The sequence below is a fragment of the Pteropus medius genome, unplaced genomic scaffold (genome assembly GCF_902729225.1).
Source record: "Pteropus medius unplaced genomic scaffold, Ma_sr-lr_union100, whole genome shotgun sequence".
NCBI classification, from domain to species: domain Eukaryota; kingdom Metazoa; phylum Chordata; class Mammalia; order Chiroptera; family Pteropodidae; genus Pteropus; species Pteropus medius.
Genome location: NW_024351730.1, coordinates 20041026 through 20113114, shown reverse-complemented (window position 1 = coordinate 20113114; position 72089 = coordinate 20041026). Strand labels below are relative to the sequence as shown.

General features: G+C 32.2%; 1 protein-coding gene and 1 pseudogene across 1 annotated transcript; both read left to right on the top strand.

The window, feature by feature from the left end:
* The first annotated feature begins 26170 nt into the window (after nucleotides 1-26170).
* Nucleotides 26171-47352, top strand: LOC120588161 (sulfotransferase 1E1-like). The gene is made up of 8 exons (XM_039845367.1): nucleotides 26171-26308; nucleotides 31159-31320; nucleotides 33288-33413; nucleotides 34223-34320; nucleotides 37808-37934; nucleotides 39689-39783; nucleotides 44034-44214; nucleotides 46133-47352. Exons 2-8 carry the CDS (start codon nucleotides 31170-31172, stop codon nucleotides 46243-46245), a joined length of 891 nt encoding a protein of 296 aa, XP_039701301.1. The 5' UTR covers nucleotides 26171-26308; nucleotides 31159-31169; the 3' UTR covers nucleotides 46246-47352.
* A 13718-nt stretch (nucleotides 47353-61070) lies between these two features.
* LOC120588404 (uncharacterized) lies at nucleotides 61071-61189 on the top strand (annotated as a pseudogene).
* The last annotated feature ends 10900 nt before the right edge of the window (nucleotides 61190-72089 follow it).

The window sequence follows — 72089 nt, the reverse complement described above, 5'->3', positions numbered from 1 at the left end:
TTTTAAAGCAAATCTCAGCTATTTGTCCCCTTAACACTGTAGTGTGAATTTCTAAAAGGTATTTTAATATAATCACTGCTATAGACTGAATGTTTACACACCAAAAATTTATATGTTGAAATCCTACCCCCAACGTGATGGTATTTGGATTTCAGCCTTTGGGAGGTGTATTTTCACCCACTAATATATTTATAAGTCATTAAATGATACACGTTTATTTTAAAATAAAGTCATTAAAGATGAAATCAGTTCATCACATTTTTTACTAAGATAATGGTAAGAAGTATTTTGCTGAAAATAAAAAGTAAAGGAGAAAAATTGCTTTCAACTTAGATGTCTAATGCCTTAAAAATAACAACTCTACAAATCACATTGTTCTTGTTTCACATCTGTCATGCTAATAATAAAACATAGAAAATGACTGAACAAGATAAATGTATTTTAACATTTTGAACTATTTTTAAAAATAAAGGATAATTCAAGTCTTATTTTACATCTCTATTTACATTTATATTGCATTAAAATGACTTTATATGAAAGAACTAATTGTATCATGATATAATACATTCCTATATGTACATTAATGGATATTTCACAGTTCACTTAAACAAATCTAGTATATACCAATTCTTCCAAAAACAGGAACAAAACTTTAACATTAATCACATTTTTTAGAGCAAAGATATTCAATATTTATTATTACTGTCTTTGGAAAATATATTTACTTTCAAAAACACATGTAAATCACCAATAGTAACTGGTAACAACATTTAAATAATACCCCCAAATCTATCACTTATGGTTGAGACACTGTGTGGCTCCTTTTTGTTTGTTTAATAAACAATTTTAATAGATAACTTTTAGGATTACTGAAAAATTGCACAGAAAGTACAGAGTTCTAATATATCCACCTCCCCCAGTTTCTCCTGTTATAAACATCATGAATTATCATGGAACATTTGTTACAACTGAAGAACTAATATTATGCTCTACTATTAACTAAAGTTCATATTTACGTTAGGATTCACTACTATTTGTGTTGTACAGTTTTACGGGTTTTGACAAATACGTAATATCAGGTATCTACCGTTATAGTATCATACAGAATGGTTTCACTATCCTAAAAATGTCCTGTGTTCCACCTTTTCATTCCTCTCCTGTCTCCCTGACCCCATGTTCTTCTTACCATATCTATAGTTTGCCTTTTCTCATATAGTTGGAATCATACAGGCTGCATCCATTGAAAGAACTGACTTCTTTCAATTAGCAATATGAATTTAAGGTTTTTCCATGTCTTTTCTTGGTTGGATAGCTCTATTTATGTATTTATTTATTTGTTTGTTTGTTTGTTTATTTATTTATTTATTTTTATTGCTGAATAATATTCAGTTGAATAGAGGTGCCACAGTTTGCTTATCCATTCATCTATTGAATGACATCTTGGTTGCTTATAATTTTTGGCGATTAATAAAGCTGAGCTGGTTTCTTATAATTTTTGGCAATTAATAAAGCTGAGCAGGTTTATGAGTTTTTAACTCCTTCGAATGAATACCTGGGAGCATGATTGTTAGATTGGATGGCAAGATTGTTTAGTTTTGTAAGAAATTACCAAGCTGTCTTCCAAAATGACTGCATTATTTGCATTCTCACCAGCACTGAACATGTGTTCCTATTGCTCCACATCCTCACCAGCATTTGGTGTTGTCATTGTTTGGATTTAGCTACTCTAATAGGTATGTTGTACTACCTCATTATTGTTTCAGTTTTCAATATCTTAATGGCATATGATGTTAAGCATCTTTCTATATTATTTGCCATCTGTATGTCTTGCTTCCTGAGATATCTGTCTGGATCTTTTGTCCATTTCTTAGCCAGGTCATTTGATCTTTTCAGCTTTAAGAGTTTTTTGTTTTTCATTTTTTTGTATACTTTGAATGAAATTCTTTACATGGCTTTTTTTAAGAAGAATATTTTTGTCAAAAATGTTAAAAATATGTTTTAAAAAGTTTTTTTTTTATATAGAGGCATACAATTTTGAGAAGAAAACTAAGACTAGTACTTCAATGTTAGCTTCAGACCTTAAAAATTCAGTTCTCATCTTTCTGCAATAATATAACTAAGCCTATTTATTTTATAATAATTAATATTAGAATATTTTTAAAATAATGACTATGATGATAGCTTGGAACAACATCATCAAGCTAAAGGTGACACCTTGAAATTTGTTCTACTTTCAAATAGTACTTTAAAGGTCTTTCAAAAAGTGCTAATTATCTAGCATTAGCTTAAGAATTTTCCAATACTCTAAGCTACAACTTTTGGAATCAAAAAAAGTATAGTAAGTACTTGTTATTTGTGAGGAAGAAAGGAAGAATGGAAGGAAAAAAGAAAAAAAAGAAAAACTAGGATACCAGTGATTCCTGTGACCTGGTTAATGTCCAACCAAATGTTCCATCCAAATATTATAGTAACATCTTTTTTCTCTCTCTGACAGCTTATTAAAGGGAGTGGAAGGGGGACAGAATTTTGTTTATAGTCATGGTGAAAAACTGTTTTATAAGTTCGTATGTTGTAAAAGATAAGCTTATGAGGGAATGCCAATAATGTAATTAAGTGATAAACCAGAATATAATCTTTTTGGAATTCCATGGTGTTCACAGACATAGTTCATTTGTTTCTTTCATGGTAAGACTCTTCAGATTCTGCAAAACAGTTCCTAATTGCATTTGCCCATGGTTTACATCAAATATATAGAATATTGTCTGTGCAACACCATGGTAAATAATTCTTTTTTTCTTTTTCTTTTTCCCAACAGGCGTGCAACACAGGAAGGTGTGTGGGCTGTTGTCTTCTGACTCCCGAGGTGGGGGCCAGTCCGTCTCGCCACGCTTCGGCGCTGACGCCCGCTTCCCTGGGCCCCGTGGGGAGAGCCCTACTAGGTACCTTAACTGTGGCAAGAAGGTAAGTGCAGATAACTGCTGTCACATCTGCAGTGGATCCAGTTATTAATCTGTACACATGACCAGAAAACCCCGGCTTTGCAGTAGTTAACGTTTTATAATGCTCAAACTCCATAAACGGGATTGCACTATAGGGAAAGATTCGAATCATAATTGCATCATTTTTAATATATATTATAATTATATATTAATATATCATATAGTCAATATATATTAATATATCATACATCATATATTTAACATATTATAATAAATATATATTTATATATTATATATTATATATTACAATAAATATATTTATATATTATATAGTATATATTATATTATATATTACAATAAATATATATTTATATATTATATAGTATATATTTATTATATAATATTATAATAAATAATATTTATTATATTATTTATTATATATATAAATATATATTATATAAATGTATTATAATATAAATATATATATTATAATAAATATATATATATTTATATACCATCCTAGGTCCTGCCTTTTAAGGGACAGCTCACAATGCAGAACACAGCATCAAAGAGTACAGACTGTAGATGCCGGTGGCAACACAGAAAGGGTTTGGCAGCTGCCTGGGTTGTTGACAACAAGATATTGCAGTTGCCAAGGCACAACCCAAGGCCATGGTTACAGGGAGCCTACCACCTAACACCCTGGGGCCTGGAGCAGCCCCTACTGATGGTGCTCCCTACTGTTTTTTTTTTATGTCTTGACTTGCTGAAGAAACCAGGTCTTTTCAAATTTTAAAGGAGTCCTTCATTCTGATTTTTTGCGGGTTGCTTCCTTGTGCTATTAACTTGTTCTTTTATCTCACATATTTCTTGTAGACTAGGAGTTAGATCTAAGGTTAAATTAATTATCATTTTTTTCAAGAATACTTCATAAGTAATTATATATTTCAAATTGCATCACATTAAGAAACCAATATTGTCTGGTTCTCTCACATTTAAGGATACTGATTAATCAGTACATTCAGAGGATGGCAGACTTCCATTTACACAATGGTGTTATTGTCTTTGAAAATTTTAGCCTTGATTTAGGCTGAGTTTTTGAGAAATATTGATTTTTCTTATTCTGCCATTCCTATTGCTTTTATTTTTTAAAATTTCCTGTAAGGATAAATTTTCTCTCTGCACTGTCTTTACAGACTTTGAAATCCAGTTAATATTGGAAAGTCAGGCTACGTGCAAAGGATCAAAGCTGTTCTTTTTGAAGTGCTCAGAATAATTTGGTAGAAATTGAGATCAAAGCCTGGTAGAAAACATAAGAAATTGTTTGACTTAGCTATGAGTTATAGCAATATTTAAAATCAAAGGCAAATTGATCTTAACATTTTACACTGTTTATGATCAAATTATGATATTTAAGATAATGTGACCTTGGCTGGAATCCCAAATGGGCAAGATAAAAAGGAGTATGTGTGTGTAGGAGATACTGAGATGTGAGCAATTACAATCTTGAAATTTTTGAGCTAACTCAAGATAAAACTAAGAAATCTTTTCATCTCCTCGTTTAGTAATCTTTTTTCTTTTTTATGGAACATTGTTGTCTCATCTTTCTTCATGTCCACAAAGCCATTTACACAGATTTCATACCTTTTGTGCTATCTCAACTTGTCCTAAACCCTCTGTTTCTTGCCTTTATTTTGAAGTGTCCTCAGCTAGGAACATGTCTTTTCTCTACTTTTCCAACCTCAGTCTTCTTCAGTAAATCTTCACTAATATTTATCTATAAAATTAAGTAAAATTTCCTTAGTCAAGCAAAGAGGACCACTCTCAATAAACTGCCTTTTATCTCTCAAACCTTATCTCCTGTTTAGTTTAGTATTTTGTGTTCCATCATATCATACTAATGGTTGTTCTACAAAAATGTCCTCGATCATTTTATTTCAGTATTTATTCATACTTTTGTCTTTGGCTGTATTCATCTTCTAGTCTTCTTGACTTGCTAAGTTTCTACTCATCTTTCAAGGTCATTTCAAGATTTTTTATTGTTTGTTTTCACAAAAGCTTTTGCATGTCTTATTCCTATAACTCCCAGAGCTCTGTTTTTTTTAAAATTTCCCTTCTTATTTTATATTCTTTCATATAGCAAAATATTTGTATAATTTGCCTATAGATACAGTCATTAACTCATTCATTGTTTATAGAGTAAATTATAGTGATGAGGAAGTGAAGTTAAGTGAGTATATCGTGGATTATTTGTTAAACATGGAATGATTAATAAAATATTCCTTAAAATAGACACCAAGGCAATCAAGCTAGAAACTATTATTTAAGTTATTTTGTTTTTTCTTTTTAGTATGTCAAGTGTGCCTGAAATGACCATGTAAAAGACTGCAGGGAGAATGATTGTGGCATATTTTTCCTGCACTTTGAGGACATCCAAGGGGTGAGGATAACCCTAAAAGTGAGAGAAAAAAAAGATAGGAACCTGAAAATGATTTTCCAAAAGTAACATTAGGAATTGAATTGAATTTACATTAGTTTGTGGAACAGTGAAATCTGAAGGTAGGAGCTAATAGAAAATTAACTGGGAAAGTGGTAGCTCTTCACTTTACAGTCAATGGTTTTAAGATAATTAAACACACGGCAAGAGGAAAGAGGTTTTAGGAAGTAAACATATTACACAAAGTTTTATCAGATGTTTAAGGGGTTCAGAGTTCTACATACACAGGCCAACAGACCGAATCCTCCAAAAGAAATTGAAACCAGCTGCATTGTGATCTTTTATTATATATTCACAAGGTTCTGTAACCAATAAGCCTCTTCCCAGAGCACTGATTCCAAGATTGATCCTGTTTTCCTTTAAGAGTTCATAGCCAAAACAAACCTTTTCATATTTTTTGTGGCAGGGTGGATTCTGTTACATGTAGAATTTATACTGGGAAAGTTTCTTTGGTAGATGAGGAGGAGCGAGGCAGTAGGGGTAAAAGAGAACTAGCAATCTACCTGCTGGGTAATTAGATAATCATTCTTGTAAAGTGTTATACTAAAAAGCATAATGTAGTTCTTAGTTTATTGACTCCTTGAAAAATAAGGCTTTTATCTCTTTTTCTATAAAATCCAAAGCATGAATTGCTAAAACTCATGAAATTTCTTGGGGGGGGGAAAAAAACAACAAAAACGTTTTAAGCAAAATTATAGATGCAATTATCCACAATACTTTATTGAAGATGGTAAAAGATAATCCACAGACCAATTATACAATACTACTCTTTTCCACTGGACCATAAAATTTCTCCATTTATGAGAGAGTGAGTTCTAATGTATAGCATTTGTGTCACAGATAAAGTACTAGTGATAAGAAGGATTGTTTAATATCATGTATTGGTGGAAAAAGGAATTAGGAAATAATTTTAATATTATTTTTGCCTTTACCTTTTATACACAAAGCAATCCTTAAATCTAGTCATATTCAGTACTTTCTAAAAACGGTAAGACATTCTTAAGAATAATTGAAGGTGGTCTTGAGTTCTGGCACTCAGAATGAAGGAGGGAAGGAGGACATTACAAATAAATGAACAAATTATTTAATGTCTCTTTTATTATTATTTTTTTAACAAGAACCTTAGAAGATTGGAAGAATTACTACAATGTGGCTCAAAATAAAAAGCTTGAAATGCATTATGTGGAAAAGAGCCACACTGAAATACTGAATGAATATTTGGAAAACCATGTTTTTATACCTTCTTAATATTCAGGCCTATGTTTTTGTCATTTTTAAAGCCTACTTTTTTTTCTATGTTTGAAGAGATTTTGTGATATTTTAGAATTCTTTTCTCCAAATATGTTACACTCGGTTTTAAAAGATTTAAATACATGATTTAGAATCTTCTCTCTCGACCCTCGTTATATGAAGTATGGCCTATGGTCTAGCAGTATTGGTTTTACCTAGGAGCTCGTAAGACATGCAGAATCTCAAGCCCCATTCCAGATATGCGGAATCCACATTTTAATAAGATCCTCAATGATTCATATGGACATTAAAGTTTAAAAATCCCTGAAAGTGCCTTGAAATAGCTTAGCTAGCACACATATTTATGATCAAAGCATAGGAACAATTTTCAATAAGTTTAAAATAAAGCAAACTGTGCTGTTATAATTATTCTAAATTATTTATATAATTAAATATTATTTATTTCATTAAATGGAGAGGATAGCAATGAGATATATAATGAGGAAACAATACTAATAGAATTTAAAATACATGAAATTCTATAATACAAATCATATAGGTATGGTACTGATATGAAGAATGGAATGAACATTTATCTAAAAGATAAAAATACACTTCAGTACATTGCTAAATGCAGAATTTATGAATGTTTCAGGAAAACAAATATTTTTGAAACAGTCTCCTTTTACCTAGGGTAATTTTACCTCTTTATATGTATATCCATGAACTTAAATACATGACTTCCAACTCTACTTTTATGTGATTCAAAGCTCCCACAATTCTTATTTTGAAAAAATCGAAGGGTTTCAAGACTTTCTGTAATGTTTTTTGGAAGTGACCTCAGTTGAGAAGTCTCCATTAAGTTTAGAAGTAATAAAAAAATGAAAACTGAAATAATAGCAGAAGTTAATAAAAATCAAAAAAGTCATAATTTAATTACATGTGAAGAATAATAAAATTGAGAAACCTATGGTGAGACCAACCAAAAAAATTAGACAAGCTTTTAAAATACGTTTCAAAAACTATTTATTTTATCTGTTATCTTTCACTTAAAGACAACTTGTAATAAAAATATAGAACACTGAATTTTGACACAAATGCATATAGGTCTTTTTTTTTTAACAACTGATAGGAAACAATCGGCAAATGTGCAATTTCCAAGTTAACAAAATTGTCTTTATTTAAATTTTATCCAACTTTAACTTCACAAACATCTTTTTCTCTAGAGTATCTTAGTATTTTAAAAAGAAGGGATGGATGGACAGAAAGATGGATCCTTAAAAATTATTGTTCAGGAATAGATATAGATATTGAGATTAGTATTCAATTTTATAATTGAATACAATAAAGTTTATAATTAAACATTTGATAGAATTGGAAGATCATAGTTATCTAGTCATTAGTTTTCACAGTCTTCATTTCTTCTCACATTTTTTAAATTTCAGAGTCCCCTTTTAGCTTTCCTATCCCAGACAGTCTACTAAATTTTCAGAAAACTCATAAACACTAACTTAAAAACAATAGCAGCAGTACTATAAATCAACTTTAATACACATTTAATAATAATTGTACACTAATGTAGCCCAGAGTATTTTCACTTCTACACAAATTGTCTTTCATAGAATTCAGCTCAAAGATTAAACACTTTCTTGATTGACCAAATGAAAGTTACTAATTTCTTCTTTTTTAAAAATTAAGTTTATTGGGGGTAACATTGGTTAATAAAATTACCTAGATTTCAGCTGTATAATTGGATAATATGTCATATATATATTGCATTATGCATTCACCACCCAAAGTTAAATTGCCTTTTTAACAGGTAAAGCAGACACTAGGAAAAGTTATTGATTCCCAATGGGGAAACATAATAAAAATAAGCTTAAAATCACTTTAGGAGCAAAGCAACTTTTTTTTTACAGTTCATATCAATGAAACAGAAACAATACATGTTAAAATTAATTGACTTAAATTTCAGAATTTTAAAAGTTAATTAAACGAATTAATGCTATTTAATTTGTTTAATTACATTTTGCCAGAAACATCAAAAACCATGTTTTATAAAGAACAGTCCCCACAATTTCAGTAACGTAAAATTTAAAATTCATTTAATTTATGTATCCTCTTAGGATACATAGGAGGTATAGATATCAAAAAATCAAGTGTGCACTTTTATTTTGGGCATTAAACTCTATTTAGTATTTGAAACATGGTGTATACTTATGAATTTGTATAAACAGTATGTCTAAAATCTACAACTGGTAAACGAGTTGTGCTTTTTGTGTTCAAATTTGGAGTGTACATTAGGATATTTCGGTATTGGAGATCCGGACTGTAAATCTAATCAAATTGCCTCACATGACCATAGTAACTGTGACAAAAATTATTTGCTTCTTAGAAGGGCTGTTCCTTGCACAGAAAATGTGTCATGCTTTGGAACTACTAAACGAAGTGTCAAGGAAACAGGAGAAATACACTGACACAATGAAAAAACTATATGAAGAAGACCCCTGGAAATCCACGTCAATGCACAGGGTCGATACAAGCCATGCGGTGATGCCTAGAAAGGGGCACTCCTTTTCAGAACCTCCCAGTGTTAATGTAGAATCTCTTCGCCCCCCACTGGAGGGTTTCCACCAAACAGGGGCTTGCACGTTGCTCAAGCACACTTCTAAGAGCGCCCATGGGTATCACTGTTGCAACTTCTGACTAGGTTGAAGGCTCTGGCTTCTTCTGGAGTCAGGCCACTCTTCAGGGCCCTTCGCAGAGATTTCAGCTTGGCCTTGGAGCGCTGCTTCTTCTGGGGCACCACTCACTGACTGGGCACTTACGTGGCCCACTGAGGTAGGTGATCCGTGATCTCATCCATGACATCATCTGTGACTAGGCGAGTTATCGGTTCTCATAGACCTTGAACTATCAGATCCTCAGCTTGTTCGACTGTGCGTCTGTGGATATGTAGTCCCTGGAAATGAAAAGTCATATGAACCCATTTAACTCCAAAGTGGCTAAAAATTGTAGTCTTCCAAATGTCCAGGAAGGGAAGGAACACTGGATATTAGGAAACTGAATTAGTCTGTGTAATCTCTCACTCAATATTCAGAAATTGTCTGTTTAATAATACTTCCAAGCTTTTAGCCTTCTTACGACCAATATGCAAAAATAAGTTTTTTCAAAGTATTTTGTGAGCAACTATTACGTGCTAGGCAATAAACTGGGAAACTGCAATGATTAATAAATATCCTGCTTTCATGAAGACCATATTTTATCATGATGGTGGAAGAAAGAGAGGAAAAAAACTAAAGAATAAAACACATTCATATAAATGTGTAGCATACCATACCAAGATAAATTCTATGAATGACCACAACAAGGACTAAGCGGCTCAAGATTTGAGGAAGGTTGCTATTTGATATACACTGATCTAGAATGCCTATAGAAGTGATATTTGAGCAAGGAATTGAATGAAAGTTACATCTCATAAAGAACTGAATAAACCATCTATGTAGCATAGAGTGTTATCTCCATATAGGAATTCTCTAAAAATCAAATATCTACTAGACATCTCCACATAGATGTCTAAATGACATCTTAAAATTAAAGTCCAAATCTGAACTCTTATCCTCCCCTCCTTAAAGCTTGTATCTCAAGTGAGTATATTTCAAATAAAACATTTTTTGATTTGCTCAGCCTAAAAATCTTGGATTCATCCTTTACATTCTCTCACTTAGCATTCTCAAATCTTTCTGGCCCTATGGCCACTTCTTACCAAAATCCACCACTTTATTTTTTGCCCAAGTCAGCATGGTCCATTGCCTGGATAGTTGCAAAAGCTTTCAGCTATTCTTTTTGTCTCTATTCTCACCCTTACCTCCAACCTCATCTTTATTTTCAACACAGTTGCCAGGGTAAATTTTTTAAAACAGAATTCAGATTTCTCAGTCCTCCGCTCAGATCCCTGTAATGAGTCCTCCCAGAACAGTCCAAAGAAATTACAGTGGGCTGCAAACCCCTTTGTGATCTGGCTCCTCATCTCTCTTAACTCATTTTCTCCTACTTGCTGCTTTTTCTCCTCCACCCATACCAACCTCCTTGCTGTTCCCCAAACATATTGGGCATGTCCTTGGGTTGATAGTTTTGCACTTGCTGTGACTTCTTTTCTTGAATACTTTTCCCCAAATTTATGGCTCACTCGCATATTTTATTCAGATCTCTGTTCAAATGTTGCCTCCTCAGAAAGAATTTCACCATGTTTAAAATAAACTATTCTGCACCCTAACCATCCTCCTTTAGTTTTTAGAAATTAATGCTATTTGCCATTCTAAATGTTTCATTATTTATTGTGCCTATCGTCTTCCTCATCCTAACATATTGTGGGGATGTGGGCCTGTTTTTAACCTCTGCTGTACTTGGCGCCTATTAGGACTTCAATAAATATGCATGAAATCAATGAAGTAAAAGTAATTTCTTTCAATCTATGTTCTGAAAATTATGAAATTAAACAAAAACAAAAACAAAAACCAAAACCTGGGAGACGGCCACCTTCAATCTTGCCACAAAAGTATTCCTCCCAATAAAATCAAATATTGGAGCTGTGTTAAAATTTTAATACCTATATTTGTTCATACTATCTGAAAGTAAACATGAAATTTCTGGAGCAGAGATCAGAGGTACTATTACCTATAGTGATGATCTTAGCAGTTACCCCTTTTCCTTTCTCCTTGCCCTTCTCCGTCTGAAGGAAAAAGCCAGACAGACAAACCTGCAAGTGCAGACAGTTTTTGCACTAAGTAGAGGAACCCCAAAAATATGGATTTAGGAATTTATTTACATATTGCCCCTTTGCCCTTCTCTGGTCCTGAGAAAGAGAAGCTTAATCTCCCTAACAACAACAACTATATATATGGCAGGCATGCCACACACACACACACACACACACACACACACACACACACACACACACACATACACACACACACTTGGGAAATGGAGAGGATTTCAATGTTCTTATCCTTTGAAATGTAAAGAATTTCCTGGAAGAGGGAGATGGAACTAGGCCAAGTGCCTCCAGCTTTACAAGCCCAAGAAAATTTCCAGCTAGCAAGTTTTATTCCCCTTTGAAGTATAAGCACATACCTCCAGGGTAATATAAGCACATTACCTCCAGGGGAGGGTAAATCTCAATTCTCTCTATCTGTTTAGTCATCTTTTAACTTCCAAGCTTTGTTTGTTAACCTAGGTTCCAGATTTATTTGTTTAGAAAGTCTTAACCATATAAAAATATAAAAATATTTTCTCTATAGTTCTGCCGTTCTGGCCTGTTTTTATCTATGCTCGTTTTTTCTCCTATTTTATTCTTAATTCTCTACAAGTTGTTTTTAATTTCCCAAATAATATGCTAATACACACACACACACACACACACACACACACACACAAACACACACAATCCTACACCATCACATTGTACATATTCAAACAATTACCTAAAACAAGGCCACTATTTGGTGCCACTCAATTTCACCTTCTTTTACTGAGATCTTTCCAGACTAATTTGCAAGCATTTTCCTGCATGTATGCATGTACATATACATATAGATAAACATCTTAAGAAATATATAATTTTGTTCTGTTCATTTTACTTTAAGATGATCGCCTTCTATGAATTGTTTTTCCCCAGTTTTTGTCACTCAAGAATATCTTATAGATGACTTCATTTCAATATGCACGCATTATTTTTAAATACTAGATAGTTAGATGTCATGTATCTGCTCTTCTCTCTAATTAGAATATTATTTCTCATTCTCTTTGTCCTTTTGAGAAATCAGAGTTGTCCTTTAAAATTTAGCTCAACTGCCGTCTTTTTCATGAAGTCTTTTCTTTCCATTCATGCCATGTTAACTTCTGCTCTAATGGCCTGCAAGTCTGGGAGAAAAAAAGGACTAAGCACAGGATTAAGAGAACTGAACCATTTATAGGGTTTGTACTCCTGGAGTAGCATTCATGAATTAAAACACAAAGTCCAGTAGATAGTGCATGTAATTGTTGTCAGGATTCGTATCCATGGGAGAGAAGAGTTCTAGGTGGGACTCTTTGACTGGCAATGGTGATATTTGTAAATCAGTGGGTAGGAGGGGGAAGGTTGTGTGTTGGGGTTCTAATTCTTTTCCTTGCTTTGAAATAAGATTTTCCACACTAATTAGAGTGACTAGGGAAATCATCTGATCCTAAGAAAGACAGACTTGGGGGGTGTGTCAGGATTTCTTCCAATTAGTTTGAAGTTCAGCACAGAATTCCTGTCCCAGTATATGGACTATAGAAGAAATAGTTTCCTGTAGATTTGCACACTTTTGAAGTTAATGGAAAGGCTGTAGTAACACAATGAATAAAGAAAAAATATTTTGTGAGGAATAATCTTAAAGTGATAAAAATAATTTAAAACCTCTTCTCTTCTACCAAGTTTTATCAAGTTTGGTTCAAGAACTAGTGGGAATGATATAGTAGATGAAAATTTTTTCAATGAAATTGATCAAGGATGGGGAGAGTGAATACATTTACTCTTCTTTTCTGTACTTTCTTTGTATTTTACCGTCATGTTCAATGAAACTTTCTGGTAATGTTATTATAGTGAGAGCTTCTTGAAGGTAAGGTTTATCTCTCATTGAACTCTGTGTGTTCAGTGACTAATACAATGTCTGATACTTGGTTAATGCTAAGAAATTATTTCTGGAATTGATTTTTAAGTAACTATTTGGATTGCCTCAAAAAATAAGACTTAGATTTATTCCCTCTCACAGAACTTAAGTAAACAACAGACAATGAATGGAATTAACTACCTTTAAATCTTCTAACAATCTTTGGTATTTGTTATACTCTGAGCCAGAAATCCAAAAATGAAATAATGTTGCCTAGTCAATATAACTGAAGATATTGATATGTGGCTTGAGGGCAGCATGATCCTATACTACCAGTGACAAAGGTTCACTCCTTGACCAAATTTTAGTCAGGCTCCTGTGATATATATGACTAGGCCTGGTCTTGGCCTTTGTCTCAGTGTTATAGAGTCTAGTTTTGGCAAGAATCCTACTAAACTCATTTAGCCAGAATGCCACAGGTTCACTATCTGATCATTCTCAAGATATGATAAAATTCCTCATGCTATATCATCCCCCAAGTAATATCTGATCACTCTGAGCAAGAATCTTGTTAGGTCAGTTTAGGAAAGAATTACACCCTACCCTCTTAGTAATTTTCCATCCACTAACCCCATCTCCCCTCCCCCAAGCTGCTCTTTGGCTTTAAATCTTCATCTTTCCTTATTGTATTAAGATCTGAGCCCAATCTCTCTCCCTTATAGCCAAACTCCATTGCAATAATCCCTATACCATTGCAATAGTTCTGAATAAAATCTACTCTACCATCTTTAACATGTCTCCTGCATAATTTTTTTCTTTAACGCTAGCATAGTCTAAATCCTCAGAAAATTCTGGGGTTGAACAAATGACACAAAGTCTTTAACAGTAAATTATTTCTTTATAAAGAAATGTATTATATGGATTAAAAAATCAAATAGCAAAAAGATATGATTTTATTCTCAAAGAGTTGATATTTCTATAATTAGTAAGTGGCCTTTTCTTTTGGTATTAACATTGCATCGATTTTGTTCAAAAGTTTTCCAAATAGTGAGACTTAAACAAAAGCCTAAATACCAAAGTTTGAAAAGTTTGAAAAGACTTATATTTACTTATTCATATACCATTTTTCTACAATACATTTGAAGAGATATATATATATATAGATAGATAGATAGATAGATATAGATATAGATATAGATATCACAAAAGAATAAAATCAATTAATGAGTTATTATTTCTAGGAAATGTAAAATACATTTGTTTTTTTATTTCATATTTTATATTTTTGGTTTGTGCATGTTTTTGTTTTTGTTTTGTACAATGACTATGTTTGTCTTTTTAAATTAAAATGTAAATCTTGGGAAACCTTGTTTGCTGGAGTTGAGATTGGGCAAATCTGATAGTGAAGAAGTAAAGAAGAGAAAGGTGAAAAGAGTATCCACTGGTGACTACTTAGTAACCACCATCGCTTCTAAAGATGAAAGGCTCACTCTGAAATGTAACTACAGTGAAAAAACTTGCAATTAATCATGGAACCACTGGTACAAAAGAGAATGGAGAAACAACTATTCACAAAGCAACAGTAATAGCAAGAACAATAACAACGACATAAACGAAATACCCTCCCCATGTTGCTGGAATCATGTAAGACATATGAAAAACTCATAAAACCTACAGAAGGATGCAAACTAAGTCCTGAGTAACTGAAAGCTTCTATGATTTTTACACAGGAAGACACAAACTCATGTATTTAACAATTCTTCCTAAGTTAGTTAATAAACATAAGTGATAAAAATAAACATTTGTCTCATGTTTTAATTAGACATGCTGATTCTAAGGAAAGTCATATAGAAAAGTCAGCAAGAATAGCATGCTTAAAAGCTCCTGCAAGGTGGCCCCTTCTCCAGCTCTCACTGGGTTCTAGTAATATCCTTTCTTCTTGTCCCTTCAGACCAGCAGTTATGATAGTCTTTTACTAAAGCAGGTCTCTGGATACCTCATTATTCTTTATAGTTGCCTTAATCTTGCCTATATATTTATGAATAATCTCTTCATTAAACTATCCTCAGTCAAACCCTCTTGAGTAGAATTATCTTCTCGCTTGGCTACAATTCAGTTTGAATGATTATAAATTGACTTTTGTAATTCGATATTTTTCAGTAGAGAGAGAAGCTTGTGTTGATGAGTTTAAGTCTGATGGGAGTAAATCTATTGAGATAATATTTGAATTTAGTAATTGTTAAGTATATTTTGATTTACATTAAAGTAATTAATTAGTAAGGTAGCACAGGATGTAACCTGTGCTACCTTACTAACTAATTTATTGATGCTGCTTTCATCAATAAAATACACTCCTTGCACGGATGTATGGATCATACATTTAGTCTCTTGTTTACATTTACTTTATTCTGATTCAACTTTCAATTTTACATTCTAAAAATAAAAAGAGGATAAATAATTGAAAAAAAGGTTATGTTATGTGACTATATAGCTTCTGAAACTACATACACAGTTTTCCCAGGAGAGTACTCTTGGATCCCAAGGACTGGATACAGGCTTCAGAAAGGCATTGGAGATGAAAGAGAAAAGCTGTCAGGAATTGATCTTTTTCTCATATCTGCTCTTTTCTCCAATTTCTGTGTGGCTCCATTTACTCTACAATTCACAAAGCAAATGAAATTTGGCTACTCCTTTGCCCTGATTTGAATGTTCAAAAGACAAGCTCGAAATAACCTAGAATCTATAGTTTAAGATTTTCACTCATGTTCTAATTAGCCCTAATTATGGGAATGTCTACTTATTCCTTGACCATCTATGGCCAATCAACTGTCAAGGTTTTAATCCTGGTGAGTTCAGAATATAATTGTGGACACACACCCTAATCGAGTTTTATTTCCTCCAGATGTTGTGATAATCTTTTTCAAAATATAATTTCATGTAATATTCCAGAGACCTTATGTAACTAAGTATCTGTATGAACCCCATTTATAAAGATCAAGAAAGTGTGAAAAATAATATAAAGGAGCCACTTCAAAATGGAGTTTGAGCTGCCATGAGCTGCCATCCTAAAGGAATTGCCTTACTTGTCTTACTACTCAAGTCTTTGGAATCTTCAAACTGGGCAAAATAACCTTTGGAGAGGGTCAAACTAACATTGCAATCCAAACAACTTTTGTAAGCTAACAGAAAAGCAGAAGAAAAGGATTCAGAACAGGCTTCCACAAAATGTGCTACTTTGGCATGTGGATTATTTTGAGCCGAAAACAACTACGACCTTGTGGGCTCAAGAAAAACTTTTACCTCTTCCTTAAAAAATTTACATCAGGGCTTTGTCCATAATAAGAGCTATCACCAGAAATAACTTTTTACGACCTATCTATAGGGAAGGGCAAACTTTTAATTACTAAATATTTGTTCTTTTCATATTGAAAATGACCTTCCCTCTGAAACTCCAAGGCATCTTACCTTAGCCTTAGCTCAGAATGTTATATATACTTCATTTTTACCTTTCTGTCTTTGAACCTCTCATGTAGGTGGGGTTCCCACATGTACACATGTAATTGAATTTTGTTATTTTCTCATTAATCTGTCTCATGTTGATTTAATTATTAGACTGGCCAAAAGAACCTAGAATGGCAGAGTAAAATTTCTTCTTCCCCGACATAGACATTCTGACTACAGGACTGAAAATTAAAGACACTTCTTAGAATTAGTACCACCATGTATAGCTAAAGAAAAACTTCACTTATTTGTACCTATAGAAATTTCTTCCTTTGCTTATTAGCACCAATAGAAATTTGTTCCTTCTAATCATGTAACTATTTCCCTCCATTTTCTCATAAAAATCTCTTGCTTTTACCTTCTAAAAGAAATGCTACTTGGGTTTCTTCCTGAATCAGTACTTCCCAGAATTGTAATTTTTTAAAATTTCAAATAAATGCTTGTTGTCTCTCAATTTGGCCTTTTATTTGTAGGTTAACAAAAGTTAAATAAATTGCTCAAGTAACAATGATTGTGATAGAGTTGGGATTTAAATTCAGGTCTGCCTTAAGTCTAAAGTCGAAACTATAATCATCTCCATTATACTCCTGTGTGGAGGCTTGACTCAGTGGAAATATTTCTATGCAGAGAAAAAATAATTTAGTCTAAGTACATAACTTTTTGATGACCTGGCTCAATTTAAGGGTAATATTTTAAATATCCAGAGGAGCAGATAGAATTCACTTCCTTCAAGCAACTCTCCATAGATATTACTTATCATAACCAGGCTTTTAATAAGTACTGGACAGCAGAGAATTCCAAGTTACTACCTTTGGAAAGTTAAACCTAATTTGTTCTTTCCTACTTAAGCAAGATGTAGAGGCAAGCATGAGGATAGGAAGCAGTATGTTCTGACAAACTAGGAAGAGAAAATGGAGCTCTTCTTGTCCCCTTGTACCTCTGCGCTCACTCATTTGTTCAGCCAATGTTCATTTCACTCAATTTAAAATAACGTGTATAACTTTTGCAGTTTACAAAACGTGTTTACAAAAAATTTAGTATTTGTCCCATTCCACATTGTAAAAAGAGATAGAGTTATTGTAGGGGAGTAGAATTTGTCACACCAAAATATGTCTCTTTGGTATAGGATTATTTTGGGCTGATTATTTTTCAGAACTGCAGACACAAAAATGCTCAGAAAATCAAGTAAAAATTATCTCTTTGTAAGATACATTTACATGTATAAGGGAAATCTCCATTTGTAAGGTGCCTTCCCTTCCCTTTGTCAGATGGCACTGACAAATCTGCATACTTGTTCACTGTGTTTTCCTGGTAACTTCGTATAACTAATTCCCCATCCCCAATATCTTCCTTTGTCTTTAGTTGAAGATGGTATTTAAGGTGATGTCTTTGGCCATTTCAGGGAGTTACTCAGTTTTCCTGGCTATCTTTCATGTATACAGGAGGTATACATGTCAATAAATTCCTGTTTGTTTTATCTCCTATGTCATTTTAATTGTTTGACCAGCCAAGGAACCTAGAAGGTGAGGAAAGAGTGAAGTGAGTGAAGTTAAAGAATATAAAAAATAGAGTCAGTTAACCATGCTGCTAAAATTACTAATATTATGAAGATTGAGGCAAGAGGAAAGACTCTTTTCTTGTTCTAACTAGCCTGGGAACTTATACTTTTTTAAACTTTCTAGTCCTGCATCAATGCTTGGATATACATTCGGACCTCCAGATAACCCTCCAATTATCCCTTGAAAGACTCACATATCTAGTTCACCTGATTACTCTCTGAAGAACTCATGAATACATCCACTTGTTGTCCATTATCCAGACCACTAGGACCTGACCAGATTTCCTGGCACACATCTTCTAGACCACCATCCTGACTGCCTGACAAATGACTGACGATCATTCTGGAATAACCATAGAGCTAAGAATGCAGCACCGATAATTCCTCAAGATTCTTTTTGAGTTCATCAACAAAGGGAAGATGGGAAGATTTCCCCTACTCCTATATTATCTTTTATATTAAGAAATAGTAGTTAAACTAATTACCCTGGATTACTCAGTTTATAATAAGTACAGCAGACCAACTCACTATTAGGTCTATTCGCATTTATTATCCCGTGTTGTTTGATATTGTAAAGGTTCAGAACAAGTCACTCCAAGATGTGCCTCTGTGGTATGTGAATTATTTTGTGCTAAAGGCAGCTGAGGCCCTGTGGGCTCAAGAGAAATTTCCGACCCCACTAAACTACCTGGAATAATTTAAATAGTGGCAGGCACACATAAGAGATGATCAGAGATAACTTTTTTTTTTTTTTTTGGCCATATCTATGAGGGAGGGCAAACTAGTTACAGAACTTCTGTTCTTTTCATCTTACCATGACCTTCCTTCCCTCTGAGCTCCAACGTGCCTTACCTCATCTCTAGTTCAGAATATCATATGTACCTCATTTTCCCTTTCTATCTCTGAACCTCTATAAAAGGTCTCTGACACTCTCATATATGGAGGATTCCCATGTCCACAAACTTGAATTTGATTTTCCCTTGTCAATTTGTCTTATGTCATTTTGATTATTCAACTAACCAAAAAAACCAGAGGAGGGAAGGAAAAATTTTTCTATTTCCCCACAGTACTCTATGAAGTGAGCTGTGAACTTCAAGGATAACAACATTTGATTCCTTATCTCAATGTATTTACAGTGTTGACATTTCTGACAATGTTAAATTTTATCTGAGGCCGTGTTCCCCAAAAATAATAAAAGTTAAAGAAATCCCTTTACCTTTTTGTGTTCTAAAAATAGGCGTACTGCAAATAAACACCCTTCTCCACATAACTTAGTAAGACTCATGGATGTCCCCTTGTTTACTGGTGACAAGGCCAGACATAGACTCTCCAAATTCCACTTCTTTGCCTTGTAAATGATTCGTTGAACTGCCCATCTCACAGATCAATGAAAACAAAATGCTTGTAAATTAAACTTTGGTTAAGATTCTCTTCCTTTCCCCAGGACCCTAAACTTTGTCTTACCCTCAGCCTAAATCTGTAAACCCTTCCTTAGCAGACCATCCCAAAAATAGGCTGGCCGAAGGGTCAAATATTCTTTTATTTTCTATTTCACTGTGCCATCCTTTCATTCTACTTCTCCGTATATGTTCCTTTCTAACCTTATTGATTTCTTTGTACAAAAGAAAAATACTTTTACCTAACTTCTCCTCCACCTCCAGCTTTATTAAGATACACATTAGAAATAAAAATTATACATATTTAAGGTGTACAATGTGATAATTTGACAGAAGTATACATTGTCAAATGGTTACCACAGTCACACTAATTAAAAATATCTATCATCTCACAGTTACTTTTTTTGTTGTTTTTGTGGTGAGAACACTGAAGATCTACTTTGTTAGCAAATTTCAAGTATACAATACAATATTATTAACTATAGCCACCATGCTGCACATTAGATTCCCAGAACTTATTCATCACATAAGTGGAAGTCTGTACCCTTTGACCAGATCTCTCGTTTTACCCCCTCTTCCCAGCGCCCTGTCACCACCATTCTATTTTCTGCTCCTATGTGTTTGACTTTTTAATTTTTTAATTTTCTTATATTTATTTATTTATTTATTTTTACAAATTTAAAAATCATTGTTTTAAGCCATTAAGTTTGTTACATAGAAATAGATAATTGATACAGCAATCTTTTTGTTTGCAGAAGATGGATTAAGAAAAGTACAATTATGAAGAAAAGATCGATAGAGAGTTGGGGGCCTAAACGTCTTTTTTCATTCTGAGCTGCCTCTGTCTCTTTTAGTTGACTGATGGTATTTTCATCAATACAATTTTCTTAAAAACTTTGTGAGCCTTACTATCCTCTCTAGACTTACCATAGAAAGCTTTGAAAAGTCAATACTAAATTTTTAAACTTGAATATAAGTTAAACTTAGAGGTAATATCTATTTTTTTTATTAAATGTGTTATAAACATTTATATTCATGAAATAGTGCAATCATAACAACTATCCATGAACATTGAACAAACAACTATTAATTTCTGAAGCAGAAAGGTACATGACTTTGACTTTCTTAAATTTCACACATGAGTAAGATCATGCACTATTTATTTTTCTTAACTCTTAAGATGCTTGCTGATCATATGGTCAGAATGTTCTCCCTATTGCAATAGTCCTTCTCTCCATACTTGCCCTCTGCCACTTTACAGATAATTCTTTCTAATAAAATTCCTCTTTACTAAGTCCACATTTGTTTTTGTTTTTGTTTGTTTGACATTATAATATTACAATCTAGAAGGGACATTATCCATATCACTGTCTGAGTAAATGTTCTTTTAAAACATTAATCTGACCTTGATATTTTCATGTTCTTAGTTCTAAGTATTAAAATAACTGCTGTTGCTCTATTTTCTCCAAAATATCAGCTCTTAATTTTCACAGGTTCTTATAATGTTAAAAAAAAAAAAAATGGGTCCCAAATAGAGTCACTTTTGCTAAGCCCCACCAAGACTTAATACCTAATCTAATTGCAGTTTCAAGGTCTTCCAGGAATGGAATTTTAAACCAACAGACTGGAATTTCCTTTTCAATACTAGTGAGCTAATGTGTCTTATAAGATCCAGTGCCTTTCCCTAGAAGAATGTAACTTTTCCTAAAATAATCCACTTTTTAAACTTCCTTGTCCTACCCAATTTCTGCCTATAACAAACAAACAAACAAACAAACAAACCTCCATTTTGTACAAATCCTTGGAGCACCTTTCTAGATGGGATGCTGCCTAATTCATGAATCATTTAATAAAATCAATTAGATCTTTGAACTTACTCTATTGTGTTTTCGTTCTTTAACAATAGCTCCTCATTACTAATTATATATGCCTTATGTTCTAGGTAAGACAATTAATATTTGTTTTACTGTTAGAACCATGATTTCTTTCTTAAATCAGTGCAAAGGCATATAACTCCTAGATTATTTTAGTGTCCTTTGTAATATTTTGCTAAAATGCAGTGTTCTTCCCTTATACTAACCTATATCACATATATCATGATATATGTTAATGTGACCATTATTTATTTAATTGAATAAGTGCATTTGAAAGATATAGGTTTATTTTCCAAGGCTTCTATTTTAGATGGCTTTAATTGAAAAAACAGACAGCTGCAAAACATCAGCGATGCACAATGAGAAAAATTAATAAGCCCTCAATTGCTTATGCTAATTGAGGGCTACAACTCAGTTATAATGTAGCTGGGTTCTGCTGAATTTCATGTGTCTTTTTATTCAGGGACTGAAGGTGAAAGAAGAGGTATTGTCTGAGACATTATATTCTCATGGTAGAGAATAAGAATATGAGTGATAGCCAAAACACACAAAGACATTCTATGCTTTTGCTCAGACATGGCCTGTCATGTCTGCTCATATTCTGACTTATATGGACAATTATAAAACTATTGGAATAGAGAACTATACTTCACTGACAGGCAGCCAAGCCATAGATGAAAAAGGGTGATACAATAAATATGACCAAATATGACCAAAAGTAATCCCACAGGGTGATCTGATCATAAATTCCTAACTGGACAATTCATGGTGGGTAGTCATACCACAGGCATATAACTTCTTTAGTAAAAGGATTGCCTTTAGCAAGCCTTACTCATTTTTCTTGTGTATTTAGGTTAATACACCTTTGAAATGTCAGAGTTATGCCCTTTTTCAGACCCTTCAGAAGTGTAACCACCTTCAAAAGAGCACACAATCTTGTTGACAATCTTGTAATCCAATCTCTGCCTTGCTTTCTCCCACCTCAATGTAATCTTCCTTCATTTCTCTCCTTAATTTCAAATGCATAAAAGAAGTTACAAAACTTATTCGCTGGAGCATTTGAGATCTTGCTTCCTAGCAAATGTCATCAGTTTGGTTCAAATAAATGTTGATAAAAATTCTCTACAAATTTGAACTCTTCTTAAATTGACAAGAGGCAGGATAAATAGGTTGAGAACAAGAGATTTTTTCAGAGTGGTAAAGTTATTCTGTATGATACCATAATGGTGGGTGCATGACATTATGTACCTGTTAATACTCATAGAATTGTTCAATACAAAAAGTGAAACCTGATTAAACTACGGGCTTCATTTAATACTACTCAATCAATATTGGTTCTTCAATTCTAGCAAATGTACAACACTAATGCAAAATGTTAATACATTGAGGAAATTGTACAGGGGTGAAAAACTTTTGTACTAACTGCTCAGCTTTTTTTTGTAAACCAAAACCTTTCTAAAAATAAAATCTTTTAAATATAATAATTAGATAAATGCTCAGTCACACTGCCACTTATTTTTTTTTCTCTAGTAATACTGAAATCTTGCCATTTATAAAACAATTGCTAAGGCCCTCAAACTTGACCCAAAAGAAGTAAGTGTGTGATACAGAAGGAAAAGAAAAAGCTCAATGGTCACATATAAGGAACAATGATTGTCTGGAAACATTTTGTCCCACAGAGATGCCAATTCCACATTTGTTTTTAGTGTTTTAGAATATAACAGTGGTATGTTATCAGATCTGCCCAAATTCTAAGAATCAAGATAAACATTTAAAAAATAGGCCCTTATCTAGAATTTTTTATTCTAGATTGAGTGTACAAAGGAGGAAAATGTCAAACCAAGGACTCAAACATTTTTATAATTTCTTCTGTACTCACTGCTCATGGAGGAGAATAAAGGTTATGCTGTCTATTTTGCCTATTGTTTTATTCTTATTAGTGAATCTTCATTATTTAGAAGAGTTTTTAAGCTTAAGTGTATTTTGGCTTTTGGTGTTTGTCAGCATCACATGATGTAGAAGCATTTGTAACATCCCTGCAGTCAATTGCGTATAAAAGACAAAAAACCTGTTCAGATTTGCATGTGCTTATGTCCTGAGATTTTAGATGAAAGAATATTTTTGGTAAACAAAAAGGAAGTCTCACAGATCCTCAGAGGAAATACAGATGGCCAATAGAGATATGAAAAGATGTTCAAGGTCACTAATCATCAGGGAAATGCAAATTAAAACCACAATGAGATATTACCTCACACCTGTCAGAATGGCTATCATCAATAAATCAAAGAACGAGTGTTGACGAGGATGTGGAGAAAAGGGAACCCTTTTTCATACATTGTTGGTGGAATTGCAAATTGGAGGGATTACAGGCACTATGGAAAACAGTCTGGAGGTTTCTCAAAAGTTAAAAATGGATATATCTTTTGAGCTAGCAATTGCACTTCTGGATTTTTATCTAAAGAAAACCAAAACAATAATTCATAAAGATCTATGCACCTCAATATTCATGGCAGCATAATTTACAATAGCCAAGATATGGAAGCAACCTAAATGCCCATCAATAGACAATTGGATAAAAAAGTTATGGTTCATGTATACAATGGAATATTACTCAGTCATTAAAAAAATGAAAGTCTACCATTTTCAGTGACATGGATGGACCGAGAGATTATTATACTGAGTGAAATAAGTCAGACAGAGAAAGATAAATACCATATGATTTCACTTATATACAGAATCTAAGGAACAAAAAGAACAAACTAATCAAAAACGAACTCACATATATAGAGGACAATTAGTGACAGGCAGAAGGGAGGGGGTTGGGAGGCTGAAAGGATAGGGTGAAGGGTTAAATAAGTATAAATTAGTAGTTGATAGATGGTCATGGGGATGAGGAGCATGGAATAGGTAATGCAGTTAGCGTTAATATGTTGGCTAGGTGGAAAACCAGAGGAGAGAAGGAGCAATTAGGGGAATTGTTTTATAAACTATATCGATGTCTAACCAATGTACTGTATACCTGAAACTAATAAAATTTTTAAAAAATTGATACAAATAAAAAAATAAGCTATGAAACAGATTTAAAAAAATTATAGTCCATAATAAATTTGTATATTTGAAGATTAAATGTTTTAACACATTTTACTTAAATAAATATAAAAATTAAATGACCAACTATATAAAGCCAAATAATATAAAATGTATTTTTGAGCCCCTGAGTTCCCACACACCACCTTGAATTTCTATCATGAAATGCCCTGTATCTCAGAAATCACTTAACTGTTCTTTTTTACTTTGGGTAGTGTTGAATAGTAATATCTTCTATAACTAACAATTATGGTTCTCTTATCTTTCTTGAACACATCAGCCACTTTTATTCAGTTACTATATGTTCTATACCTAGACTCTAAATGCCATTCAGTGTGTTAATTATAGTCTAATAAGTTTTTAAGCTATGTACAATCTAATAAGTTCTCTTCAAATTCTCTAAAAAGGAAGATGGACAAGCAAATTTGAACCTCAGAACAGTGTAATAGGGCAATTTAAGAGAAAGTATAGGATTTAAAGGTCACTCAGAGGAATATTCAGTCTTGTTAGAGTCACTAAAAAGCCTTTCAAAGGAAGTGCAATGTAATTAAAATTGAGAGACAAATGAGAACTGATCAGGTTTGGAACGGGGTTGGAGGTTTAATGGGGATGGAGGAGGTGTGGCGTCAGGGAGAATGTCCTCAGTGGAAGACAGAGTAGGTACAGAGACTCGAAAAGAAAGGTGGCAGATTCACGGGTTCCATAAACCCTTGTCCTTTTATTTTTCTCATCTTCTTATGTAAATTCCAATGATGTTAATAGATAATTTTACCTGAAAATTTCACACTAAACTTTGCATTAAGCATGGGATTGGGAGCAGAGAGAAATGAGATTTTTAAGATAATAATATGAAGTTGAGTGATGTTTGCATTCTTTCCTGAGCTGTCTTCTGTTTTTGATTTTCAGGGCTGCTTAAGAGCTAAAGACAAAGATTTTAAATAGAAGGTATTTGCCAATAGTCTTGTTAGGACACAACGAAGTACTACAAAGCTTTCTTTGGCAGGTCTTAGTAAAATGAGCTAGTTCTGCTGATCCAGTGTCCTCACTACCTCTTATTTCTTCCCTGTCAGTTTCTTCTCTCCTCTCGCTCCTCAGCAAGTTTATTCTTTTGAAGGTCAACATTGCTCATTTTATTATTCATCAGTGAGTGAGTAAAGAGATTTTCTCTTCCTAAACTGTCTTATATTTTGCTCCAATCTTCTCCCTCATTTTCCCTTTCACTTTCTCTCCCTCCCTCTCCCCAACCTACTGATTTCTATTGGCAGATCTAAGAATTTGATTCTGAACCAAGAATAAAAAATAATAGCAGAGCCTTTCTACATCTCTGTAGGAATGAGTATAACTGTGTGTAGTTGAATCCCTTTGGAGGTATGTATTTATATTTGTGTTACTCCATTGCATCACAGACTTCAGAAAGCCAAGCCCCACAAATTAATCTCCGCCCCTTTCTCTGGCCTTTGGAATAAAAGCTCCTCAGAAACATTCCAAATGCACAAGTGGTTCTCATCTTTTTTTGCAGTTTAAAATCTGAGTGGGAATTTGAGGAAAACTACATTGGATCACCCGGTTTCTTTTACTGGATCATCTGGACAGGTTGTATTTTTATTATTATTACTGATGTTAATATTTAGATTTAGATGTAGGAAACATAAATGCAAACTGTATAGCATGAAGCTGTTCAAAAAAGAAATGCAGAAAGAATAAAGTCTTTATCAATACTCTAGTCGCTAATAATGTAAGGTGTTTAAAGCCTTTTTAAATCACTTGTGTGTCATTAAAAATAACACCTTGCATTTATGTAGTCCTTTGCTGTTTAAAGAGATTTAATATAAAACTGCAGTATCATAGTTACCTTGTAAGTCTTTCTTGCTGTACATGTTCTCAATTTTACTGATGAGGAAACAAAGCAAGCAAGGTAGAAACAGCATGAAGACTGACTTCTGGTGTTTACTTGTGTGAAATATGTCAGAAGCTGCCTATTAACTACCATGGGCCATACAAACATTACTGTCACTTTTAAGTGAGAGACTTTGGGTAAATACAACAGAAATACAAGTCTTTGGTAAATCATTGACTGGTAGATCTTTAGCAGGATAGTATCTATTTTATTTAGGAGTCTTAGTAGAAACTAGAGAACTTAGAGAGATTTGATTCAACCAATTTAATGAGTGCTTTTGAACATCTACTTTATGACAGTTTTGAGGTCTGAGATAGAATAATGTACAAAAGGATATTCTCTGGTTTTAGCTACTTTACTCAAATCCAAGTAAGTCCAAACTGGTGAGGACTGAGTGAGCCTTATGTATCTGTACTTATCATGGTATCATAGCCTGGGGATAAAGTAGGAACTCACACAGAGAGTATTTGCTTGATGAAAGGCAGGCTTGAGGATAGAGGAGAAAAGGACAAAAAAAAAAAAAAAAGGTGGGAAGAGAAAAGAGTAAGAAAAGAAGAAATGTAGAGAAAAAGAAGAAGAAACTCTTTCTGAATTCAATTGAATTTATTAATCACAGTTTTAACCATAGTTTTGTTGATGTTTCTAGACAAAGGTAACCTACATACTCAGAGAATAAAATTGACAATTTCTAAGTGAAATACACCTTTTGAGAAAGAAGAGAGCAGCTAGAGGGTGTGTCCATACATTGTGATATGAGATAATTTACCAAAAGTAGTTAAACAAAGAAAGAAATTTTATTATATGCAACCAGGTTTAACTCTGAGTCTAAAATTGATCATGAAGGGGCAGTCAAAAGTCAGCCAACTCTTTAATGATAAGTTGGCTACTCTCAATTGACCATAAGCCAATTCTTACAGACTTGGCAGAACACCAAGAAAGTTGTTCACATGAATAAACAAATCAGTAGGCTGGGCGAACTATGACTTTCATCACATTTTTTCTTTTTTCTGAGAGCAACAGACATTTTGAGAAACAAGCTGACTTATCAACAAGACTGATTTTCAATCAAAATATAATCTTGGTGATGTTATATCTGGTATATCTGAGAGGGAGGTTTTGAAAAAGTTGAGTTTCTCTGTGGATTGGGATACTTTTCCCTTAGGGTAATAACAGCCATGACAAGTGTTGTTCTGTGGTTTTCAAGACACATGTTAAACTGTTTTGTTGTTAAAAACAAACAAACAAATAAAAAAACCTCTTTTATTGTGTCTCTCTTCTGTTGTGCAATCTGGGGCCCAAATGAAATGAATCACATACCAGGTTGTCCCAGAGAACTTTAGACAAATAAACAGGAACAAAATTCAAAATTCGCATTGGACATTTTTACCCTCTCCAGTAAAAAACAAACAAACAACAACAACAAAAAAAACAGATCACTGACTATGAATTTCTCTGGATAACTTTACATTAACATTCTTGGTCATTTTTTGGACAACAAATATCTCCTCTGCTTTCAACAGGGATATTACCATATAATGTGTACTGTTACTGAGAGAGTCCAAGTGTCTGACTCTTCTACATTATCGAATAGATGTGGCATAATAACAACAAAAGCTCATATTTATTAAGCATTTGTAATTGGCCAGGTTTATCCACTCATTTAATTCCTGATAATTTTTTCAGGTATTATCATTGTTATCATCCTCAATTTGTAGACGGGAAAAATGGAGCACAGTCAAATTAATTTGCCAAGATCATACAATTTCCAAAAGCAAAGCTAGGATTTAAAACAAGATGGTCTACTTTAGAACCCATACTTTTAATTACTATTTGCTATTATGTACACATTAATTATATAAATTAATATAAATACATAAACTTTTAATACATGTGTTTCTCATTATATGAGCACATTTAAATATTTAGATAACCATATCAATCATAAGGCAAAAATTTAACACATTTGATAATATGAACAATAAGATTCTATATATCGTTAAAAAGGTGGAAAAACTACAGATATCCTCGACATATAAATCATTAATAAATTACTAACTATAAATCAGTTAGGAAAAAGCAATATTCCTGATGAGCAAAATGAGTTAAAATGATTAAAATAACCAATAAATTTACAAAATGTGAAAACATAAAAAATTACAAAATATCTATGAAATATAAATGTAAATGTATATATTCAATTATGAAAGATTACAATGAATAAATTCCAGTACTGGTGAGGATGTGAGAAAAAAGCAATTTCATATACTGTCAAATTTGTACAACATTTCAGTGATTTGTTAAAAATATTTATCAGTACCTTACATGTGCATAATTTTTATTTTAGTAATTCTATTGGCACTGTAAAAAAATGTGTGAAAATACATATGCTCAAAAACATTAAGTACTACTTAATTCAAAAAACTTAGATAAAACAGGAATTTTTATCATTAAAGAATTGGATCATCTCTGTTACTTTCATGCTATGGACTACTATGTGTCATTTATAAGAATAAGAGAATTTACATATCAACACCTAAATATGTCCACATTATATAGTTCAGTAAATAATAGGTTACAAATTAATGTGAAATATAGTACAAAGCATATATATAAGTGTGTAAATTTTAATATATCTTTAAATAATTGGAAGCATAAATACAATGCTATTTAGAGTGATTATCTTTTGAGAGTAAAGAGGGAACTTTCATTTTCTCTATATTATTTAAATTTTTAACAATTGGGTCAAAAATAAGAATAGTTATATGCACATGTTTACATGTATGCATAAACATGTGAATATTTATCCTTCCTTATATAAGACAAATATGGTTCCATCCTCAAGGAGTCTCATGCAGAACAAACTTAACCTAATTGGTAACAATGTCTGCTTTTTCATAGAAACTTGTGACTTATAAATAAGATTTTAAAATAAAGCCTTTTAAATCTGGCACAAAGTAAGTAAATAACATTTGTTTTCCTTTCTCTAGTGGTTATAGAAAGAGGAGATACACATTTTTTACAGGAAGGACAATTGGAAGGCTATTTTCATATTCAATCAATGGTTGGAGAGGTTTCTAAGTAGGGCAGTGACCATAATGATAGAATATGGAGGAAAATAACAGAGATGGAATCAATGGGTTTTAGTGTCAGATGTTGATGAGAGAGTTCAGAGACTGAAAGTTTTCCTCTGTAATGTGCAGCCTAGAAATGTAGTGGGGAAAAAACTACTAGAAGAAGCATTCAGTATACATCAATGGTCTAATTATTTGGTTTGATTTGTAGGACACTTATCTTTTAAAAATTTTACCATTTGATATTTTTTCCTTTGGGTTAATCTATTTATTACGGTATCTACTAATTTTATCTCCTCTTTGCAATGCTCCTCTCACAGATTGAGATTCTATATTAAAGGAAACACAATAGATGGCTAAAAGAACTATTGCTTACAAGAGTCTCCTGTTGTTATAATACAAACTCTCTGAAAAACACAATAAAAGCTACAGAGTCACAAATATGTGAGTGCTTAACAACTCACCAGGCAGCTCTTGAAGCAAGGGTGAATAAAAAGGAGGTCTAGAAAGGATAATGTTAAAAAAAGACAAAATTTGTTGAGATTCTATGATCATAAACTCAAAATTGAGTAAGTTGGGGGGAAATGGTAATAAAAGAAGTTGAAAGAAAGTTTGCTTAATTAAACATTCTACAACTAACCCTGAACACGAAATGGGTTGTCACAGGATCAGGAGATGAATTATCAAATGACAACCATTTTTTTAACTTTATAACTTTCAGACAAATCACTCAATGGGAGTGTCTACTACTTTACTGATGATTAAGTGAGAGAGAAAAGTAAAGGTAATGTCAGAAGTCACAAAGGAATCTTCTGTACTCTCAAGAATCCTTGTCTTAGATATCCATTACAGTGCCATTAATTTCATCTTCTAAATACATTCACAAAGCACTTGAATTTTTTCCTTAAATGAAAAATATTCAGGAACTAAGGAAGCTCTGACTTTGAGATCTGGTGACAGCCATCAAATGGGACCGTCAACCTTCATTGCTTTTAATGTAGACATAATTAATCATAGTGATTCTTTGCCAAAATGTTGTTGTATTTCTTAACCTTTTAGTCTTTTTCTATGCCTAGCAATTTCGACAGAAAAATTGAAGCCTCTATCATTTTCATTCATTACAAAATTTATTATATATAAATATTATGTATACATAATATGAATATAATAAATAAATAAATATTTATTTATTATGATAATATAAATGTATTACATATTTTTGCAGTTTTAAACATTTTACTTTATAAAGTCTTGTGCTTTATCATTCTTTTATATGTTAGACTGATCTCCTTAATAGGATTAGAAACTCTTAAAGCACCAAGACTGTGTTATATACTTCTTTAAAATACATTTACCCCATACATTCAATAGGTAAGAAATGATAGACAAGAGAACTCAGTATACAGAGCTATTATTGTTAAAATATTTTGAAGTAAATACAAATGAAAAACATGTCTTTTTTTTTTTTCTTTCAGTGTATCACTCTATGATGGATTCTTCCAAACATGACTACTTTAAATACTTTGGCAGAGTCCATGGAATTCTAATGTATAAAGATTTTGTCAAATATTGGGATGATGTGGAGGCATTTGAGGCAAGACCAGATGATCTTGTCATTGCCACCTATCCTAAATCTGGTAAGTCTCCCTGTTATGTCTAAGTTGTTCCTTTTCTCCTAGAAATGACAAACCTACCTTGAATGGTAAATATAAATTCTTCACTTCCTGCACACATATTCTCCATGTCAAATAAGGACAGATATAGTAGTTTTGATACAGACAGAAAAAGTGACATATAATAGCTCTATTCTAAGACTATAATCTGTACCTATAACTGAGCCGTGCATTAAAAAATGGGCATTGTTGGCCACTTTAGAAAATTATGTGATATAGAGGGATGAGTATTGAACCATAACTAAAATTTAAAACTATTAACTGTTTACCTTATGTCATTATTGGTATTGTTGTATAAACAGAGTATAAGTAATTTTCACAGATTTAAAAACATCTTTTTTAGCTAACCAGTTTCTCTTTATAAGTCTATCTCCAAAACTTTATTTTTAATTAATTAATCAATTTTTAAGCCAAGCAGTAGATTTATTAAAGAAGAGTAGCTTCCATAACTTTATTTTTAAGCAACATCCTTTTTTTCTGAGATTAGCTCAACCGTTAATTTTAGTTCGGAGTCGGAGTCGTATAATCATAGACCTTAAGGAATTAGAATGGTTCAATTCAGATTTCTCTCTCTTGGTGTTCCATTTAGTACTTAAATATGTCAAACACTAAATATGTCTGGCTACTCTGACTCTACAGCTGTTCCTCCATTTCTCTTCCCTGTCAGAATCAATGTCAATTCAATACCAGTCATCTGAAGAAGAAACCTGAAAGCTATTTCAGATTCACTTCTTCTTGCTTCTTCATCTCCCACATTCAATCAATCAAAAATTTTTTCCCATTTTGTCTTATAGACATGTTTCATAGTCAATCTCTTACAAGTGTCTAGTCTCTCTTATTGACTCCTCACTCCATTGTTTTATTTACTCTGCCACTTCTTCTAAAACACAGTCCTGATAATCTTGCTCTTATTTAAATCATGTCAAACCTTTTAGTCATTTTAGTATGAACTGAAATGCCTGTAGTTCTCTTATTTAAATTATGTCAAGCCTTTTAGTCATTTAGTCATTTGGTTCACTAAATGTACCTATAACTGAGCCGCACACATAACTCTAACTCTTTAGTTAGAACTACAAGGCATTTTATGCTTGCTGTCTCTTGTCTATAGCCTCATCAGGTAGACTCTTTGATTTAGACTTTACAATCTATTTCCAGTTCTTTTCCTCACCACTCTACTACTCTTCAGTATTTGACCTATAATAAAAAAAAATAAATAAAAAAAAGACAGTTCTTCTGCCTGGTAAAACTCTTCCCTACCTCACAAAATAGTTGAATTTATGCCAGTAACTTGTTAAGGCTAAGCTCAATTATTATGTTCTTGTAAAGGCATTTCTTGTTGAAACATTGCATCAGCAGCAGCACACTGAATTAGATGTTCCTCCTTTGCAGTCCCTTAAATCCCTGTGCCCACTGTATTATAATATTAAAAAAAAAAAGAAATGTAATTATTGAACATTGTTTTTGACTCTTCAAAGGACCTTTAATCAACATAGGGCAGGGACCAGATTTATTCTTTTTTGTATCCTCCGAACTAACACTCAACTTGAGGCATAAGAAGCCATCAGTAAAGTTTGTGGTTGAGAGAATGCTTGAGTATACCTTCTGTTATTCAAGTCTCTTTACTTTTCAAAGATAAAAATTTAGATCCAAATTGTTATCATCTTGTACAATGTCACAATTTATCATGGACAAAGTGAAACTCCTATCACAGGTATGTTTTACTATAATATTCATTCTTATTTTTTGAAGTTATTTTAGAGTATTATAAGATTAAATATTACAGAAAATAATTCTTGAGTCCCGTGACCATTGTGACATCTTTCAAATACTATTGCTTGATATCATTCTACTTTATCCAGCTATAAATTCATCCCTTCTATCATCAGCCCAACATTGTCAATAAGAGACTCGAGATTGTTTAATTTTTACAGGTACAACCTGGGTTAGTGAAATTGTAGACCTGATCTATAAAGAGGGTGATGTGGAAAAGTGCAAAAGAGATGTCATTTTTAATCGAATACCTTTCCTGGAATGCAGAAAAGAAGAGGTGATGAATGGTAATGTTTAAGTTGATTTTAAAAGTATATACATATATTTTAAAGTGTAGATGTAGGAAAGAGACTGTAAGCAAGAGTGAAAATTAGTATTATGTCTTCTAGATAGCAAAGCATGTAAATTTCAATTTAAATCTTGACAGAGTTTATGGTATATTATGTGCCTAGCAGAGTGAATAATAGGTCTTATATATCTTTAGTAGAGTCTAGTAATATGTGAGCATTTATCTCTCTATGGGCTAAATGTGATAATATTTTAAACACTAAGAAAATATCCATACATTTTTTAAAGATCTATGCAAAAGGATATTCATTACAGATTGTTTTACTGTTGCAAAAAAATCAGAAACACCATAAATATTTGTCACAAAAGAATATTTTTAAATGATATATTAACACTATAAAATTAATTAAAAATTTAGGATGTCATATATTTCCTGATATTGCAGTTTTAGTCTAAAACATTGAAAACAAACAGTAATTAGAAAATATTAAAAACTTTACCTCTGTGTGTGGTATTTGAATGGCCGTGGGTTTGGGCATATAGGTAGGTATATTTATATAGAAAGCTGTTTACCAAAATGTTAATAATAATTTTTCTAAAATGATAAAATTTTATTTGAATATATTGTTTTTCTGTTATTTCCTCTATCAAAACTTTGGTCATAGTGAGCATATATTATTATTATTATTATTATTATTATTAATATTATAGAATCTTAAAGTTACTTCTATTTTAATAATTCCTATAAAATCCATATGAATATTTATAATTTTCAAGGTTATCTAACCTTTATTTTTTTAAAAATCAGGAATAGAACAATTAAAACACATGGCATCTCCTAGAATAGTGAAGACTCATCTGTCAGTGAAGCTTCTTCCAACCTCATTTTGGGAAAAGAACTGTAAGGTGACCAAAGTCAAGTATTCTTAAAAGTTTATCTAACTCAAATAAATTTTAGAATGATCAAATCATAACTGTGTCATATACATACTTGTTTGTTTATTCTTTCATTGAATCTATAAATATTTCATAAATGTAAATTATAGTCAGTATAGTCAGAGTGTCTAGATTTCAATTCCAACTCTGGAGGTGATTCTAAAAAAAACCAAAATACAAATAAACTCTCTAAGCCAGTTTCTTCATCTGTAAGAGAAGGATAATAATAGCATCTTCCTCATGGAGCTGCTATAAATTTTGAATGAAATAATGCTTGTAAACTGCCTAACATAGTGCCTAGTATTTTGTAAACAATAAATGGTGGCTACTTTTACATTTGTTGTTATTACTGATTGTATTGAATGTATTCCCTTTGCAAACTTTTGTGCTTGGTACTCTGAGGAATGCGAATAAACTAGAAAAGGATAAACCTGACAAATACCATATAATAATTAGTTACCGATTGCCTATTATGTACCACCAATATGACAATTAACAAGACATGAAATCCTTGTCTTCATAAGCACTTAGTCCATTGAGGAGAAAAGACAGACGATGCATCGTCATAGGTCAAGTAAGAGAAGAATTCTAGACTAGACTTTGAGGGTGGGGAAAGCATCAGGAACAAATAATATCTCAGCTAATATTTGCAGAATGTATAGTGGTTCGTCTATACAATCCCAGAGGCAACCCAGTGGGGATTTGAAACTGGTTTAGCTGGACAGTCAAATGTACATATAGGCTGGATGAGTGAAGGAAGATAAGCTAGTGATTGATTATCACAGATGTCAAAGGCAAGTTAATATGTTTGGACTCCATTTGATGATAATGAGGAGTTATAGACATGTTAAGTTGATGAATAACATGATCAGTTTCACTTTTTAGAAAAATCCATATGAGTAATCCCAAAGTACAGGCAAAACATTAAGTCTTGGACTACTGAAGCTGTTCCTTAACATCTTTTCTAGCTTTTTTTAGGATACACTATGACCCATGCTACGCATATGAGATATTAAAGTACTATATGCCATCATTACTAATTAAAAAATAGATTTATCACAGTCATGAAACATGTCCATTTTGTGCTTTGATATTACATGATATAATTGATCTTTTCTGGAGATCCATGGTCCAAAATTCTGTAGATCTCAATGTTTCTTGTTTGTTTGTTTGCTTTTATCCTAAATAATCTTAGCTAGTCCACATACATTCTGCTGAAATTCCATACATAAATGGTCTTCAGGATATTTTCTAAATGTGTTATTACCATTTTTTCAAGATATTTTTCCCTTTGAAGAATGGATTATAGTCTTGATGGTAACTTTTCAAATGAATATAGATACTATGCTTTTACAATAGTCTCCATCTTCACAAAACTTCTTACCATATCAGAGATCATCAAAAAGTAGTAAATAATTGGATGGATTTATGTTCTGAGTATTCCCAAGATGATTCACTGGAGAACAAGAAGACAGATGGATTGAGACTATTAGTAAAAGTATGTATGAAGGTGTGGATCAGAAAATATAAGTGATAAAAAAAAAGTGCGGGAAAACAGGTTAATAGATAATATATAATTGAGGGCAATAGATTTGAGGCCTAGGAGTGGTTGCAGGAAAGGTATATTGGAAATAACTGATAGGGAAGAAGGGAAGAGCAGAACTTTCTTGGAAGAAAACGGGATGCTGCAGGATAAGGCACCAGAACTGAAATCTTTAAGATACTGACAAGATTCACAATCTGATTATAAAGGTGGTTGGCTGACGTAAAATAGAGGTAATGATCAATGAGTATAAGAACCTAGAGAATCAGATGAATCATCCATACAAATACTAAAATTTCACAGGATGATGACAGGATTTGGAATAGTGATACTATGAGGCAGGTGTTAAAATCTTTTAATTAAATCAAGGGAATGATCGCAAACTTAGACACGTCATCAGCTAGGAGAGGTATGTAGTATTTTAAAGATGAATTATGATCAAGTGAATTACGGTAAACTGAGAGCTGTGGTAAAAGTAATATATCTTCAAGAAAGAGCTAGATTTTACTAAAATCTAGTAAGGAAAAACATGTGCACTAAAAAGTTTGGGGTATAGAATAGGATCTGCCAAAATAAATATAAGAGAAATCAATGAAAGTTTGGGGGAAGAGGGATTGCTTTTGCTGTCCTGCCCTCCAGCCTGGAAGAATAAAAGGCTTCATGGAAAACTGGGAGCCAAACTTTAAATATGGATAGTATTTTGACATGCAGAGAATATTTAAGACAGAAGTAATAGCAAGAAAAAATCAAAGGGGTGAAAATTCTGAAATAAATTCATGGATATAGTGACAGAGTTCCATTCAACTGGTAGGCAAAAAGAACTAGGGAGAGTTGTAAATTGGAAAAGTTCAGAACAGCTAATAATAGCTTTGATAAGAAAAAGAAAGTTTGCTTTTGTTCATTAGTAATTGGAGGTTTTATAGTGGGATCTTAAAATTGAGATCCATAATTCTAAGAATAAAATAGAAGATTTCTTTAAAATTGTTTGAGACTTTAGTAAGATAAGTTAATGAGCCTAATCATATCCAATCAACAGTGGAGAAGTCAAGAGCAGACTTCCCCGGTGGTACTGCTCAGGTGCCTGAGGTCTGAAGTGGACGACCACAGGGAGAAGGAGTTTTCTTTTGCAGAACTTTTCCTGCAGCATTGAGTATCTGACCTAAAAGAGACAATAGAGATCTGACCCAACTGACTTGTTTAGTAGATAGAAATTTAGGTCCAAAATGATTGGCACTTTGCACAAGATGATAGAATTTCTTAGTGCCAAAACTAGCAACTAAACCCAATGCTTTCTGATTGTCAATTTTTGGTGTTTCCTCCATAGGTAAAACAGAAACTCCGTGTTTGTGATTATATTTTATTGATATAAGATTACATGAAAATATATGATTACATTTTTACTAAGATCAGTGTGCATACAGACCCTCATAAACTTTTTTTTTTAAGATTGTGAGTAAGGAAACAACAGGACTTTTTTTTCTTTATGTACAGAATGTTGGTATAGTATAAAGATTGGGGGACTTTATTGTTGATGAATGATTTACCGAATCATTACTCTCATTGATTTATTCTCAATAATGTATTCTGACTAATTTCAGTTTACTTTCTTCATTTATAAATTGGGGATAATAATCTATTTGGCCCAATTTGTATTAATGGAATTGTGATACTCAAACGAGGTGTTATATTGTGAAAGTGGCATAAAAATGAAAAAGTGAGAACAAATGTTAAATAACACTACAAAAGATGCTGTCGCCTCAGGTTATCAAAAATTTTTCTTTCTTAGAATTTTATACACTTTTTAAAATGAACGTATATTATATTTATAGTTGAAAAGCATAAATGTTTTCTTTTTAAATCTTAATGGCACCATCTTTGAAAAAATAGGTAATTTAATATTTTTTACCTTCTTAGATGATTTACCTTTGCCGGAATGCCAAAGATGTAGCTGTTTCTTATTACTACTTCTTTCTAATGGTAACTGATCATCCAAATCCTGGATCTTTTCCAGAGTTTGTGGAGAAATTCATGGATGGACAAGGTAAGAACAGCTCCTATTCTTTAAATTCTTTCAAAGTACATGGTACAAAACAAATGGCATCTCTGATCAAAAAGTTTTGTTGTCTTTCCTGGTGTGTGATCTTGCCTGATCCTTAACTAAAACACAGAAGTTCTAGATGCCCTTGAACTTTAGAGCAAGCATAGGGTTTCCAGATGTGGATGACAAATTGCAAAATATGGACAGTTCAGTTCAATGCCTAAAAATAAATGTACAGAAGTATGTTTGGGAGTTGGAGGTAACGGTTGGGTGTCCAATTCTTTCTCTTGTCTTTTTTTTTTTTAATTAGAAAGATATTTCACAGATTGTTATTACAACTCTGTTGGTTAAGAGGGGGAAGAGAATGTAGGAGAGAGAATGCCCGTTTATTTCCAAGGAAAATTTTTAGGTGCTACAAGGGGCCAGAATGCACAAAGGAGACTGAATATCTACAAAGTCCTTACTCGTTTTACTCAGTGTACAATCTGAATGATTCAGCTAGAGTTCTCAGAACAGTACAAGAGTTACTTGGACAAAAATTTGGGAAAATTTTGCCTTTTTATTTAACTCCAGACTAAAACAACTGAATATTCAGATTTGAGGAAGAAACGGTTCTGGAGACTTTAATATTAACTGAGGAAGGCCTTTGTCATCCTGTAGTAATAATTGTAAGAAAAATGATGCCATGCAAGTTTTATATCTATAGAAAGCAATGTTGACTCAATAAAAGTAGAATATATTCATCAGGCTTAGCATAGGCTTAGAATATAGTAAAATATATTCTACTTTTACATATACTAAAAGTAGAATGTATTTTACGTCTGTTGCTACTTTTGGGAAATTTATGTTAAAGCATCATGAATAAAATATAAAAGCATCATGAATAAAATATATCCCTCAAGATCATCAAATCCACATAGTAAGGCAGAGAAAGATAAGGTTGCACCTCCAGAAAATAGATGAATAAAATCACTATATAAATATCATTATATAACTCTTTCTGTAAAGAAAAATTGTCAATAAAGTCAAAGAACAGAAGAGGTATGCAATGCTTTAATGTAAAGCAGAATACTTCACTCACACAATATTATATCATTCAGTCAGCTTCTTATTGCATGAAACACTTGTATACCCATGAAAGAAGATAAGGAAAGAGAAAGGAAGAAACAACAATTGTTCATAACATATCATCTCCAAAATCTTCTAACTTTTTAAGAATGAGAATGACACTAAAGTTTCTTAAGAGAACACCCCTTATCGAGAAACTGCTGTAATAAACCAGTACATGCTTGATAGTTTCATTTGCCAAGCCTAATTTATAAATGGCAAATTTGAGACCTACACTGAATTCTTACTGTGTAAATGTTGATAGTTTCACAAACTCAACTCCCTTCATTGGCAGATTTTACACACACACACACACACACACACACACACACACACACACACACACTGCCACACCAGTTTAAAAATGCTTTCATAAGCTCTGAATCAAATTGATGGAAGAGAGATTTCCTTCACTTTTTCTCTATGCCATAAACCATGCCATCATGAAGTTGAGGATATGTTTCTGTATATGGTTTATTCAACATAATTTGCCTCACTGCAGGGAAATTTGCTTAACAAGTGTGACCTCTAGTTTTCATTCCTTGATCATTTATTTATATTTATTTGTTGCTACTATTGTTTTAACACTCATTTTCAAGCTGTATAATGATGATACTATGCCCTTATGTTGTTTTTATCTTTAATTTTAGTTCCTTATGGGCCCTGGTATGAACATACAAAATCTTGGTGGGAATTGAGAAAGAATCCACATGTGCTATTTCTTTTCTATGAAGACATGAAAGAGGTGAGAAACTGAAAACATATGGGCAACTTAGTAATTTCTAAATGTTAGAATTTGACAACACTCTAAATACAAAATCTTCCTTTAAATAAATGATGTAGCCACCTTCAAAAGTTACAATTCAAATATTTTAGCACAAATTTAAAGCTAGTAAGTAAAAATCTTCTGTGAATAAATGTTTAAAGCCACGCCTTACAAAATTACCAAAGCTAAAATTTGAAAGAACTTGAGTTTCTAAAACAAAGTAAAACAACAACAAACACGTAATACACACACAGACACATATACACAAGGAATCATAATGGAAAAGAAAAGTCAACTGGTCTCCAAATTCAAATAGATCTTGGAATTATTAGATAAGACCTTCAAAATAACTGTGCTTAATATGTTAAAGAAATAAAAGAAAAAATTAAAAATTTTACAAAAAAATCAAGAGGCTACTAAAATTAAGAAGTCAGATTGGAAAAAATAGCAAAGTAATTTCTAAAATCATAAAAAATTAAAATTGGAAATTAGGAGATGGTTTAAATAACAAATAAGACATGGCTAAATCATGGATTAGTAATGTGGAAGATGAAGCTAAGGTAATTCCATAGAAGTTACCACACTGAGATAAATAGAATACTTTAGAAAAAGAATAATGGCTATGTAGGATAGAATGATAAGGTCTCACATATATCAACTCAAATTTTCAAAAATGAGAAAAAAGAATGCTTGGAACAGTAATATGCAAAAGTCTGATGGCCTCAAAATGTCTTTATAATCTAGTTTTTCTCTAGCTTCATTAGTAATCAGGATAATTCAAAATAAAAATTACTATGAGATGCCATTTCACACCCACTAGACTGACAACAATTAAAAAGTCTAACAATAATAAACATTAGGGATGTGGGTTAGTAAGAAGTAACACACTGCTGATAGTAATGTAAAAAGATACAAACATTATGGAAACAACTTATTACCTACAAAAAGCATACATAACTTAAGACCCAGAAATTTCATTAGGAGATATATACTCTTGAGAAACTGACTTGTATACATTAGGTTATATGTACAAAAATCTTCATAGAACTGTTCTCCATAAATTTAAACATTAAAAATAATTCCAATACAAAAATAACTGAAGAATAAATACATGGTGTATATTAGTGTACTCCTATTAAATATTATATTGCAGTAGAGGAATAAACTTCAAATATATACATCAATTGGGTAAAATAAAAGCATATACAATGTTGTCTAGAGATATACACATAAATATCAAAACTATAAAGTAAAGCACAAAATTGATTAGGTCAATTTAGGCCAGCAGGTCTTTTGTTGATCTCGTTTGTGGGAATGGAACTAGAACTTGAGAGGAAGGCAGTTGAGAACTTGCAAATGAAAAAATTCAATAAATTTTGAATGTTCTGTTCCATAAATTGGGTAGTAAGTAATGGGTGCTGTATTCATTTTTATTCTTTAAAGCACAGATATTAAATAACTTTTTAAAAGACAGACAAAATACTGAATCTCTTTATTAAAAGACGAGAAATGTCTTCTTTCCTTCATTAGCATCAAGAAAGCAATTGATATCCACATTTTGTTCACATCTTTGTACAATTATTAAAACCCATGTTGCTGTAATCCCAGAGCTGTTTTGATAAACACATTTAAAATAAAATTGTAATATTTTAGAAGTTGAATTATAATTTCTTTATAGAATTTAACACTAGAACACATTTGAATGAGAAACAGCCATCATCTGTAGTTATTGTTATCTAATACCATGTTCTGTAACTAGAGTATTGAAGACAGTAAATTTAAAAGGCACACAAACAAAATTTATTAGTTAATCCAATCATCTCAACCTGTGCCCCCCCTCAAAAGAAAAAAATTGTTTAAGTCAATTCACTCCCCATTTTGGTTAATAAGGACCAGGTTTAGATTTGCTTTATATCTGAATCAATAAAGAGCCTAAGAATAAATAAGCAAATGTTCTCTTGTTTCTACAATATATCAAACAGAAACAGAATAAGACATGTAAGCATTATACATAGAGACACAACCTTTTTTTTGTGGAAGATGGACAAGTAAATAAAATATTATGAGAATAATGATATAGCACAATAGACTTATATGAAAATTTATGGGAGTGAAAACAGAGTTATCTAACTCAAATTGGAATAGTCAAAGAAATCATCCCAAAGAAGGTGATACTTATGCTGAAGTTTAATAGGCAAGCTATAATGGTAAGACAGAGAATTTGAGAACAGCATTCTATGTAGAGGAAACTACACACCAGAATTAGCATTATAGCTTGTATTATAAATAATTGCCTCGAGTGATTAATCTAGATAATAGAGTACACTGTAGGAATGACATAGATAGAGATGGAGATATTTGTAGCTATAGTTCATATATTACAGATGATTTTACATGTTGAATATTTGACTTTTTACACATTTTCTTAATCTTTCTATTTCATTTTTCACTAGTTACACCAATAAATTAGGAGAAAAATTGAATTTGCCTGCATATTTTCAACTCAAAACTTGATCTATCACAGGGGACTGTAGTCTTTGAGAGTGTATATAAATATTCATAGATATTTATTTATTAAGCATGTACTATGCATCAAAGTCTGCAATAAGTATTTTACAAACATCATATCATTTAGTGTTCTAATAACCTTTGAAGTATCTTTTTTAAAAATTTTACTAAAGTATAGTTGGCATACTGTATGATATGAGTTTCAGGTGTACAATACAGTGATTCAACATTTATATACCTTACAATATGAACACTATGAAGTTTAATAACCATCTATCAATATGCAAAGTTATGGACTATATTCCCTGTGCTGTGCACTACATCCCCATGGCTTATTTGTTTTATAACTGGAAGTTTGTACCTCTTACTCATCTTCACCTTTTTCACCCATCTCCCCACTCTCTTCACCTCTAGTATCCATCAGTTTGTTCTCTGCATATATATCTGTTTCTTTTATTTGTTCATGTTTTTTTTTAGATTCCACATGTAAGTGAAATTATACAGTATTTGTCTTTCTCTGACTTATTTCACTTAATATAATACCCTCTAGTTTCATTCATGCTGTCACAAATGGTGAGATTTCCTTGTTTCATTGCTGAGTAATATTCTTGTGTGTGTATGTGTACCACATCTTTATCCTTTTGTCTATCAATGGACATTCATATTGTTTCCATATCTTGGCTATTGTAAATAATGCTACAATGAACATAGAGGTGCATATATGTTTTTGAATTAGTGTTTTCATTTTCATCAGATATATACCTAAAAGTGAAATCACTGGTTGTATGGTAGTTTTATTTTTAATTTTTCGAGAAGTCTCCATACTGTTCTCCTTAGTGGGTATCCCAATTTACATTCCCGCCAACAGTGCATGAGGGTTCCCTTTACTCCACATCGTTGCCAACACTTGTTATTTGTTGACTTTTTGGTAATAGCCATTCTGACAAGTATGAGATGATGTCTCACTGTGGTTTTGATTTGCATTTCTCTGATCATTAATAATATTTAGAATCTTTTGATGTCTATGGCCATCTGTATGTCTTTTTTGTAGAAATGTCTATTCATTCATGTCTTCTCCCAGTTTTTAATCAGATTGTTCGTATTCAATGTTGAGTTGCATGAGTTCTTTATATATTTTGTATATTAACCTCTTATTGACTATATTATTTAGAAATATCTTCATCCATTCAGTCTTTTCATTTCGTTGATGGTTTCCTTCACTGCACAGAAGCTTTTTAGTTTAATGTAGTCCCATTTGTTTATTTTTACTTTTGTTCCCCTTGCCTAACAGATGACATATCCAAAAAGGTATTGCTAGCACTCATGTCAAAGAGTTTAATGCTTATATCTTCTTGTAAAAGTTTTATTATTTCAAGTCTTACATTTAAGTATTTGTTCTTTTTTAAGTTTATTTTTTATATATGATACAAGAAAGTGGTTTTTGTATATGGTGTAAGAAAGTGGTATTTTGTATATGGGGAAGAAATTATATGGTGTGAAGTGTCTTTTATGTCCATTTTATGAATGAGGAAAATTATGCTTAGAGAAGTTAAAAAAATACCACTTCCCCGAGAAGTGTTTTTCCTCAATAGAAGCCCAATTCCAATACCAGTGGAGGGAAAAATGATAAATCTTTCTCTCTCTCCCTTTTTTAATTCAAATAGTAATGTATCCAATTTTTATTAATTGAGTCTTCAAAACAATTATTTTTTTCTCTCTAGGATATCAGAAGAGAGGTGATAAAATTGATACAATTCCTTGGAAAGGAAGCATCAGAGGAGCTTGTGGACAAGATTGTACAACATACTTCATTCCAAGAGATGAAAAACAATCCATTTACCAATTACACAACATTACCGGACGAAGTCATGAACCAAAAAATATCGCCTTTCATGAGAAAAGGTGATTTAATCATGAGATTAGCCTCTATTGCTATAAAAAGTCACAAGTTGAAATAGCTATAGGCAAACACCTATTGAAGATTATTTATGCCTGTGGATTCTGTTTTCTTCAGAGCTATTTCACATTTGAGGACTCTATTGAGTTACCAGTTTTTCAGAGGCATAAAACACTAATACTATTACTAACACTAATAATAACTTGCTATTACTGATGATTACTTAGAATATGCAGCATATTATATTTAAAGTAACCAACAGTCACTACAGCCTCAACCCCAGCACTAATAGCACATTCTACTATCATTTATTAAGCCTGTGTGCCTTGATGCTCTATCATGTACGTTATATAAACATATATAATTTAAAAATTCAAATTATCTTTACACTTTAATCAGAGACTCAGAAATGAGCTTTTATTATTATCTGAGATGAGGAAACAAGCTTTGAATAATTAGTCAGTTTTTCCTTGACCAAGTGGCAGGCATTTTTCAAGACTAAGTGGCAAATGTCCATATTCATCAAATTATATATATATTAAATATGTACAGTTCTTTGTATGTCAATTATACAATAAAACTGATAAAAAATACTAAGTTTCAAAGCCCATAGTAGCAAATATGGCTCTGTTTAGCAAAAAATCAAACTGCAATGAAATGACATTCTATTGAGAAAAGGCGTAGTCTGATGAGATATAGTCAGTTTATAAATCCAAAGGCATGTAGGATATGTAGAGTATTAGGACATCTGGTCTTACTGATACTGTTATGCACTGAGGAAAAAAGTGAGAAAATATCTTTTTTTTTTTTAGAAACAGAATAGATAAAATCTTGCTCTTTGAATTAAATTGTAAGTGAGAAGGCTAGGGAATTTTTAAAATAATAGGAATAACAAACCTGCCACTGGGTAAAAACAGGGAACCCCTGAAAAGAGAGTTAACACACAGATTACATTTTAATGATCCATTTCTTAGATTATCTCAGTCTTTTTTCCCATACTGCGCACATATATTTTTAAGATAAAACATTAGAATTTAATTGTCATGCTTGTTAAGGGCTACTTACTGCTATACCCTGAGGCCCTACCCAGGACACAAATTTTCTCTCTTTTGCTTTTTTGGATTATTTCACTGGGAAAGTTTAGAGCTTCTTGACCCAAAGGGGTAAGTGAATTATTGACTAATTTAAAATACAAGTGACTTCCTTCTGCCAGGGGAGGGTTGGATGTGATGAAAAGCAAAAGAGAAGGGCCTGCTAGACTACTGTAATAAACCAGGTGGAAAACACTGAGAAGTTTCTCTGCCAGTGCAGCAGAAATGGAATGAAGGTAATGAGTATGAACGAAGTCTGAATATAAATAAAGAATAGATGTAGGGGTCGAGGGGACAGCTTCCAAGTTTATGCCCTAGATACCTAGTGTTACCATTAATCAGACTATTATAAATAAAACACAATTTGATGGGGAAGAAAATGAATTAACTTTTGAACTAGTTGAATTTGGGATACTTGTATGGAATCCACGTGACAATATCATGTAGACATTTGGATATGGAAACAAAAATCTGGATTTGAGTGTTATCAGCATGAAGATAATATTTAATACTTTGGAAATGGGTAAAACATGGATCTCATCTTAGAAGCCCCAACATTTGAGAGGAAATTGGAGAAGAAAATTCAGTGAAGTAACATTAGAGGGAAGAGTCAAAGAAAAAAAAATGCTGTTTGTTGTTGTTTTAACAATCACAACAAATACTTCTGTGCAAGCTCAAATATGTATGTTAGTTATGGTATATATTTTGTTCTTATAATTGATAGTCACAAGAATAAAATTTGATTAGATATTAATGACAATGATGAATATTAGAAAACTTCATGATTCTGGCTTGAAGACCTGATATGCATTGTTTTTCTCTTTTGTTACAGGGATAGCAGGGGACTGGAAGAATCACTTTACAGTAGCCCTGAATGAGAAATTTGACAGGCACTATGAGCAGCAAATGAAGGGGTCTACACTGAAATTAAGGACTGAGATCTAAGAAGAGTTTTCTTAAATATCTTAGATTAAAGCTTTCTTCTCATCATTCATCAAAGTTTCTTATATGAGATTGGTAGAGAAGGAGTCATCTGAAAGTCAAGTTCACATGATTATTGAGATCTTCATATAAAGAAACCTAAAGGATTTTTTTCTGCTATTATCTTTTCATTTTGTGTTTTCTTTTTCTTTTTCTTTATCTTCTTCCTTTCCTTCTCTTTCATGTTCTCCATCTCCTCCTTCTGCTCTTTCTACTTCTCCTCTTTTGCCTTATTTTTACAAATATTACACAAAGCTATAATCTATAGAATGATATAGTAATACAGAGATAGTTTGACTTGTCAGAGACTCATTAAAAATAATCAAGCATTTCAAATTCTTTATTGTTATGTTAGCTTTTTTCTCATTTAGTAGTACCTTTATTATATATATGAACTTTGAAAACAGTGGGAAAAAGAACAAAAATAAATAAGTAAATTTGGGAACATAATTATACCTATTATTTCCTTCCTGAATTTTTTCACTTTTTAGAAAATGGTTTAATTTGGAGTTTACCTTAATCTAATGTAAATTTTGGCCATAACTGAACTGATCTCCAGATGTCTATGAATACTCCCGAGTGTTATTTATGTTTGAGTGTCTTCAGCTAATTTAAAATAATTATACTTTAGAGTTTCTTCTGTCTTACACATAATGCAGTTAATGTAAGCTCTATAAATTAAAGTTTTAAATAACGTGATATTTGCCAATAAAATAAAACAACAACAAAAGGAAAAAATTATTTTTTACATAAAATTGTTTTGGCTTATGTCTTCTATTCTTCTATATTCATTCTATTGATAACTTTTTTCCTATACTACATTTATTTTTAAATGTCAGTGCTTCCTTTATCTGAATCAGATGACACACAAGATAATGAAAATATTACTATGGGCTTTTAGTAGAATATTATATCCTTAATTCCTAACCTAGAAGGTCAGCTCTAAGGAGAAATAAAAAAGGTTTGTTTTCTTACTTTTCTGAGAAAAGTCTAGGAATTTCTGAACACCCTCTTCAAGAATCTTTAAGAATCAAAGCTAATTTTTCTAAAAAAAGTATAACAGTTTTGCATTATAAAAAAATGAAGAGTTTTGAGAAATGTTAAGATTAGTTGTGGTGGAATAAGAAACAGAATCTAAATCATTGAAGGCAACAATTGTTATTTATCTCTTAAATGACCATTTTGTCATGATTTTTTTAATTTAACCTTAAATTATATAATAAAAGCTTTTTAATTTCATAATTTATAAAACTCATAGTTGGTGTCACCCACATGTAACTAAATAAGAATAAACTCACTTATCTTTCTAACTTTAGTTCTTGGTAAACCAACATATTCCAAATTGGCCTGACTGAAGTTTGGACCAATCACATTCCCCCCCCGCCCCAGCTTGTCCATACATTTCTGTAACTTCCTTGGAGAAGGAAGGGGGTTGAGATCTAGCTTAAAATTCAAATAAACTCTTTAACCCTCTTAATATTTTTTGGAATCTTTCTCAAAGTGGTTTTAAAGTGTGTGTGGGCTAGAAATGAAGAACTAGGATAGTACCATATGGTGAGGTACACAAGGACAGCCAGTGTAGCTTATGTTCCATGCTTCTAAGAAAGCTAGAGATTTCTGGTTACCTTAGTGTTTAAGGTTTCCAAATCATTAAATCTCCTGAATAATGCTTTCAGGCCAAATGTTAGATACTTAGAAGCACTTAATAAATGCTTGTTAACTAACTAATTAATTGATACCATGTTAGAACTAGGAAGTGCTCAGTAAGCATTTATTTATGAGGGTTATAATTGCACATAATTTGAACCAATGCAATAGAATTTTTTATGTGACTAAAATACCTGAGAATTCAATTTGGGCAACAAAATAAATAAAATTGTACTGAATTATAACCAACAGTATAAAATAAATATCCACAAATCCACGCCGATATGAGTAAATGATTGAATAAATAATTAAATGGAGGAAAATAGATAAATATCCTATACAGAAGAATTTCAACTAACTATGTGTAACTTCTATCACATCCCTTAATTGTGGGATTTGCATTGTGATTTTCTTCTAAAAAGTATGAAAGGGGTTATGGGTAGGGTAAGGATGAGAGAGAAACTTTACAGTAGAGAAACTGGGCAAATGCTACCCCAGCCAGTTAATATCATCAATGATCAGACAGGTTGATAATAGAGATCCTTGATATATGACGGAAATGGCTCTTTATCTTGCTGGCCTTTCTCCCCAAAACCTATAATCATTGTAAAATCATGGATGAAAACATCAGATAAACCCAAACTGAAAGAAAATATACACGCTATATGACCAGCATAACTGTTTTGTCAACATCATCAAAAAAAAAGGAAAATCTGAGAAACCATCACAGTCTAGAGGGATCTAAAGATACACAACTCATAAATGTAACATGGTATCTGGATGAGATCTTGGTACAAAGAAAGGACATTAAGTAAAAAACTCAAAAAATTCTAATAAAGTATGAAATTTAGTTAAGAATAATGTATCAATATTAATACATTAATGTGTAAAAAATGTACCATAGTAGTGTAAGTGGTGAATAATAGGGGAAAATGAATGCTGAATATACAGAAACACTATAATATTCCTGAAACTGTTGTTTTCTTGTAAAGAATCAGATAGAAAGTATTTCCAGTTTTACAGACTATATGCTCGCTGATGCAACAATTCAACTCTGTCATTAACTTGAAAGCAGTCGCAGGAAACAACACATAAATAAATGAGTGTGACACTTTGTTAAAATAAAAATTTATTTACAAAAACAAATGGAAATGTGGAGTTGGCCTAAGGGTTGTAGTTTGCCAGCCCCTCCTCTAGATAATAATTTTTCTTCTATTTTTAGAAATGTAAGATGTCTATTTTTAGAAAGCCTAGGAATGTACCAAAAGTTATCTTTTATCCAGAACTTAGTTGTTCTTTTTTGATTGTCTTTCAGAAGATCTAGACGGCCACATTGTTGGAAGCAAGTTTTTTTTTTTAATTTATTTTTTAAATGTAGTTGCATATAATCCTATATTGATTTATATTAGTTTCATGTGTACAATACAGTGATCTTACACCTCCATATCATAAAATGTGATCACCCCACCAACTCCAGTAATTATCTGTCACTATGTAAATTTATCACAATATTATATAAATATATTCCCCTTTTCCTTTTCACTCATCCCCACATCACCTCCCTTCTGATAACCATCACTTTGGTCTCTGTTTCTATGAGTCTATTTTGGTTTTACATTCCACATATAAGTGAAACCATATGGTATTTCACTTAGCATAATATCCTCTAGATCCATCCATGTTGTTGCATATGACAATATTTCATTATTTTTTATTGCTGAATAATATTCTATGCACACAATACATCTTTATCCATTCATCTATGAATGGACCTCCAAGTATACTACAAAGCTATAATAACAAAACAGTATAGCACTGGCATAAAAACACATACAGAGATCAATGGAACAAATTACATGGTCAACTAACTATAAGAAAAGATGTAAAAATATACTCTAAAGTAATGACAGTCTCTTCAACAAGTGGTATTCAGAAAACCAGACAGCTACTTGCAAAAAAATGAAACCGAACCACTCTCTTATACCATATACACCAAAAATAACTCAAAATGGGTTAAAGACTTAAATGTAAGGCCTAAAACCATAAAACATCTAGGAGAAAACATAGGAAATAAAGTATCTGACATTAAGTTAGTATCTTTTTGGATGCATCCTCTCAAGCAAGGAAAACAAAAGCAAAAATAATCACATGGGACTATATCAAACTAATAAATCTTCTGCACAGCAAAGGAAACCAACAAAACAAAAAGACGATCCACTAAATGGGAGAATATATTTGCAAATGGCATATCCAATAATGGGTTGATATTCAAAATGTGTAAGAAACTCATATAACTCAATAATAAAAAATAAACATTCTGATTAAAAAATGGGCAGAGGACATGAAAAGACATTTCTCCAAAGAAGACACAGGCAGATGGCCAACAGACATATGAAAAGATCAACATTACTAATCATCAGGGAAATACAAATTAAAACCATGATGAGATATTACCTCACACCAGTCAGAATGGCTATTATCAAAAAGTCAACAAATAACATGTGTTGGTGATATGTGGAGAAAAGGGAATCCTTGCACACCACTGGTGGGACTGCAAACTGGTACAGCCTCAATGGAAAACAGTATGGAGGTTCCTCAAAAGACTTAAAATGGATATAGTATATGACCCAAAAATTCCACTTCTGAGTATTTATTGAAAGAAAATGAAAACACTAATTTGATAAGATGTATGCACCCAAGGTGTCTATCCATAGATGAATGAATGCATATGTTTTTCATTCTGAGATGCAGGCTTAAAGAGCAGTTCCTTTGTGAGACATGTTTATTCTAAAAATAGACAATAAAAAGATAGAATAGAATAGAATAGAATAGAATAGAATAGAATAGAATAGAATAGAATAGAATGGAATGGAATGGAATGGAATGGAATGGAATGGAATGGAATGGAATGGAATGGAATGGAATGGAATGGAATAGAATAGAATAGAATAGAATAGAATAGAATAGAATAGAATAGAATAGAATAGAATAGAATAGAACAGAACAGAACAGAATAGAATAGGAGTAGAACAGAACAGAACAGAATAGGATAGGAGTAAAAAACAAGAGATCCATTGTAAGATTCAGTGTTTCTTAAAGCATAATTGGTGTGTTCTCACTTCTGTTACATTTAATGAACCAAAGACATAGCTAAGTTCAAAATCGTTGAGCAGAAAAGTATACTTCTTTCAACGTGGAAAACACTTAGTGAATTTTCCAACATCGATATAATCAACTCCCATGGTCTTCTCTTACCTTTTTATAGATTTTCATAATCAGAACTGCTGAAAAATTGCAGGAAAATTACATTATCAAAAGTTTAAGCGCTTCCCAGTTTTACTCTTAACCCCCTGCTACACCTAAAACTCAGAGTTATTCATTTTCTTCTAATGAAAATGCTTATGAATTCATCACATAGTACCCACTTGAAGTCCTCTGAGATTCCCAGTGTTTGGCCCAAAGTATTGAAACATTTGAGACTCCTGGGCCATGGTGAAAACATGAAATTGTTCCATACCTTAATGATTATCCATACTACATACCGCCGAAGCTAGTGTAGTTATGAGAAACTAGAAATTTATGCTTTGAGATATCTTGCCCATGGGTTCAGTCTTTTCAGAACCAGAATAGTGTTCTGAAACACTGATGTGATATCCTCCCTCAAAAACTCATAGTCTCATGCTATGTAAATCCATCTTTAGACTAAAGCATGTCTTTCCATTTGTTTCAATCTTGGTTTATGTTTCTGATTTCTCTGTGTATAATCAAACATGTAATATATATATATATATATATATATATATATATATATATATATATGCCTACACATTCGTAGGTTCTGCAAATTTGTATTTATTACTAAGAGAATGTTTATTTATAAAATGTAACCCTACAGAAAAATATTTAAAATATTGTTTCAGCTATCAAATTGGCAATGCTTTTTAGAAAATTAATACTCAGGGTTTGGTTAGCGTGTGCCCTCTGAAACATGGAACAAGTGCTGGATATTATTAGATTACTCCTTCAGATTTATTCTCCACCTTTTTCCATTCTGGTCTATGCCCTGGGAGGCTGATGTGTATGGGTTACATTAACAGGATTCTGGGCAAAATTCAATCAAATCAGATGAAAGGATCTTATCACTTAATTTCCTTGTTTTCATTATGACATACTTTTCTCCACTATATCTAGTGACCCTAAAGCTATATCCCTCTATTACAATTTTTCTAGAACATAAATCTCTAATTTCCTGCATGAAATGAGGCATGCTGAGAGCCTGAGGATAATTTTCTGTTTGCAAGGTATGTGCAGAAGCAAACTAGAAATACTCTTCTCTTGTTTTTCAGACTAATCTGTAAAAGCATCTAGTTGCTTCCAGTTGTTTTTGCCTTCCTATAATTCTGCAGCAATGTGATGTTCTGGTTGTTTCTTGGTTTCTTCCATGAAGCAGACTACAAGAAAAAATTTTAATCTAAATTTTTCCATTGGATTCAAAGAAAATATGTTTAGGACATTCATAGAGGATGATAGTATAAAATATTTACATCTTCATATTTTGTCGAATGAAAGGTTTCAACTTCAAATTCCATTATTGTACAGATCTATGAGTTCATAGATTTTAAAAACTGCCCCTTTTCAGCATCATGATCTCAGAAGTACAAATTAGCAAATGATAGATGGTCATCTATGGGGATGAAGAGTACGGCATAGGAAATGCAGTTAGCATTAATGTAATGGCTAGGTGGAGAGCCAGAGAAGAGAAAGAGCAATTAGGGGGATCGTTTTATAAACTATATAAATGTCTGATCAATACATGGTGTACTTGAAACAAATAATAAAATTAAATTTAAAAAATAAATTAATTAAAATAAAAGTTAAAAAAAGAAGACAAAAAGGAACCATGTCAGAGAAAGTATTTTGATAACATGAATAATGACAAAAGTCTCAAACCAGTTTTTCTATGTTGAAACAGGCCTTTTTACTACATTCATCACTATTACCAGGTGACTAGGAAAGGTAATATACAGATTTGCCTCAGGATGGTACAGGCATAATTTAAGGTATAGAATGTACTCCACTTTTTCTTGGCTGCATTTCTTTTTCTCTTTGCTCTACCCAAGGAGCACGCTCTTGATTGTCAAACTTGCCAGTACAGTAACTGTTAAGTGAAGGTTTCTAATAGGAGCACTGGAGCCGTGTGTTTTATAGCCACCTATGTTTTACTTGACTTTATAGTTGAAATCAAAAGCAAAATTAAAAATAAATGTAAAAAGCCTTTATTTGCAATACATTATGTGATAGCAGTTAATTCCAGATGCTTTCCATGGGCTTTTTGTTTTATTCTATTTCTTCCCACAAGCGAATACAAAAAGCTTTCTCTTAAGCCTGTAATGTTTAAAACAACTACAGACTTGTACCAGTTAATCATTAATATTATGCAACTCTACAGACTTTATCCTTTTCCTTCCTAATGTACAAAACAGATTATCTTGGTTAACTGAAACAACATATTACTGAAACTTCCATTAACCAAATACTGTAGAAACAAAATCTGGATCTCCAGCTCCTCAAGACAGGCATCTGGTAAGTGATTTATCAACTCTCTTTAAAGTGCCCATATTTTATATAAAACTAAATTCAACAATTGAAGACTTAGGGAATAAGAAATGGAAAATTGTAGTATGGGTGTTTTGCCATAAAAGGGAAAATATTTGGGAATTGTTAGGTCCAGATTTCTTGTCATAAATTTATGATTATGTTTCATATTTAAAAGTGTGTTGAGGTAGTCTGCTCTACTAATTTTAGGTTTATTAAGCTAAAATAATTTTAAAGGCTATTAGTCGTCTACTCAGTATTTGAATTTAATTCAAAGGAATATTCTTGCATGGTTCACTGCTAGGATGAGTTCTTAAAAATTCTGAATATGGGAATATGAAAATCAGATCATGAGAAAAATACTGTTTTCATAATCTGCTTTTGTGTACTTCTCAAGATCCCCAAAGACAATGTATTATATGGATACTAGATAAATACATTTCCCACTGATGACTGCTTTATTTCCTATTTCAGAAATATTTTGACTATATGAAATATTTTTCACCACGATGTGTAGTCAATCTTTTTAATCATTAAATCAGAGAACCACTACAGTGTTGTGTTCTTCAAATTTCTAGAAATTCATTCTTCTTAAAGGAGTTTGAAACAGGATTTTAGCTTTTTATTTTTTCACATATACTCTCTTGTTGTCACTTTAATAAATAACCACTTCAGTATGATCTCTTATACATCGTTTTGTCTTTTCCTTTGGATTTATTACCAAAGTATTACCCAAGAGTGGTGTTCTGTTCCCCTTGACACTTTATCCAGACTCTTGATGTCTCGAACAAAGAATTGAGCGAGACACTGAAGTACAGCAGCAAAAGAATAGCTTTATTGGAAGGGAGAGTAAAGCAACTGTACACCTTCAGACATAGAAGTGGCCCAAGAAAGAGAAGGGTAGCTCAAGGGCCTATTAGCAAAGGCTTTGGGGTTTTTATCCCTACTTACTGTGGGTGGTTACTTTTCTTAGAGGAGTGGGCTTTCTTAATGGATATTTAAAATGAATGAGACTCAGTGACTCATCATTTACTTTCTGCTCATGTTTGTTCCCAGAATTCAGTCTGTTATAATGATTTTAATGAACTTCTGGGCATAAGGAGACCGAGGCGAGTTGGAGGTCTTTATGGTCTCAGTTGCTCAGGTGTGAGTGACCGGCTTAAACTGGTACCTGATTCTCTGCCTTCCTGTTTCTTTGTGGAAGTTATCTTTTAGCCTAAAAATGCCTTTTGGATTACTTAATTTTGGGCAGACTGGGGTAGGCCTTTTCTAGAACAGGATGGCCTCAACGTTTTGCAGGCAGATCCAAAACCCTCTATATCTTTCCTGCCTAACTTCTTTCTAAGAGCTATGAACCTCTTCTTATTAATATTGTCTCCACTGGGGTGAGGTGAAATCTGGAGTTGGAGAAGGAAGAGGAAGACAATGGACAGTGGCATAGTGTGTTGTCCCTCGGTTCTTCTCTGTTGATGCAGCAAAGAATTACAGATTGGCAAGGTTTAGAAAAAGTAAGATTTGGTGAAGGTACATTTTAGAAGGAGGCTGCAGCCCTGTGGAATTTGGGAGGTGAAGAGATAAGACAATATATCCTAAAAGGAGGAGTGGTTTTTTAGCAAGGAGCACTGTAACAATAAAGAAGTGGGAAAGTCTGTTTATATTTGGGCCATGATTGGAAGTCCAAGATGATCCATATGTGAGGTCACTTTGACTGACAGTTAACTGCTATATAACTTTTTGCCTACTGCTCATGTGCTTACCCAGAATTCAATCTGTTATAATTAGATTTGTGAACTTCCAGGCATAAACATAGTATTATAATGGTAGTATAATGAGCATTAGATTGTGGGCAAATTAGGATAGTATCTTCTGCACAGGCGTTTGTACCTGGTTTAGCCAGCAGCTGTTATGGCCTTTGTGTTCTGGATTTGGGATAATTTATAACCTTAAAAGGGAGGTATTTCTGGGAGGTCCTTAAAGAAAGTCTTCAAGGGAAGTTTCTATGGATATAGAGCTGGGCCTTCACTCCTGTAGCTCGTGCCTGACTAATTACTTAACAGTGTGAATGTTGAGGGACTGGAAGTCTCCTCTTCTGTATCTGCTTCCTGCTGAGGAGGGTTGTAGTTCCTGCCTATTTTGGTTTCATGGAGCTCTTTCCCTCTCTGTCTCAGTCAGAAGGGATCTTGAGTTCTCCTGCCAGAGGATGTATCCTGCCAAAATGCTGCCCAGTCCCTAGACAAGGAAGAAAGAAAAATGCAAACTTGTTATTTAATTCACATATCTATTAACATTATTATTATTAATTTTCTTATTAAATGACAGAATAAGCTTAATAAAGAAAGACAGACTTGGTTAATACATTACTTAAAGAAAGCAAGCTCTGGGTTAAGGGTCCCCTCCTCTCCATTACTACAATGGCCCTGCCTGGCCTAAGGTAAGGTAATTTCTCTTTACAGTGAACCACAGGTTAAGCTTCAGTGATCCTTCATCAGTAACCAGAGGACCTGAGTTACTTAATCAATAATCAGAGGACCTGAGTTACAAGTTTTAGGGTAATTATCTAAATTAGAGGGGGAGGGACTTTTTCCCAGAGAAAGAAAATAAAAACCTCAGCAAAACTTAGTAGTATCAAAAAATACTTTGAAAAGCACAATTAAAAGTCCTGTGAGCACATTTTGTAAATAATGGCCTGTATCAAAAGCAATATTTTAAGGACCCCACATCAGTAAAAAAAAAAAAAAAAAACCTCATAAATGAAAAGTCATGTGATATCATTAATTGTCTATCATAGTAATGAAAATATTAAAATTATATTTTAACAACTAATGAAAAAGGCTTAATATATTTTAAATCCAAATATTTTAAATTAAAACAATTCTCTTGTGTAAGCGAGTATTTAGGCTAATACTTGTTACCAGTCATTACAAGTTTTTTTTCCAATGGATAAATGCTTCACAATTATTATTTTTTTAGTTTCAGTTTAGTTTTTAGTTTTTAGTTTCCTCAGATACATGAAAAGTTATAGATTTGAAATTTATAAGCCAGTGTTCTGAAAAAGTTCCAAAGTTATATTATTTATTTTTGTTAATTTTCAATTACAGCTGACATTCAATATTATATTAGTTTCAGGTGTACAGCATAGTGGATAGACATTTACATAATTTACAAAGCGATCTCCCCGCTAAGTCTAGTACCCACCTGACACCATACATAGTTATTATTATATAATATTATCAACTATATTATCTATGCTGTATTTTATGTCCCCGTGACTATTTTGTGACTACCAATTTGTATTTCTTAATCCCTTCACTCTTTTCACCCTCAATTTAAACCCCCACCCCCTATCTGACGATCACCTGTTTGTCCTCTGTATCTACAAGTTTGTTTCTGTTTTGTTTGTTCATTTATTTTGTTCTTTAGATTCCACACATAAGGGAGATTATATGGTATTTGTCTTTCTCTGTATGAGTTACTTCACTTAGTATAATACCCTCTAGGTCCATCCATGTTGTCACAAAAGGTAAAATTTCATTTTTTATTGCCAAGTAGTATTCCACTGCATATATATACCACATCTTCTTTATCCATTTGTCTACTGATGGACACTTAGATCACTTCCATATCTTGGCAATTGTAAACAATGTAGCAATGAATATAGGGGTACGTATAGCTTTTCAAATTAGCATTGTCATAGATTAATTGACCATATAGGTATGGATTTATTTCTGGTCTCTCTATTCTGTTCCATTGATCTATGTGTCTGTTTATGCCAGTACCATGCTGTTTTGATTACCATAACAAAATGCTACCTGGTTGAACTATACTGTAGTATAGTTCAACCAGGTAGCATGATAACTCTGACTTAGCTCTTCTTTCTCAAGATTGCATTAACTATTTGGGGTCTTTTGTAGTTCCATATAATTTTAGGATTATTTGTTTTAGTTCTGTGGTAAATGCCATTGGTATTTTGATAAAGTTTGCATTGAATCCATAGGTAATATAGATTGTTTTAGGTAGTATAGACTTTTTTTTAAAACTTTCAACAGTACTTTATTTTATTTTATTTTTTAATAATAATCATTATTTTATTTATTATGGTGACATTGATTAATAAAATCCAATAAGTTTCAAGTGTACAATTCAATAGTAAGTAATATATGTATCACATTGTGTGTTTAGTATAGACATTTTAAAGATGTTAATTCTTTCTATCCATGAGCACCATATATACTTCTATTTATTTGTATCCTCTTCATTTTCCTTCTTCAATATCACAATTTTCCAAGTACAAGTCTTTTACCCTCTTGGTTAAATTCATTCCTAGGTATTTTATTCCTTTTGATGCAATTGAAAATGGAATTGTTTTATTAATTTCTCTTTCTGATAGATTGTTATCGATATATAAATATGCAACCAGTTTCTGAATATTAATTTTGTATCCTGCTACTTTATTGAATTCAATGATCAGTTCTAGGAGTTTTTGGTGGAATCTTATTATTTTTAATAGTATGTAGATTTGTTAGCTATCAACATGTATATAGTAATATTAGACTTTAAAATTACTACATCCTCAATTTAAATGAGGATAATATAGTTGAAGCCTTATACTGTTTATATAGCTAAATTTTCAGATATACTAAAACAAGTTTTTATGTAATTAAAAAAAGTTCATTTTTGGTCACATGATTCATTTAGTATTTCATGATGGCCCACATTATTTAGAGGGTGGTTTTCAACATCAATCGATTCTTTGTTCTCTCTGGAATGTTAGTAAATTTATAGCTTTGTTCATTGTATCTAAGAGCAACTTCCTCTTGTGTTCTGAAACTTGATACAAAAACCGTGAAAGAGTCTTTGAAACTGATTTCAAAAGTTGACAGGAAGTAGCTTTCAGAAGTCTTTATAAATTTACAGAATACTTTCACCGACCTGTGGCCAGGCCGAATCTCAAATATTACTGTCTGAGATACACCAGTGGGTTGAAGCAGGCAGTTATCTACTTCTATAAAGAACTGGAGAGCAGCTTTATCAAGCTTCACAATGTATACATCTCATCCTATTTCTCCTCACTACATCTTGAGAATAGATTTTAAAGAGGCAGAAGAGTGACGATAACATTTTATTTCATAGAGAAGAGAAATTCACTGTTAGAGAAAAGATTTGGAGACAAAGGGATCTGACATTGCCCAGCTAATTTTCTTTAGGTCTTATTCAGCCCACCATGGGTCACTTTGCCCTTAGAAATGTGGATTTAAAACTAACCCTAACTCTAGTCTCCTCAAGTTAGCAGAAATTTTCAGTGCTTTTAGCCTATATAAATACCACTATTTCTTAAAGACAGTTCATTTTGTAGCCTATTCTCAAAAGAAACTCATGCTATGAAAGTTACTGTATTCATAGATGTCATAGATGGGCAAGGGAGAAGGAAACATTTTAAAAGAGAATAATGAAATATCTCTGTTAATAAAAGTACTCTTATTTTGTTTTAAAAATCAAAACTAGATATACTTATATATGTAAATGTGTATGTATATATATACATATATAAACAAGCCTCAGTTTCTTTTTTCTGTAAAATAAGGATAAATAATATCTATCTCAAAAATTGTTATAAGGCCAAATTATTATTATAGTTATTTTTGTTTTTACTATTTGATTTATCTTTACTCTGAATCAAGCATTGCTCTAGATACTGTATTAATTTTATTCTCATAAAATGCCATGAAACATAAAATCCCCATTTTACAGATGAGGATATTATGGCAAAAAAAATACATAAATTATTTAAAATCACACTTGAAAGATCTTTTTAAAAACTTAGCTCAATCCATAGTAGATGCTCTATAAATTTTATTTCTCGACCTGTCTACTCTTGCCTACTTTGGTTTTATAAAACAGGAAACTTTCACTCAACCTGTCTTACAGCCATCTCCACAGGATATTATCTGTTACTCAATCTCCTACTTAAAATTTCAGGTAAAATTATATAACACCATGGTGACAAGAAAACAAATCATTAAAGAAAGAAACAAAGAAAATAAAGTTAAAAAAATAATGACATGTACAAACACACAGGCACTATGTTTTTAATGAAAATACAAGTTTGTTATTTCATTTCTAATATATATTTCATTAAGCTGACAAACAAGCAAAGCTCATTGTAAGGCAGAGTTGTTTATGCTCTCAGGAGCAGAGATGATGAGCTCACTAATATCTTCCATTGATATGGTACTGGAACGCTGTTTTCTGGATTCTATTAGGCCCAAGGGATCTCAAATGAAGAAGAGTATAATTAATTTTTCACTAACAAATTCTCATGTTAAAATACTCTGACAATAAAAGAGTACCTAATAGCAAATGGCATCTAATATGTGCTGACTATGTAAATGAATTATCTGAGGATATCAGAGAATAGGGTATTATTTAACTTTAGAATTTCTGTATGAGATGGAAAATATAATTTTCTCGTCTTAAAGAATAAACTTGCCAAGTACTTATGGGGTTGATGACTTGCTCAAGACTGATTATAAGGCAAAGAATAAATATAAAAATTTAGACCCATTTTCTCTTTTTGTGTGGGACTGAGTGAAGGATGGAAAATAGTTTTGTAGGTAAAAGAGAATGCATTTTTCTTTTAATTTGAAGCAGTGTTTAAATTTTTAAAAAGCATGAACTTTGAAATTATGATAATATAAATGGTTTTTTACTATCACAATTTTAGTAATTTTAGTAATACTTAATAATTTACTAACATTAAGCATTATATCAAGCAATTTTTATATGCCATACAGCAGCTGCATCTTTATACACATTAAATCATTTCATTTATGAGATTATAAAACTGACGATCACGCAATGACAAAGATTCTAAGAATTGGATACTATCTGCTAAGCCGAAGAATTCTGTGCTCAAAAATATGTTTATTTGCCCACAGCTACATAGATGGTAAGTCCTAGATATTTCTAACAGTGGTCTTTCCAGCAATAAAGCTAAATGGTTTCATAGGTAGGTGTGTTACTTCCTAGGATCTGAAACCTGATTTTACCATTTACAGTTTTTTTTGTAGTTGAGCAAGTTACATAAACTCTGAAAATTTCTAATGATAATATGAATTTCAAAGCTATTATTACTATTAAATTGAAGTGAAAATATATGATATGGAAATTATAGTGCCTATAAGTGATCAATAAATATTAATTTTCATATTGTCCCATGTCATTTTAAGTAATTAAATTTGATAATTATAATATAAACTAAGATTGTTTATAAGATACAGTTTGTGGGAAAAGAACATCGCTTCATTTCTAGGTATACAGCAAACAAAATACAACAATCAAAATCCATGTAATTAGATCATTTATTGCACAGGTAAACTGTCACAGGTACAGAATAGTATTTGTATTTCTTTTGAGTTTTTATATATGAGAAGCTTTTATAAATATGTACTTTGAGTTTTTATAAATGTGAAACAGCATTTTACTTAGTAGTATCCTAATGGGGTTTTTTAGCAATAAAAGAATGTTCCATAAAAGTGCTCATTTCAGGAGTCTACGGCCATGCTACCCTGAACAAGCTTGATCCTGTCTGATCTCGGAAGCTAAGCAGGGTTGGGCCTGGTTAGTACTTCTATGGGAGACCATATAGGAAGACCAGGTGCTGTAGGCATAAAAAATAAAAAATAAGGGATTGAAAGCTGACAAGGTCTTTGCAATCTGTGAGGTCAACCAAAGACGCACTTTTATAAAAAAAAAAAAAAAAAAGTGCTTATTTCTTTTTTGTTTCTACTGTTGTGACTTAAAAGAATATAGTTTGATAATCGAACGATATTAATTTCACTTAAAATTGTAAAATGTTAGATATAAAACAAACTGGAGTGACCATTTTGCGTGTTTCCCAATATTTTTAGATAGATAAAATAAGGCTCAGAAATATGAGGTAAGTAGCTTAGCGTCATACTGCTGGTTTGTGGAAAAACTGGACTCATATACCTCTTTCAGTTCTCGATACCAAGCTTAGGAAAAACCCACAAACATTCCTATAATTAAAACATTTTAATTTTTACATATTTTAAAAGGAGCTAATAAAATCTGTTCTGTTTAGGTCAAGAATCTGTTGAATATTAAAATATCGCTTACTAGGAGAATGATGTATTGATTGATTATTATCAATTTAATATTCAATTTTTCTTAATGATTAAAGCACATCATATTCTTAGGTATAATATTTGCTTATTTTAACTCACTAATGGGCCTGGGGGTCAATAGTTTTGTTGAAGTAAACATGGATTAATATTGACTTTAAAAGTCTGAAAGATATTAAATTTTTTCTAAGGTCTTACAATTATCCTCCAAAGGAAGTTATACTTCAAGGAACATTTTTAGAGAAGTAAACAAAAGAGGCCTAAGAGAAATGATCATCTTCTACATTTCTTGAGCTTCTACCAACTCAATTTCTTTCATATGGTGTTATATACCACTCAAGGGTATCATCCTTGTAATGATTTTTTGGCTCTGATTCTTACCTTAAGGGTATTCATTTAAAGCTCTCAGGAGTTTAAAAGTAAGTTAAATTTGACTGCATTTATTCTATGAATATTTGGGGTTTTTTTAGGAGTAATAATGCTAATTTGGAATATTGAACTCATATGAAATTTGAATAGGATCCAGGAAATGTTAAAACATACTGATGTGATTAGTTCATCATCAATGGATAATCTACTATAACCAGATATTGGCTAAAATACAGATATTACAAAAGTTACAAAAAACTGTATATAAATTATTATACAGTGTTCATACATAAAATGAGGTTAAAATGTACAATTTAATCTTTTAGAAGTGGCTCCAAATAAAAGTTTTTATAATAAGGTAAAATATGAGTATTGAGGGAAGACAAATATTATTAAAACAAATCATTACTGATATTTAGGTTTTCTAAAAGTCACTTCATATACACTGTGGTAGATTAAATCTCCATATATTTATGAAGCACCTTAGTGTGCAATATTGAGCAAAAAGGAATACTTTACCTTTTCTACCTAGAATATTATTTGTATATCTAATTAATCAAACTTTGTGGTCAAAATCAATACCTATACTATAGAGCTGATGACCATTTTAGCATAATTTGGCACTTGTTCTATTATGTTGCTTTGTATTAAGATTTAGTTCTTAAATGTTTATATTTAGAAGGGAATGTAGAATAGTAATGAATATTGCTGGCCCTATAGTCAGACTATCTGGATTCAAACCCAGTCCTGCCACTTACTGACAATGTAACCTGGGTAGATGACTTAAGCTTTCTCTATGTTAATTTCCTACTTGATCAAATGGGGATAACAAGACTTAAATTAGAAGACTTTTTGTTGGGAGCTGAGCTAACTTGGCGAGCTCTGAGATAAATGGCACTAAACTATTTTAAGCACTCAGTATTTTCCAAGAAGGGAGTTTGATTATGGAGCAGAGAGCTCTGAGTTGTGAGAACTTCATTGTTTTGCAGGATAAGTAATTTGGCTGACCTTGGGTCTTGACTGCTGTTTTCTCATTGCAATGCTATAAGTAGTGTGTTCTAAATAAACTCGGGGCTGCAGTATTCACTGTACGCCCTCCCAACTCTATCTCTTGTCTCTGTCTTTTCTTTAATCCTCACTCTCCCTCTCAGGTGCTGTTCATCTCAGCCGGCTGGCTCCGGCAACTTTTTATGAAGATTAAGTAACATAATACATGTACTGAAAGCAGGATTGTGGGTATGTGTGTTTGTGTGCGAGTGTGTGTGTATTTTGAAAAATGATTCAGAATGTAAACTCTTTATTGATTGGAACTATGACCTACTGATACTTCCCAATGTATCCTAAAGTGCTAGCTTGATAATCAAAATTATAGTGGTAACATAAAATAATTCAATCTCTGATTATTACACCTAGAATATTAAAGAAGCTTCGTTTCAATATACATTTATAAATCTAAATAAAGTAAAAGCCTTGAATTACAAATTCAAATACATGTTCCAATCCTGGGACAAGGAATCTAAATTCTAATTAAGGAAATAGACATTGTAAAGAAATAATAACAACACACTAAAATGTATAAAATAATATCAGTATATTCAAGATATGGAAACAGAGAAGAGAGAGTAAGTTAATTTTGTCTTTAGATCACAAGGAAGGCTTTTCAGAGAATCTGAAATTTGTACAAGCTTTTAAGAAATGAATAGAAAATTTCTGGATAGACAGAGAAGTAAGAGTGTCAGCTCAAAGACAGAAACAAGCCATTGCAACAGCTAGATGTGAAGGGGTGGGTCTACTTTTTTAAATTGCTTTGTTGCTGGAGGCTTAAGTCATAGTGTGGTAGAGGTAAACGGAGGGAGTATCAGAGAAGTTTAAAAGTAAAAACCATAGTAAAGCTCATTAAACTTTATCCTTTCAGTTATGGGGTTGTAATCAGGTTTTAGAGATATCATACTGAGAGTTTTCTGGAAGGCAGAAGGAAGGAACTGAGTTTGGGGATAAGGGGACTAATTTTAAGACTATTGCTGTAATATAGGGTGTATGATGATAAGAATATAAATTAAGGCTTTGGGGAAGCAGTAATAATAATGATAACATTAGTAATGACTAACATCTGCTAAATATACACCATGTATTATCAACATATACATCATATCTACCTTCTTTCTCCACTACAATAGCTGCATGAAGCAAGTAAGGTTAGGGTTAGGGTTAGGGTTATCTCCATTTTAAGATTAGAAAATGGAACTTAAGTTTTTGTTTGTCCAGAATCACATTAGTAGTAAATGACACATCTGGCATATGAATTTTGAATCTAGAGTCCTTACGGTCTCAACTAATAAGCTAATTCATGAAGAGAAGCTGCTTTCCCCAAGGATACTTGAAAGACAAAAATAATTAGATTTATGAACCAATTGGATTTGGAAGAGTCAAAGATAAAACAGAACCTAAGGTGACTTTCAGATTTCCAACTTGAGTGGTGAGGTGAATGTGATATCACTAAAATAAAAGATACTTAAGGACTCTAGGACAAGAACTATTCACTAGAGAGCAAGGCTCATGGATTAACTTTGTGATTATTAAATTTGAGATCACTGAGGCATATCTGAGTGAAGGTGGGCAATAGCAGTTGGAAATATGTCTGGAGCTCAGAACAAACTAAAGATAAATCTACCTTCTGGAGGACAGGCTTACAGGTGGTTGTTAAACCATGGGAAAGTGTGTGCAATAAGATAAGAGAGACAATTATCAACTATGGGACTCTGGGGAGGAGAGAGGACACTTGGGTCTATATATTCCTTTTGAAAATTGAGAATTAATAAAGAGATCAAAGATCAGTCAGAAAGTGTTAACATAAATCAAGAGAAGAGAGTTTCAAGAGAAAATAAGGTTAAAAATGTCAAATACCATATGTAAGATTCAACATGGATTTAAGCATTTACATTGTATTTAACATTATAAGAGCATTAGGAAGTTATGAGGATAATTATATATGTTTCTTTACTTACATTCACCCCTTCTTAACTCTTCCTCACATTTCCATATTAGTTCAATTATGTCATGTCATTTCTCTGTTCAAAATCATAAATGGCCCTTCATTTCCTCATTAATCGAATATGAACTTTGGAACACAGCATTCACAACTGTCCACAATAAGAACAATTTTTTCAGCCATGTCTGTCATTACCCACTAGACAGCAAAAGATTTTTCTGTCTTTTGCCTTGCCAGTGTTGACACATAGTTGATAGGTAATCAATATTGTTGAAGCAATCAATGAATAAATGAGAAATTCTCCTAAAAATGAAGAAACTTTCAGTCATTGCGATCCACTCACTCTCTCCCAACCATGTCCCATACATTTCTTCTCCTTTACCTATGTTCATACATTGCACACTCTCACAAATAATCATGATGTTTATTTTTGTTAAAATACTACCCACCCCTCACATCTGATCTCAAATACTATCATTATTCTTCACATCTTTTCTAATATCTCTAATTAGATGTCTTCCTTCTTTGAATCTTGATCAAAGATTCTATTTTATGATACTTATTTTCATTTAGCTTTGTTATATAAACTTTTATATCTTCAAGAATTGTATATTTATTAATATGAGTTTACAAAAGTGAGTAATGTCTGTGTATATATTATTGCATTGCATTTAGCAAGTACTTCAATAACTATTGCCCATAATACATATAAAATATATTTTAAAGCTTATAATAATATAAATGTATTCATTGATTTGTCTCATATGTATATATACATGTTGAAATATGTAATTGCAATGTAAATGTACTGTCATGTGATTTCTTGAAAAATCACCTGATGCATTTGAGTATATTTCATCTGTTGGGTTCAATTTTGTTCAGTGTGGTAATGCAGACCATAACCCAATTCCCATGCTAGGTACTCCACAATTCAGTATCCAAGAATACTCACAAATTCATAGAAGGATAGATTTGGAAGCGTTCTCAGACATAATATATTTCAATTCTCTATTTTATAGATGAAAAGTGGAAGGTCAGAGAGGTGAACTGAAATACTTAGCAACCTATAAAAAACTTATATCTATATAGGACATAAAATCACCCTACTAAGACTGGAAGACTTAGGAGTCCTACCTAATGCATAGAAACAAACACAGGGAGGCAGCCAAAATAGGGAGACAAAGAAACATGCCTCAAATGTAAAACAGAATAATTTCCAGAAAAAGAACTGAATGAAATGGAGACAAGCAATCTAACGGACGCAGAGTTCAAAACACTGGTTATAAGGATCTTCAATGAACTTAGGGGACTAGCAGATGATCTCAGTGAGAATTTTAACAAAAAGATAGAAAGCATAAAGATAGAGATAGAAAACATTAACAAGAACCAGTCAAAAATAAAGAATACAGTAACCGAAATAAATAACACCTTAGGAGTAATCAACAGATTAAATAAAACAGAGGATTTAATCAGTGATTCAGAATATAAGGTAGCAGAAAACACCCAATTAGGACAGGAACAAGAAAAAAGAATCCAAAAAAAATGAGGATAGTGTAAGGGGCCTTTGGAACAATAACAAGAGTAACAACATTCATATCATAAGAGTACCAGAAGAAGAGAGAGAGCAAGAAATTGACAACCTATTTGAAGAGATAATGATGAAAAACATTCTTAACCTGGTGAATGAAATAGACATACAATCAGGAAACTCAGAGAGTCTCAAACAAGATGAATCTAAAGAGGCCAATGCCAAGACACATCATAATTAAAATGCCAAAGCTTAAAGACAAACAGAATCTTAAGAGCAGTAAGAGGAAAGCAATTAGTTAACTCCAAGGGAGCTCCCATAATACTGTCAGTTAATTTCTCAACAGAAACTTTGTAGGCCAGAAGACATTGGCACAAAATATTCAAAGTAATAAAAAGCAAGGACCGACAATCAAGATTACTCTACCCAGCTAAGTTACAACAGAATCGAAGGACAGAAAAAAGAGCTTTCCAGACGAGAAAATCTAAAGGAGTTTATCACCACTAAGCCAGTATTACAGGAAATGTTGAAGGGACTTAAGAAGAAAAAATATATATATCAAAAATATGAATAATAAAATGGAAATAACTACATATCTATGAACAATTACTTTAAATGAAAAAGAATTAAATGCTCCAATGAAAAGATATGCTGTCTGAATGGATAAGAACATAAGACACATATACCACCTACAAGAGACTCACTTCAGATGGAAAGACACACACAAACTGAAAATAAAAAGATGGAAAAATATATGTCGAAAATGGCAATGAAAAAAAACAGCTGAGATAGCAATACTTATACCAGACAAAATAGACTTTAAAACAAAGATTATAACAAGAGACAAAGAAGGACCCAGTAATCCCACTTCTTGGTATTTATTCGAAAAAATCCAAAATCTACTTTGAAGAGACATGTGCATCCATATGTTCAATGCAGCATTATTTGCAATAGTCAAGATATGGAGGCAACCAGTGTGTCCATCTATGGTTGAATGGATGAAGAAGAGATGGTACACATATACAATGGACTATTACTCAGTCATAATTATAAACAAATAAATAATAAAAATATGAAATCTTGTCATTTGCAAAACATGGATGGACCTAGAGGGTATTGTGCTGAGTGGAGTAAGTCAGACAGAGAAGGACAAATTTCATGTGGTTTCATTTACTTATGGAATCTAAAGAATAAAATAAACAAACAAAACAGAAACAAACTCATAGGTACAGAGAACAAACTGATGGTTACCAGATGGGAGCGGGGTTGGGAGTGAGTGAAAATGGGAGTGAGTAAGAAGTACAAATTGGTAGTTACAAAATAGTTATAGAAATGTAAAGTATAGCATAAGAAATATAGTCAATAATATTATAATAACTGGATATATAGTGTCAGATGGGTAGTAAATTTATCGGGTGATCACTTCATAATTTATATAAACGTCTAATCACTATGTTGTATACCTGAAGCAAATATAATGTTGTATGTCAAGTATGATTGAAAATTAAAATATTAAATAAAAAATAACATATCTATTTGAGATATTTGAGACAGAAGTTGTATTTACTATTTAGAAGAGCAGATCTCATTTCAGAAAATTGCTTTTCATTTCTCATAATTTAATTTAATTTAAATTATCAGAAAATATATTAAAATTCAGAGGGAATGGTTTTATGCTGTTGCTAGTGTGTTTTCTAAAGAGGTTTATAGTTAAGTTAGCCTGGATAACAGTAGGAAGAGCAGATTCGGTTGTCAAAGGGTGATCACAGAATTAAACTTTTTGAATTTGCAGAATAGTCTAGACATTCATGGAAATGTTTAGAAAGTATGTAAGTCTTTGTCAGGATGGTTATACTGACATTTATATGTGTAGATCAAAGCTTTGAATTGGAGGAAATCACTGAAGAAAACTTACAGAGTAGATAAGAACGCTAAAGGTACCTGTAAGGCTTATTATATTTACAGTGTGGACACTTATTTATCTGCCCTTCATGTATGAATTCTAGCTATTTTTTCCTTACCATTTAACTCTTCATTCTTTACACTTCACTACATTTTTTCCCCCTGGTACTTATATTTATGTAATATAATACCTATTCTTTGTTTATTTAACTTCCTATTGACTGTAAGCTCTATAAGAATAGACATTTTTTCCAAGATTTTCCTGTACTATCCACAATATGATCAGCTATACAGCAATAAAAAAATACAAACACTAACATATCAATGGTGGAGAGATCTCCTCAATCTTGTATCTAGGCATATGAACACATAAACTCCAATGGTTCCATTGCAGTGGAGAAAGGCCTGTAGGGTGAAAGAAAGGGTTAACAACACTCACAGCCAATCAGCCAGAACTCAGTCACATGCTCACAATTTAACTGCAAGAAAAAGTGAAAACTACAGTCTTTGTGCTTAGAAAGAGGTAAAGGGGTTGTGAATGCACAGCATTTTCTCTGCCCTAGCCCCTGCTCTATCACCAGGGCCCAGAATACCCTTTCCTACCTAGTGGTTCCCAGAAAACATTATTAAGTAAATATGTTGGTATTTGTTATTTAAAAAGAGAGAAGGGGAAAAAACAACCTCTGAATTTTTTAATTCTTAGCTTTCTATTTTTCTGGTGGATATCCATGAAATTTAGCAAATATTTAGGAAACAGTGCCATATCAACACAATTAAATTATAGCCTAATGCTGTCGTTAATTTACTTTTGAGGTGTAAGAAACACTAGAATCAATTTATTATTACCTACTGGTATTGAAACTTCATGTTATTTATAAATCTCAAGACATTTGGTAAAACAAAAACAAACAAAAAAAACAACTAATATCTAATTAAATACTCCTACCCTGTGATACTCAGGAACATCTCAGGATCAGTTACATGTCACCAGCCTCTCATATTAAGACAGAGTTACTGTTGAAACTGTTGAAACTGTGCAGAGCAGTGGACACCCCATACTCTGGAAGACTAGTCAGAAACCCAGTTTCTCTCAGACATACTTAACGAACCAGAAATAAACCTGAAATCTCTAATTTTTTACCACATAATTTGACAAAGTATTCACTACGCCTCACTTTCTGCACTCCAAGCCCACAGGCCTTTTTTCTCTCTCCCATCACAAGGTGTTTGTACATGCTATTTCCTGGCTGGGAAATTCTCCTTTTTTTCTAAATTAACTCTTGCTCATTCTACAGGGGAAACATTTCTAAGCAGCTTTGCTCTGTCAATTTCCCTCTATTTATGGATACACCCTTACTTCATAGCAAAGAGAAAATCTGATAAACATTAATGAACTGAATATATAGTGAAGGAATTTCTAGAAACGTTTTTCCAAGATTATAAAATTTCTTCTAGAAATCCTACAGCATAGGTGCATTTAATATAAGTGGTCATATTACAAAGTACAAAAAGCCTGTAACTCATGGGTTGTATTGCAAAAGAGGTCAGCTTTAATGGGGCTGTGACAGGGCCTGGATTGAGAAGGAATGGTCAACATTGCACTGAGCTTTTACATATTGGTTTCAGAAGTGCTGATTATATACTATATAGCAATAATGCCCTAAAATGTTTCTCATTTTGATGGTTTTTAATGTACTAGAGAAGAAAAAATTTAAAAACTTGATTCTGAATAAAGAAGCCTGAGTTGTAGTATCAGCCCGCCAAATGTTTCTTGTGAAAGAAGCTGTGAGTAACTAGAGTAACTAGGAAGAAATAAAGCAAGGTACTTAGAAAGCTGAGGCATGAACAGTAGAAATAAAAAAAAAGAAAAGAACATGGTAATGACTTAAGAAATATAAAGTAGTGGCAAAATCCTTAGCTACTTTGAAAAATTAATCTACAGGGAAACAATCAGATTGTGAATTAAATTTAACAATATTAAAATTAATTTTTCCTGTTTTTATATTTTCTTACCAAAATCTTAAGTTGGGATGGGGGAGATAAAGAGGATAGAGGAACATAAAAATATCTGAGGGCTATCATATAAATTTATAGGCTTTCTGTGTTATGAGACTGAGTTACTTAGGTTAAAGTTGTAGCTCTTTTATGACATTCTTGTGAAGTAAAATGAATTGGATTTTAATCAGAAAATAATTGTTAAGTAGTTTAAACCATAATATTTTATAAATAGAAGTAAATTCATTTAATTTGAAGAATTAGACAATTTTTTATTGATATACAGTTGACATATACTAGTTTCAGGTGTACAACGTAATGATCTGATATTTGTGTATATTGTGAAATGATAACCACAATAAGTCTAGTTAACATCTGCCACCATACATAGTTATAAAATTTGTATTTCTTGTGATAACTGTCAAAATTTACTCTTAGTAACTTTTAAATATGCAATACAGTATTATTAACTATAGTCACCAGGCTGTACATTACATTCCCATGATTTATTTAATAACTGGAAGTTTGTACCTTTTGAAACTCTTCGTCTATTTTGCATACTTCACCAATCCCAACTCTGGCAATCACCAATTCATTCTCAGTATCTACGAGCTAAATTTTTGCTTTGTTTTGTTTTGTTTTTTAGATTCCACATGTAAGTGAAATCATATGATATTTGTCATTCTCTGATTTATTTCACATAGCATAACGCCCTCAAGATCCAACCATGTTGTCACAAATGGCAAAATTGCATTATTTTTTATGGCTAAATAGTACTCCATTATTTATATATACCACATCTTTTTTATCCATTCATTTGTTGATGGACACTTAGGTTATCTCCATATGTTGGCTATTTTAAATAATGCTGCAATAAACACGAAGTGCATATATCTTTTCAAATTAGTGTTTTTATTTTCCTCAGATAAATATCACAAGCAGAATTTCTGAATCATTTGATAGTTATATTTTTAACTTTTTGAGAAAACTCCATACTTTTTTTCCATAATGGTTGTACCAACTTATACCCCCACCAACAGTGCACAAGGGTTTTCTTTTCTCCACATCCTCATCAATATTTATTATTCCTTGTTGATAATAGCTGTTCTAAAAATGTGAGATAATATCTCATTGTGGTTTGGATTAGCGTTTCCCTGATGATTAGTGATATTGAGTATTTTGTCATGTACTTGTTAGCCATTTCTATACTCTCTTTGGAAAAATGCCCATTTTTAAATCACTTTGTTTTTTTGTTGTTTGTTTTGTTTTTTGCTTTACTATTGAGTTGTATGAGTTCTTTACATATTTTGGATATTAACCCCTTATCAGATTTTTGATTTAAAAATATTTTGTCATATTCAGCAGGTCGTATTTTCATTTTGTTGATGGTTTCCTTTGCTTTCTAGAAGCTTTTTAGTTTGATAAAGTCCCACTTGTTTATTTTTACTTTTGTTGCCTTTGCTTTTGGTATCAGATCCAGAAAATCATTGCCAAGATTGATGTCAGAGAAATTAAGAAACAATCATATGTTTCCTTCTAGGATTTTTATGGTTTCAGGTCTTACATTCAAGGCTTTAATCTATTTTGAGTAAATTTTTGTGTTGGTGTAAGATAGTGGTCCAGATTCATTCTTTTGCACATA

Bases quoted from the DNA above. Each gene is read 5' to 3' on its own strand.
- LOC120588161 (XM_039845367.1), top strand. From the start codon at position 31,170: ATGATGGATTCTTCCAAACATGACTACTTTAAATACTTTGGCAGAGTC. The intron at 37,935-39,688 runs GTAAGAACAGCT...CTTTAATTTTAG, and splicing joins GAAATTCATGGATGGACAAG to TTCCTTATGGGCCCTGGTAT. The intron at 39,784-44,033 runs GTGAGAAACTGA...TTTTCTCTCTAG, and splicing joins TCTATGAAGACATGAAAGAG to GATATCAGAAGAGAGGTGAT.